Genomic DNA, 71,140 nt, shown 5'->3' with positions numbered 1-71,140 from the left:
ACATGAAGAATTTCAAAGACTCTTCCATTCTGCAGGCTTCCAAACCAGCTTCTTGTTTCTGAAATGTATATTTTAAGCCTATTTAAACTTCTTATCAATCTATTTGTTCGCAAAACAGAAAAAAAAAAAAAACAGTTTTCAGTGCAAAATTGACAGGAAGATTAAAATTTGGATGGAATCTTTGAAAATTTCTTCAGTGTTTTGTTATAAATGTCTCAAATATTTCAACGCCATAAGTTTTATTTATCCCAAAATTTAGTTTATAATTAACAGCAGGGGTGAGGGTGTCCCTTTTTTTGTAGAAGTTACTCCAACATTCTGTAACTTTCCCTGTAGGGCACTGTTTTTATAAACAGATTTCAGAAGAGAAAAAGATCCTAAAGTCCTGCCTGAAGCTCAGCGGGAGAGAGGCTCCCTCCTGTGGAATATGAGGTTTCCATAACTTTTCATTTACACATTAAAAATCCCCTACAGAAGTAAGCCATGCTTTATTTAGTTATAAATTAGATACATTTTTGAGGCAATCAAGAATATAGGGTAGTTAGACAAAAAGCTATTAAAAAACCTTTGAGGTTAAAAAATATGGGCATTAAATTCTCAGTGAAATCTCAGCAGAATACCTTCCTGAATTTATTTCCAAACAGCTGAAATTTCTCCCTTTATTTGGAAAGGTTAGTCTAGAAACCACACTAAAGGATGCTGTTTTCAAATTTTCTAAAAGAAGGTCAAGCAGATTTGAAGAAACTCATGGAAAAAACACTGATGCAAGAATCTCCAGTTCAGAATATTTGCAGTTTAAGAAGGGCACCATTCAATAGCTATGTAGCCAAATAGCTCAAGAAGAATAAACTGCAAAGCTCTCCTCATGGCATCCTCTGTTTGTTCTTCTTTCCTGTTTAAAGAAAATAAAAAGCAAACAAATGGACTTTGTGTATTTGGAGATCTGCAAAAAAGATTTGCAAATGGATGATGCTGACTTTACAGTTTCCCATTTTTTCTCAGGGAAAGAAATACAAGCCTCTTAAATATCAAATGAGTAGTAGTTCTTAGGTATATATCTAAAGAATGGTATTAAAGACTTGTTTACCTTACTATCAAATATCTATAGATTAAAATGCTTATTCGATATAGTCTCTTAATTTTCTACTTTTATCCTCACATGCTTTAAAAATGCTTGGAGCATTCTTAAGGCAGTAGGACATACATCAAAAACAAAAAAATGGTGTTGATTTAATAATGTTAACAAAATATTAAAACAATTCTGCATATTTAATTACATTTTGCTTTTGAGTCCTTTTTAATGAATGGCGTATATGCAACATCATTGCTACATTTCCAATGCTTCATTTCTTGCTGTGCATCACATTTTTAAAGAGCCTAGTGTGTTCTGGTTATATAAGATAATCAGAAAATTCAATCAAGGAGAAATATTTGTCTGAGTTTTTGATTAGTCTCATTAGATTTTTTAATGTTGCATTGCAACATTACCTAGATATTAAAATATACAAAAAAAAAAAAAGCCAAAAAACAAATAAAAATTATGTTACATCCATTATATTGTTTCAATTTTTAACAAACTATTTCAGCTTACATGAGCAAATTGCTGTGCGTTTAATCCTAGCTATACCACAATGAGGATAAGCAAAACACTCCTTTACTTTTAACATGCATATCTACTAGGTTTTCAGGAATATAATTTATAATAATATATTATTACTACAATATATATAGAATTGTCTTGGGTTCAGCTAATATATATAGAATAATTTATAATAATTATAGACAATGGATATTTTGGTTACGCAACTCTCGTAAAGAACTGGCTTAGCAATTTGATATAAATATACTATACTGGATCTTGCTTTTGAAAGTTGATTATTTGTATTCATTCCTAAGCCAGTTGCTGTTTCTGAATAGATTAGTCCTACTCAGATGTGGTTGGTTCATAAAACCAATACCCCCCCCATAATAAAGTTCAGTTTCTGTTCTCAGTGGCTATGTTCTATTAATTTCATCACTGGTGTACAGTAAGCACTAGCCAATTTGACTGGTGTACAGTAAGCATTAGCCAATTTGTACTTTAAATTATTGTATTACTTCTTAATAAAGTAATCATAGTGTAGGTTTTGTCTATTAACTAGAATGAACAAGAAATGTATGGGGAGAGAGTGGTAGCCTCAGTTCTATTCTTCCCCTGCACATTGCTGTGCTGCTGGTCCCTGATCAGCTGATCCAACACTTACATTGTTCTTTTCCTTTCCACCAGGACAATTTTTAAAAACACAATTCTATCCACTTAGACATCAACTTTGATGTCAGTCTCATATTGCAAGTTGTGGCTATTGTGTATATTAGCAGATTTTTTTTTAATTCTTTAGTGCTCTTAATTTCTGCTTATCACCTCTGATTGTAAGATGACAATTTATATTTTACTGAGATAGAAACACCTATCTTTATTTTCTATATAAAGTGCTGGTCCTGTTTCATTCAAGCAAAGGAAGTCATATTTTAAACAGGTAACATTTGAAATTAAATATATAATATGCATTTATAAATAGACATAAACAAACTGAGAGAACATATACAAAATCTGAGAGAACAATTTCCTTATGTGAAAGATGCTGAACCCATACCAGCTGATTTGTACCCCATTCAAATGGTAAGTGTCCTATTTCTCAGCTGAAAAGATATTTCTGTATGTGCCCAGCATAAAGCCAGTGGTACATATATATGTTCATGGAAAGATTATCATTACATTATCAGAGAAAGGACAGTAACATAAGCTAAGGGTGTATTTAAAACACAACTAGCTCCTCAGTTTAAATTCCATCTTGCAATGGTAAAGCGGCAAATTATCTCACTCTTGATCAAAATGGCTCTTGAAAGTCTTAGTAATTACACACAACATACGTAATTTCATTTTAGAAACTATACAAGAAGGAAGATGAGCATTCACATATTAAAATCCAATACTGCAAAATCAGATGCAGCTGTAAAATTAGAGCTCAAGTAAATAATCTGCTCAGTGCAGCAGGTCTGACTGCAAGCTTAATTACTCCTCTTGTAATTAATTTCAATTTGGTGAGAAGAAAATAGGTAGACCAGTTTAGTAAACAAATCTTAATAAACATAATCAAGAACGGTATTGCATAAAAATCACTTGATAACACTTTCTTTTCTGCTATTAGGCATTTACATTCATCTGGTTTCTCTTAAAATATGTATGTTTACTTGAGTTTCTGCAAGAATAAGAGTGTTGGTTATACAGAATTTGTGTTACTGACATAGCTTTTTTCCATTATAATTACTACATGAATTTTCTCATGCCTTGACCAGGTGGGTCAGAAATCAAATTGCAGACCCACACAATGGTCAAGGTGGAAGGGACCTCAGTAGATCAAGTAGTCCAACAGCCCGCCCAGAGCAAGGTCAGCTATAGCAGGCTGTTCAGGTCTGTGCCAAGCCAGGTTTTGCATATGTCCATGGATGGGAGCCCCACAGCATCTCTGGTCAACCTGTTCCAGTGAATGATCACTCTGAGAGTATTCTTTCACTGGATACCACTGAATGTCAAAGGTGGCAGCATCAGGGTCCATATCAGTGCCACAAGCTCAGTGAAAACCAACAGGATCTGTGATGTCACCCTTCCCCTATTCATCCAGAGCAGGTATGGAGGATTTCACTTGCATTTGGAGCTGGAGCAGGGGGATTGCTCTTTGCCAGTGCATCTGGGCTTCCAGACCCTCAGCTGCGCACAAGACAGGGTGGGTGCCACACAGACATTTTCCATTCCTTGCTGCCCAGTTGAGAAAGGACACCAAAAAGAAGCCCCTCCCAGATACATACGGCAATCTTCATTGTGCAAAGCTATTCTGGCCCCTATGCCCCTTTCCTGGTGCCAAAGGTTATGACCTGGGGGCAGTCATCCTGTTACTCTAGTATAAAGGCTATTTTGGCAAAGCGTGCAACAGCACCTACATGCCTCTGCAACTTTGCTGTCTCACCTGAGCTCTGGCATCACTGTAAAATCTCACCTCTGACCACACATGGAAGCATTGACTGCACAGAAACACTCCCATGCAAGCCATATTCCCCTGTGAGTACCTTCCAATACTATAATGCACTTCGCTGAGGGATTTTCCTGCTGTCGAGGACTGAAGCAGGTATTTCTGCTACCCAATGTGCATCTCAAACCAGCAGTTCTAAGTGCCCCAGTCTTGGTTCTACCAGTTGGAGGAATGTGGCCTGAGGTTTACCAACCTAGAGATCCTTTTTCTCTTAGTTTATATTAGCCTGCATCTTGTTGATGGAGCAGATCGTTACTTGTGTTCTAACAGTAGATCACTCTTGGAAAATAAAATCCATAGTGAAATGAAGAACAGAATAGCTCAAGAATATTGACCATATTCATACTGACTTGGCACAGACCAAATGAAGGCTTGATAAAATGAAAGGGAAAATGTCTGTCCGGACTGTACTTCATTTGCTTATGAATAAGTACTAGTACAGATTGCAAGTTGTACTTTTGAACTCCAGGGAGATGCGTTCAGCTCTGGTTTTCTTATACAGGTGAGGATAAGTGCATTTGACAAAATGTATCACTCCTGCTCTTAGCTAATATTTTAAGGCAACATGAAGTTGGATTTTCTTTATTGTTGAAATTTTATATTTGAATTTTTCTATTTACTCATGACTGTGACACCACTAGGTGCTTTTAAGATCAGGACCCCTGCTTTATCACAGAAATAGTGCAGCAGACAGAAGTGAAGTGTAAGATAGTCCAACATTACAATGTTATCATCTTCCTTAACCAAGGTATGGCGGATTTTGGTTCCAAAGAAAAGAGTGCAAATAAAGCTGTGATAGTCCATTACATTTTTTGTCTCTACTGAGGCTGAGAATAAAGGTCACTTACAATGATTTCTGAAAATTACCCTGATCAATTGAAAATTGGCCTATTGGCCCCAACTTGTCTCACACAAACAGCCTAATGCAACAGAGCAATAAATTCCAGTCCCTGGGAGGCCAGCACTGGGATTTGAACTGGTATTATAAATTCCTTAAACTGTCAGCCATAAACAGTTTTGATTTCCCCCTTCTCTTGCCTCATGAAAGTCACCACAGCTTCACAGTTTGGAAGACACATGAATGATCTCCACCTCCTGTATCAGCATCTACAATAAAATTGAAAGGCCTTTCCTCAGCTTTAGCCATCTCCCTGGTTTACCTCATATATAAGATACGGCTTCTGTAGTATCTTTTTCTGGAAGCCTATGGTAGAAGAGTTGTGACTGACTTTTGAACCTCAACAATATCTGTATCACCTTTCCTACATTTTATCTTTTTTCACCATACCCTTGGATAGCACTTGGCAATATTTAACTGATCTCAAACCTTTCACAGAGAAAAAGACTAAAAAGGAATATACCACTTCTTCCAGAGCACCTTTTGTGCCATGTTCACTATACAGGCCAGTATTCACCTAAAAAGCTGTTTTCCTTTGCGTAGGAGTACATTGGGTTTTCCTCTATTTGACATATGTTGAAGTTTTGACATCAACATTTGCAAGTTTAGTGGCATCAGTTATCCACCTGGCAATCTCAACATCATCTCCCTCTCCCCACAGGCTCCTCTGGAATTCTCCTTTGAGCTCCTTCCAATTTTAATCTTTTTTTTTTTTTTTTTTTTAACTACAGTTTTGTTGACATCCATAGCAGTACATCTGTGAGCCAAAGTCTGTTGCAGCTGATTGAGATTTTTGATTGGTATGATTTTGGATTGTATGCTTCACTTATTTTCACTTGACTATTACAAAGCTAATTAAATAATTCTGAATACAATTCAAAATTATAACTAGGCAATATATGAATTGATATTAGCTTGTACATCCAACACAATACTTGTAAAATGCCTTTTTGTTTGCCAACTGCAGGGTAGTTAGCACAGTCCTGATTGTCAGATGATAGTTCAACAATCTTTAGTATGAGATTAAACTGGTGTTAAAATCAGCACAATTTAGCTTTTAATATAGCACAATTTCCTTTGTAGGTTTGAAACACCCAGAACAAGAAACTAAAACAAAAAAAGTAATACGAAGGTGGCTTCAAAAAGACCTAATTTAACCTAGGAAATGAGATTTAGTGTTAATTCCAAAGAAAAACCCCACCTGTATATGGTAGGAAGAGCCTAACTTTATAAGTTATCTGGTTTTCTGCTTTCTCAAGTTTCTGTATGCTCATCACTTAGGTATGTGACTCAACACTGGGACAAAAAACATTCCCTGTTTTATGAGCAAAAATGCCTTGACAGAGTATGCAGCACTGTTCATATTCAAAGCAACTGTTAAAAAAATTAAACAAATAAAAGCTAACATATTTCTCTTGCTATATTTAAAAAACTGTAGGACTCAACAATCATTCAAAATGGTAGGATATATCTTGTTGGAAGAACAAGCAAGTAATCACTTGTTTGATATCAAAAGAAAGTCCTAAGTAATCAATGTTTTAAGCCCTATGAATCTTCAGAAACAAATTATGCTGATGGCTTTTCTATTGTCAAGCAACTAAAGCACTCTTGACTCCCTTTTTATTTACAAATAAAGAGGGACTTTTTCAGACACTCCTATGTTACTGAGGGTTACGCTACTGAAAAATCAGCTAAAGCAGGCATCCGGCAGAAGATAGTCTAAAGCACTATAAATCAGAACACAAAAGCATAGCTGACAACAGAAGAGTGGCTGGAGATAAGAGCTGTTATTTCAGGTAATATTACTATCCAACCAAAGCAGAACTATGTAGAATAGCAAAATTTAAGAGTTGGTTTAAGCGTGCTGTTAACATGCATTAAGACAGAAAAAAATGTAATAAAATGACCTCCTTTTAGCACTGCCCCTAGTAAATGCTACATGCAATATTAAGATATTTATGCACACTGTTTTGAAACAGCTTCTTTAGGATTTCACACATGTAAGAATACGGAATTGTGTCTCCCTTTTATATTTCATTCCTGAAAAATGTTGTGAGATTACAAAGAAATGCTACAGGTCAATTATTATCCACAAGAATAAAATCAGGTTTGCGATTTATACTTCCTAATTGATGGTCAACCTCCAGGTGACATGAAAAATACACACAAAACATTCATATTCAACTTTTTTTTTTCGCATAGTCATTTTAATTCTTCAATTCCAATCCCTTCATATTGTATTCTCTTCATATTTCCTTCTTTCCAGTTTTATTTGGGGAATAAAAATGTATTTGCAAGATTAATGTCACAGCATTAAAGTCTTACTTCCTAAAGAAGCTGGAGTTTATTGCTGAGATTGGACAATCCTTCATTTGAGAAATTTTGAAAATCCTGCTTAACGCAGTTAGGTTCATATAAGGTTTCTTCAGTTTTATGTACTGATCAAAATCTAAAGTTCCTATCATATCAACAGGCATTTAAACAACAGATGAGTCATTCTGCAATATCTTGGAATAGCCATTCGGTGCCCTATACTGTTCCTCCTTCCATTTTTTGTCCTCTTGCCTTTTACAGCTGAAAAGTACTTCTGTCCTTAATTGTTTACTCTGACCCTTCCATTGCAAATTTTCCTTTAAGTTATTTATTTACCAGATTTGTGTTGCCCAGGCTAGAACTGCACACATTCTATGTGTGTCTTGGTTCTGGCATTTTCCTTAACTCAAAATCCTTGAATTTATAACATTGGTGTTCCTTTAATTTAAGCTGTGAGCTCTAATTTACATCATCTGTCAACAATTTGAGAACTTTTATGCCAGGTACTAATTACCAAGGCAAAGGACCTTTCAGTGATATTCACTGTCTCCTATGATTAGATGTGATTTTAGGTCCTCTTTCCTCTGACATTTTCACAGCAAACAGGCAAGAAAGAAATCCAGTGAGCAGTGTCTCCAGTCCTGACATTGCGTGCACTGTTGCCCTATTTCAGCAGTTAGTCCTCAGTTACAAAGTCAGAAAAAACAAACACCCGAAGTTGACAAGTATTTTTGTGTTCACAGAGCCAGGTTGCCTCCTCCTTCTCTCCCTCTTTACTTCCACCCTGCTTGTCTCTTTTTCCCTTTTGGCTGAGCCACCTAGGCCAGCAACAGTGTTGGTCTCACATCTTTTCCACTCAGCATGACTGGTTCCCTCTTGCTTCTTTTCCTTCAGCAGATGGCATATGCACGGCTAATAAACACTAACACATGTGCCCAACCAGCCATTGTCTCAGTCACTCTGACGCTTCCTTTGGAGCTTCTCATCCCTGCCAATCTTCCTCTTTACTAAATAAAACCATCAAAATCACTGCATCCTAGCCTTGTGGTTTAATACAGACCTGCAAAGATGGAAGAATTACATGCAACCTTATGACCCACACTGTACACACAAAGCAGAAAATAAAATTCTCAACACCCTGCAAGAACTTGATTTCCTATGTTGTTTATCTGAGAAGTTCAGGGGAATGCCATCCTGTTGTAGACTTTGTACAGACTGGAGAGGGGTAAAATCTGACAAAAGTTACCTAGTCAGCAACTCTCACTCTTTCATAAAGACCCAAAAGTGTGGGGAAAATCACACAGGCACTATGCAGCAGCACAGGAAGAACAAAGAACAGCAAATTAGAAAGTCACAAGGAAGAACTGTGTCTATAACACTACTAGCATGGACTTGAAACTATGTGATGGCTTAGCCTGATTCTTCTTAAATGTGCTTAACAATAATGTAGTAGTTCCTCTGATTTCAAGTCCTATAGCTCCGTTTTTACTTCAGTGACCCTAACCTAAACTGATTTACAGAAAGAATGAAGGCTGATACCCCCACTCTCTACCTTGCTATCACTATAGCTTGCCTCCAGCGCTGTAACACAAGCAGTCACTTGTTAATCATTATGTTATGATATATATTTTTATATATTCTTGTACCTTCTTTACTACCTAGTGCTTGCATCAAACCAAAGCCTACTTGAGGATTATTTTTAAGGAGTTATTCAATTATTTGAATTGGGGTTTTCAATATTTCCCATCAATATTTCAAGCAAAATTGTACCTTTCAATCTTGAAAGGTACTAATGACGTAGCTCAATTTAGCTTGCCTTTCACACAGTACAGGTTATTTCTGTGAACTCAAGTATCTCCGATAGATGAATGACCAAAGTGAGCTTTTCATTTTCCTCTGTAGAAGCCATCTACTTTTGTGAGAGATTTTTAAACCATTCATGATTGCCACATCTCAGATGAATTTCATGGAGGTTAAATTTAAAGCTAAAAGCTCTCCTGATGGTCATAGTTAAAGCTCACATCTTTCAATCCATCATTTTGTTTGACATGCAAGAAATGTCTTAATTTCAGACATGACTTATCACTGCTACTCCAATGTGAAAAAGGAAGATGGCATTGATGTTCAAAATAAATCATGCAGCAATCTTTCCACCTTCAGAGGCCTTCAGGTCAAACTACCCAGTCATTACTTAATAGTCATCATATTTTATCTTTTTTTCTCCTGAAGTGTTGTGCCTATGCAAAAATCCCTCTCTAGAACTGTAAGCTTCTGGGTGGCTCATAATATCCCTGAGTGTAATTGCTTTTTTTCACTTCCATGTCATATTGAAACGATGCTGCAATCTGTATGTTTTTCAGCCTCAACCCCACAGGATATAGCAACAGGTGAACCTATAGGTCTTTAAGGAAGTTGTATCAATTTGGTCTCAGCAGGAGAGAAGACCCCACAATGTAACCTGTTTCTGGAGAATATAATACAGTGGATATGAAACATGCTAATTCATTGGTACATTATGAATCTCCATTTCAGTTTATAGTGTGATAATTTCAGCCCGACATTTTTTCTTATATAAAATAACTTCCTTAAAACTTTTACTGGCCTGTGTGACCAACCAGAAATTTTCATTTTTCTTTATAATTTGTCTCATTAAAAAAGTATAGAAGTAGGAATCTAAAAATAAAATATCCACATTTTTAGTGAGACATTTTATGATATCCCAACACATTTCTGCTTTCAGAAACTTATTTTACATTTTCAGATTTATGTTTATTACAACAGTTTAGTATATTTATAGTCCTGTTACTCTGCTTATTGTAACATGTAACTTGCCTTGCCTTTATTTCCAATCTTTTTTTTTTTTTTCATTAAGGAGGCTCTAACAATACAGAGACACAATTCAAAGTTCATTGAAGTTTGAAGCAGATTGACTCAACCCCAAGTTAAAATATTTTATTGCTATTATTACACAATACCTGAAGGCTCTCTTTTATGCCCCATCCCTGGAAGTGTTCAAGGCCAGGTTGGATGGGGCTTTGATCAGCCTGGTCTAGTGGAAGGTGTCCCAGCACTTGGCAGGGCAGTTGGAACTAGATGATATTTAAAGTCCCTTCCAACTCAAACCGTTCTATGATTCTATGATTGCCAGTGTGAATAAAAGCTAACATTTCTTCCCATCTCCTTTTATTCTTCTTCCTTTCCCAGCTTCTTTCCTCTTGATGACAATCAAAAATGTCACTCTTTCCTCATCTATAGCTGGAAGCAGATTCCACCTTATTCAAGGTAAGCCTTAGTTCCTTTTCTCCTGACCTCCCAATCTTTGGTCCTGCCTAACAAACACTGCCTGTTTGAAGTCAAGAAGGTGACATGCTTCTCCACTAAGAACAGTACCAAAGTAAAATTGTCCCTTCCAGAACATATGCAACTGCAAAATATTTTCTTTGCAAAATCTTTTTCTTCTTTTTTTCTGAGGACTACCTCAATAGCTCTTGATTTGAGTTCTCAGTGAGCATCCCTAAATATACAGAATCTTTCTTTGTTTCAATCAGTTATTTCTATGTGCATTCCACCCAGTAATTTGAAAGCTATTCCTTGTGTTTACCTTGGCTCTTACTTTTATTCTGGTAGCCCTGTAACACCTCCTACATTTACTTCAGCTGGACTTCAGATGTCATGAAACATACTCCTCCCAGCAAAACAATAAAGTTCTATTGACTGATCTGTTAACTCTCAGATGTGCTTTTCTCAATCTGCTCTTCTATCTCATCAACAGCATGACAGCTACTGTTAATATAAAGAATAGACAGTGAAGACCACAATCTATTCTGCTCTTTCTGCCATGTCTGATGATTGTTTCTGATGGTGTCTCTCCAGCAGAATTATGCTTTGTCATAAGCAGAAACTTCACCAGGTATTCAGTCTACACTTGCACTTTGCTGCTGTTTCTTTTGACAACAGAATTATTGCAGTGCAGCTCCAAATGCCTGAGTGGAATTATATATGTGTGGGGAAGGAGAATAAGGTCTCTAATCTGCATATAAAGAAACATAATTAACCAAAGAGTGTAGCCAGGCTCACAGAACTTAATTTCAATGTTTCCATGTGATTTTGAAGTCAAGTATTATATATTCACATTTTCTTATAGCTCCATCAAAAATATCACTAGCCATAGAATCATAGAATCATAGAATCGTAAGGGTTGGAAAGGACCTTAAGATCATCTAGTTCCAACCCCCCTGCCATGGGCAGGGACACCTTGCCCTAAACCATGTGGCTCAAGGCTCTGTGCAACCTGGCCTTGAAGACCGCCAGGGATGGAGCATCCACAACCTCCCTGGGCAACCCATTCCAGTGCTTCACCACCCTCACTGTAAAGAACTTCTTCCTTGTATCTAATCTAAACTTCCTCTGTTTAAGTTTGAACCCATTACCCCTTGTCCTACCACTACAGTCCCTAAGGAAGAGTCCCTCCCCAGCATCCTTGTAGACCCCCTTCAGATACTGGAAGGCTGCTATGAGGTCTCCACGCAGCCTTCTCTTCTCCAGGCTGAACAGCCCCAACTTTCTCAGCCTGTCTTCATATGGGAGGTGCTCCAGCCCTCTTATCATCCTCGTGGCCCTCCTCTGGACTCGCTCCAACAGCTCCATGTCCTTTTTATGTTGAGGACACCAGAACTGTATGCAGTACTCCAAGTGGGGTCTCACAAGAGCAGAGTAGAGGGGCAGGATCACCTCCTTCGACCTGCTGGTCACGCTTCTTTTGATGCAACCCAGGATACGGTTGGCTTTCTGGGCTGCAAGTGCACACTGCCGGCTCATGTTAAGCTTTTCGTCAATCAACACCCCCAAGTCCTTTTCTGCAGGGCTGCTCTGAATCTCTTCTCTGCCCAGCCTGTAGCAGTGCCTGGGGTTGCCCCGACCCAGGTGTAGGACCTTGCACTTGGCTTGGTTAAACTTCATAAGGTTGGCATCGGCCCACCTCACAAGGGTGTCAAGGTCCCTCTGGATGGCATCCCTTCCCTCCAGCGTATCAACCGAACCACACAGCTTGGTGTCATCGGCAAACTTGCTGAGGGCACACTCAATCCCACTGTCCATGTCACCGACAAAGATGTTGAACAGGACCGGTCCCAACACCGATCCCTGAGGGACACCACTCGTTACAGGTTTTCCATATTCTAAGCAGCCTTTTTCCAAGTTTGCAAAAGGAAAATAAACGATTGTAACTTTAATTGGAGATTCAATTCAGGGAATAAATTTCAGTGCTTTTTAATTTACTTCTCAGTAGGCTGCAAGGTCGTATAATTTCCGAAAAGGAATATCAATGTTTTGGCAAAGTGGCTGATTAGTGCAGTCACACTTTTCTTCCATGTACAGTAATCATCAATAAATAATATCAGCAATTATAAACCAGTTTTTGAACAAGAACACACACAAAACCTTCTGTTTAACAATTGTAGTTGTGTTTAAGCAAAATAGTCAGTTTGATGCATAGATTCTCCCTTTTTCTTAACCACATTCATTTCACACTGACGCCTGTAATAATTTATACAGCTATCCTGTATAAAATAGATCATATTATTTATCTTCTAAGAGCCAAAAATAGGGAGAGAAGATTCTCTTACCTAGCTGAACAGCGTTATTGCTACAAGATAGGGAGCCATTTGACAAATATAACAGAAATGGCTCAAAGAAACAAAGAAATTAATAATTAGAACAAACCACTTGCCAGCAGAAGGGTTAAAATCTTGGCCTAGAGCTCATAATTCAGGACTTGTATGACTTTAGGAAAAGTAAAGTAGGAGATTTCCTGGAGATTTCTCTCTACTTTCTAATGGCAAGCTCAGAGTTGTCATACAGCTTTTCACTGCCCTGTCTGCTGGACTCACTTATTGTGGCTATTTCTGAACTAAAGCAATCCAGAGTGTTTCTGAGGCAGACACAGGCTGTGCCCTCACTAAATCCCAGGTTGTACAAGGGTGCAATGCACATCAGTCCCACCTTTTCACTCCCCATCTTCATACCTTGACTTTCAGAGAAAAGAAACGTGGCCACACAAAACTAAACATTATACTGCGCAGCCATGTTATTTTGTGGCCAAATTCCCTATCAAATGATCAGGACAATAGCAGCAACCCAACATATTTTCATCTCCCACCCCCAGTGCAAACAGCAATCCATGAGAAGATATAAGAATGAGGTTTACGCTGCTTCAGTTTTGGGAATATGTTAAAAAAAAAGGGTAAAACTTCTATGCTGGTTTGGATAACACATGCATTCCTTGGTCCTATATAGTACTGATGAGTGCATAAATCTATGCTCTTCACCTCCTAAGTTATTTTCCTTTGGTCTTTTGACCATGGAGTATTGCAAATGATTAAAAGCTTGACATCTCTATTTGCAGTCTTGTTCCATAGCTATGAGTAGACAAGAAATCCACCGTTTCTTCCTCTCCAGTGAAGTCCCCTGGATGGAAGAATGAGAGCATAAGTCTGTGCTTGTCTGTGCATACCTGTGCGTGCTCATACACAAAACAGAAGAGTCACGTCACCCATTACTAACATACCACCATACCTCATAGTAGAATACAGCCCAGCACTGAGCAGTAGTTCGAAAAACCCAGAGCAGCTTGCAAAATGGGGTAGGAGAGGAAGCAGAGAAATAAAAACAATCCTGGAAAGCTGATAACAGCACCAGAGATCTATATAAACAGTATTCAACTTTCTTGAGCTGAACTATTGCCAACTTGCTTGCTTCAGAGCTGTGGAATATAGCCTATATATCCCATGAAGATAGAGCCGTTTTTTCAAACATCTCCCTGTGACGGAGAAAAGAAAAGCTAAATTACTCAGGGCTGGAGGGAATAAACAAGCTGTTGGTGATGGATCCCAGTAGTGAGAGGAAAGCTAATGGAAAGTAACTCATGCATGTTTTCCAACAGTCTGCAGTTTCTACACAGACACTAATTTTCATCTTCTTCTTCATCTAAAATGCATACAATTACATGTATGCATTTTACGTCTACGTATGCCTATATATTTTTGATGAAACTACTTCATTTCTTTCCAATACTCTGCATGCCCTTATGTTTAGCGTCTCACAAGAGACAAAGGTCCATCTCATCTGGACTGCTGCACTCTGAGTCATACTGAACTCTTTGGAGAGAGGGTGAAAAGCATGAAGCAGCAACAGGAACTGAGAGGCTCCCAAGAGAATTGGGGGGCAGCCTGCAATAGGAAGCAGACACGTAGCTGTGCAGTTCCAGTTACCTGCCTGCTGCTGCCAGAAGATTTGGTCCTGCTTCTTCATCTGCCAATCTTACAGAAAACTAAACCAACAAAAAAGAAACTTCTAGTTTTTCAGCAGCAGCAAGGTAAGCATTCTTACCCTGTGTCCAAACTACTGCCACACCCAACACAAAAGAAAAAGCAGAAGCATTTAACTGAAAAGGTGAGGGAAAAAGTCAGAACATTTCAGCTCATGTGGCAATTCATGTGAGAGGCGGCTTGAAAGAGTATCCTGAGACAGACGCTTCCTTAGCAACCCAGAAGAGGCTGTATGGGTTTGTTCAATGACAGTTGATGGACAAGTGGAAACAGCCAGACCTGCAAGGATTAGAATAGGCAGGAAGAAAATTTGTTGTATTTCATCTGGTTTAACTTTAAAAATTACTTAAATAATTGTCATGCCCTGCCCTGATTTATTATTTTATATTCTAAGTGAAACATTGATTTAATAACTGGAAGCCTTTGCTGTCCTTTCCATGTCAAAAAAAACAAGAGTTTGGGGAAGAAATTCCAATCCTTGGCTGCATGTGATTCCAGGTCTAACAAGGAAAACTTTCAGCAGGGATTCTAGAGAGTTTGGCAGGAGGCCTGTCAGTAGCAGAAGATTCCCACAATTATTTTGCCAGTTAAATTACTGGCCACTGCATTTTGTTCAGTCCCTCCTTCCAGCTAGGATCTAGACAAAAAATGTCCTTGTCTGCTTAGACTGCTTTTCAGCTGAACATTCCAGTTCAAATTGCCTATTGAGATACGCACTTTTTGCAGCAGCAGGAAATAAGTTATCATCAACAGCATGTCTAGGGATCAATTAAGTTTCATCAGTGCTGGAAAAAGTACAACTTGAATGAGAATAGCCAGCCTGGATTCAAATTATGGAGAGACTGACAGATTCACTTGAAAAAAAAATCATAAGCGTATTGCCAAAACCAAATGAAATAGATTCAGTGAACACCAAGGCAATATGCATTCTTTCTGTATCTCTGTTACTACCAGTGGCTTCACATCAGGGAGACATTTGGCTGGATTACTTCAGATTTTCAGGAAGTCCTGTATCCATTATCCCATTAGGAGTTATTGTCTGGAGTTGACAAAGAGGAGTGAAATCCAGTGGCTACTGGCACAGTATATCAGTGTAATCTAAAGTATACAAAGAGAAGGAAAAATCTGTAGTTAGTTACAATTTTCATTAAGCTAAAAATAAAACAGGATACTACAGAGACCAAAATGGGATTGCATACTTTCCTATAACTGATTTGAAAGATTCCACAAACTGGCAAAGGAAATAACAACATCCAAATCTCCTGTTAATATTAAAATGACACTCAACTTCAGAGGCATAGCATATAGCAAGGAATACTCCACTGGCACATAGACCTTCCATTGTTTAAATTTAGCACCTGGATTAACAGATGGCAGATGCTGTGATACTGATAAATATACATGCAACAGAGGAGCAAAGGGTGGGGAGGACATAAAAGTGCTTGAGTACATTGATCAAGGCACAGCTAGAGCATGTTTGTAGAAAAATCCCCAAAGTTTCATTTCATTTTGTAGATGGCTGTAAGTAGGGAACTTGTTGCCAAATATTGTTTGGTGATGTTGTCAACTATAGTTCATGAATACATGTAAAACATTTCTGCCGTCTTTGGAACACAGCAAGAAATTCAACTTTGGATTTTTTCCATCATTTACCCTCTACAGATAAGGACTGGTTTTCTCTTTAATATTTTGGTTTAGTTCCTTTTGACCTATGGCTCTTCTCCACAGATTAAAATTCTGTGTTTGTGTGTGTTTACACACTAGACCTTCTTCATTAAAGCTGATGTGTATTCTACAGCACCTTGGACACCTTGGGAGACCACTAAAACTACAGCAGTGGTTGAATATCCAATTGCAAATCTCAGATGTCATACAGAAGTGTCAAGCAAAATATTTAAAAGCAACTCTCAAGGCAAAGTATATACACTACCGCCAGTCAGGTCAAGATAAGGACAGCTAACAATAGTTAACAAGCTAGGGTAAAATCAGATTCAGGGAGTCTGCCAGGACTAGAAATACCATAATAATGGGAGAATTTAGCTACTCTTATGTAGATTTAAATGTCACACTGGGGTATTTTTAGACACTGTACAGGAATGTTGCATGGATAAGCTAGTCAAGCAACTCAAGGAGAGAGTCTGGTTTTGACTCTTCCCAGTGGTATTTTTGGCTTGTGTCATAATATTACTATCAAGGACTAACTCTGTAATAGTAACTAAAATGTGCTTATATTCAACATCCTTGCAGAAACTGTAAAGGCCAAAGAATCCTCTGCATTAATGTTTAACTTCAAAACATCAGCTTAGAAGCAGTCAAAAAAGCTAACTGAACATAAAGGAATTATTAGGTGCAGAATAGGGAAGAAAACAGGAAATAATGAACATATCACTTGGGTATAAACTCAAGGTCTCTCAAAACCTTAAACATTGTGTGCAGTTCTGGCATCGCATCTTAAAAATGGTACAGCTGAGCTAGAAAAGTGAAGGCTGATAAATACGATCTACAGTCTGAAACAATTTGCATGCCAAGAGTGATTAAAAGGTTAGAACTTTTCAGCCTGGAAAACCAATTGCAGAGGAACAAAATAGTGAACTGTAAAAGCAGTAGCACAGAGAGAATGAATAAGAAACTCTTATTCCTTTTTTTTTTTTTTTAAACAATACTAATATAGATGACATCAAGTGAAATTGTCATCTAGCATATTCAAAAAACAGAAAAGGGATTATATCTTCTCATAGGCTATAATTAGGCTGAATAACCCGTTACAAAAAAGGGCAATAGTGATGCAAAAGGACATTCAAATTCATGGGGAAAAATCATTGAAGACAATTAAAACTGCCTCTGACTGAAGATATCCCTGAGCTGCACATATTTTGTAAGCTGCAGAAGTACACTAAAGAAGTACTATTCCACCTTTGCACTGTTTTTATACTAGACATCCACTGTTGGCCACCATGGCAGCATGGTAGGCTACATAGATCCTTGGTCTTACCCATGACAGACATTGTTCTGTTCTTATATTACTCCCTAAACAGTGCTGGAAATGCCTGGAAATGCCTAGAATATGAACTTTTTAGTTGTATTAGACCCACCACTGTCTATGCTAACAGCAAAACCTAAAAAAGAGAGTTATAAAAATCAAGAAGTATAAGAATCAAGGCAGTTATTTATACTACAGAACTATTGCATTTATTTTGAGCCAGGATCAGGTTGGACTGCACTTTTCTTGACCTGGCCGCTCATTGCAAATCACTACAGAAAATATGCCCATAAAAAGTTAATCAGTCTGACTTAGCTCCTCAAAAAAAAGAAAAAAAAAAAGAAAAAAGGCTGGGGAGAGGGAGAATAAAATTAAAAAAGAAAAAGAAAAGCCCATTGGGAAATCATTGTGCTCATAGAGCAGCTCTCGACAGCAGTTCTTGCTGGCTAGCTGGACGTGATGGACTTACACACAGATTGCTCATGAACTATTCTGGCAACTGGAGCCTATCTGAGGTTTTCTTTTCCCAAGGAAAAGGGCCAGCCAGCTTTGTAACTGCTGCTAAAAGCTGCTAAAGAAGAGTTAAAGATCTAAGCCAAAATGAATATGCATGTGCATTTTGGTTTCCTTCCAACTTAATCTCCTCTATGTTTTAGTGCATTCTGTCATTTTCTTATGGTGACTAGTTTGAATGCATTAATCTGGCGTTATGTGAATTAGTGCCTATTATAACAGATATTTTATGTGTGCGTTCTCAGGTTGCGAAAAAACAGTGCGATAAAGAAATAGCCTACCATCATGCATTGGCTAGCATATTATAATCAGATTACATAGATAGCTGTGATATTTTAGATATAGTTAATCCTACTTTACAGCAGGAAATTAACAGATGTCATCCTCTACTCCCTTTAGCCGTGTTTCTACAAGTTCATAGGAAAAGAAATAAAGATATTTTCATGAAACTAATGATTTTATTTTTGCCTGGAGAAGGGTTGTTGGCAGCTCTTATTTATATTAAAAAAAAAAAAAAAAAAGGTAAGTAGTATTATCTCAAAGGATGCTTTGAAAGGGAAATATGACCAACAAAAACCTTTCTACTGACACTAGAAAAAAGAGTGTTTTAAAACATTGCTTTACCATTGTCCTCAATAACCACATCTCATAGATCTCAAACTTAGGAGCCAAAAAATAAAAAATGATTTTCAGTTTCTGGGTTACCACCTTTCTTCAGGAATAGCATTGTAATTCCTCCATCCCTGACTTGTATATAAAGATGAGAGATCAGTCATTTGGATTTATTATTGTACCATAAGACGAAGACAAAAATCTCTGACATGCAGCCATTAACAAAAGAGTGACCTGATAAAATTCAGAGCCTCTAGATGGTACTGCAAGCAAAAACAATTCCAATCAACAGTGGTGTTGTGCACCCCTGTCAACAGTTTAAGAGTATTTATACATCCACGTGCACATACAACATGTTCTTTCACTACAGCAACCAAAATACTAATGCGTGGAAAAACAACTACCCCTGAGACAGCTGAATAAGAGTGTTACTCAAAGCAGTGATTGCAGCTTACTGAAATTAGCTCTGCTTCATTCCTTTCATTCCAAACCTTGAAACGAGTCACATTTTGTTGTTGCTTTTTTTAGCATGGCATCTGATAAGATCATTTGAATATTTCTTCCTAGATCTTTCCTGGCTGTCTCCCCAGTGCCTAGATGACTCAAGAACTGATGGATGCAGAGCACAACCTTTGTTCCAGTAACTGGCTCTGTGCATCTCTGAGTGTAAAAAGAAGGAGTAAAAGGGGGAGAGAAGGTGGAAATCACACTTTTAAAGCATTACACTTGTTTACTAAAGAAAGAACCTAGGAATAGTAGGATAAAACAGAGCACAGGAACCTGGAAAGAAAGGAGATGAGGTCAGGAGAGCAAGCCTTTAGGCACAAGTAATTGCCCAGAGCACCAAGTACTCAGGCAGCAAACAGTCCAGCACATGGACAGGCCATGCTGCTACTTTATCATTGCTTAAATGCAGCATTACCAAATTTGCCCATGCTGTTCAGTTTTGCCTGCTTTGCTAGCAAGATTTGAGCCAGTTGTGATAAACTGCATGAAGAAAAAGAGCACTGAAAGGATTGTTATCCACAAGCTATTGACTGGCTAGGACAGAATGGGCTTTACCACCTTCCCCCAGAAGTTTTCCACCTCCACTTATGGTTCACAGTGTGCAGCTGGTCCTGCTGAACACAGAGGATCTGTAGAGAGATGGAAAATCTACACAAACCCTGTCTCCTCCGCTCTTACTCGCTGAAAAATATCTTACTAATGGAGTTGTGCAACCAGGCTTTTCCCTACCCACAGTGTGAAGAGGAGCCCACTAACAAGTAAAACAGGCCTGGACTCCTAGGGAATCTCCACAGAGATGATTCATAGGCAGGCCTGTTAAAAACTTTATCTCGGGTCTCTCTGTTCCTGCTGTCTCATCCACTGCGTCAAAACCTTTGTAACAGTGTGACCACAAAGGACAGACGTCATCATACACAAAGGCAGTCGCACACATACACGCACACCCCTTTTTCTTGGAGACTGCTCTATCTACTTCATATACCAGAGTATGATCTGACCCTACAACTTGTGCTGGGCATAGCATCCAAAAATATCCCCTGGTTGAATGCACCCCAGTGTAAATCATTAGCAGATCTGTAGTGATAGCATCCCACTCCCATCAGATCAATGTCTGTGTGGCAGTGACAGCATGCAAAATTGCTCAACAGTCTATAGCTCAAACATATTTTACCTGAGGGCTACAACACTGGCCAACATCAACTGCCACCCTGGTATAGGTGGGCTAGATAACCAACCCCTCCAGCTGCAGGAAGAAACAAACTGAGGCAAAACTGGTGAAATGAACATTGCTTTATCACCCAGGTCAGGATGCAAGTTAGCCCTGTCCTACTACAGAACAAAAACCAAAACACATGCCTGAGGAGCCACTGCTATCTGCAGCTTCAGGACCATACTGAATTCCTGCAACCCCTATAGCTCTCTTGAGACATAAAGCAAAGCTCATGGCCATATGGCAGTTTTAATATGATGTTTCTCAAGTCATGACATGTAGACAGCTCTAGGCTACGGCCTGGATTTCCAAAACCAGCGGTTGCATACTCACCTCTCCAAAGTGAATGAAGATTTGCGATGTTCTAATGAGAATCATTGTCATCTTGTGTGTATGTGTGTGTTTTCTTTCCTCAGACAATTTGCCACTCCCTTGAACTCTGCCTATGTCAGGTAGAGAGTCCAATCACAGCTCCTACTGCTTTTATTGCCACTTTTCTGTCAAGCAGAGAACTGCCATCACACCCATTCTACCAATGCAAAAGTAGCACTTTTCCCCTAGGTGTCTCTGAAACAAATCTTTACTTTAAATTATCCTACAGGACAAAATAGATAATCTTCTGTTTCTGTGCTTCCAGAATTATGCTAGGATGAAAGAAATGTATGTGTTACTGTGAGAAAATGCAGGATTATCAGTGCCTGGTGCAAAATATGGATGGATTGAAATTCAGTTCTATCTCCTATGACAAAATTACAATAAAATACCGATCATATTACTAAACGTCTAGTTAACTCCTCCCTGGGTACTCTCCAAATCTGCTTTGCAAGTTTTACCTTCCCAGGAGCAGCGACAGCGAGCGGCTTAGCCGTGCCGTTCCAGCAAGGGAACAGGCGGTGGCAGTGCGGCCTCTTGCTCTCCGCAGGGCTTTTACTGGCTGGGAAGAACTGGTTCCCTTTCCCTCAGCGGCGCGACTCAGACGAAAACAGAGGGAAGTGGACAGATGTAGAAACAGTCCTGACTAAGCTTCACTTGCATATATTAAGTATAGGATCCAAAAAAAAAAAAAAAACCAAAAACAAAAGCCCTCACCACAAAACAAGAGTGAACAGCACTTCATTTTCTGTGTGGTCCTAGAGCTACACATAGGAATAGTTGTGTTTAAACTGAACATTTTAAAACATTTTGAACTGAACATTTTAAAACATTTAAACTGAACACCTCAGTGTTCACCCGTAACACCTATTTCCTCTAAGGTTCCTGCAGCTGAAACAAATCTGTTTTGGGGGTACAAACCTAGCTTGTTCCTTAAGTCCTAACACAAAGAGAGAGATGGAAGGAAGGGAAAGAGGAGCGAAAGGACCAACTTCGATATAAATATTATTTGTAAGGAATTCTGATGGAGAAAGTTTGCATGGTTTAGGCCAAGCACATCTGGTCAGAATAAGAAACAAGTCTTACATAGAAATACCTGGTTTTCTGGTCTGCTGGACTCCATCAGACACTGCACAGAAAGCAAATGGGTTTTGTATGTGATTCGTCATCTCTTAGTCACTATATGCATCATAATTAAATCTCTTTTTTCAAAAATCTAATACACAATCATCTATTGCAAATTGCAATTCTTTCAGGGACAGTCCCAGATATATTGCTTTGCATCTGCAAATGGCAGTGGCAAACTATTTTCCCTGTCAAAAGACTCAGGGTTGGGGTTTTTTTTCGCAATTCAGTTGAGAAGAGGGGTTATTCCAACATAAGCCACCTTCAAGGAATTGCTATTGATGGGGCAATCAGTTACATGATATTTTCTCCAGGTAAGAAAAAGCCTTAATTCATTTCTATTTCAGATCATGGCTAAGCATTGTCTGAACTGCTGTGCAGGCAAAATTCTTTCTCTCTCCTCTCTCTCCCCTCTCCTCCCCCTGCCAAATCTTCCAGTCAGCATTCCTAGTTACAAGGAGGGAAATGTATCTCAGAAACCTCATTGAAGATTTTAAAGCCCAGAGCAAACTGCCATTTCTTTTGTCATGGATCTCACAAGCACAAATAAGTGTGCATTCTTGCAAAATAAAAGTTAGTAACAATTCAACAGTTCTTCCAACAGAGGCAATGCTGATGTGCCAAGAGCTTGTAAACCTTGTCAGCATCTCAGGACACCCTCTACAAGAGTATTTTCTAAATTCTGAGTCTGTTTCAGGTGTATTTTGTGCATGAAACCAAACTAGTTTCAACTATAAAAACCATCCAGAATTCAGGTTTGTGCTGGGTTTCAGGAACGGAGAAGAGGGCAGGGAAAAGGAAGGGAGGAAATGTTTCACATTTTTTAGACTATTTTCTAATCTTCTCAGTAGTCCTCACTCATACGTGCTGAGAATGTAGTATCTATTGTTTACTGGAACTGCTTTTGTGACTGTCTGTATGTCAGCAAAAGGGTCTAGCACAGTTTCTAGCATAGTTTACATTCTTTCCTAGCTGTGATGTGTCTTCCCCATTGTTTTTCCTGCCTTATCCTGCCCATTCTTTCTTTTTTTTTTTATCCTTACATTTTTCTGTCACATTTTTCCCCTGTCCGTGGAAGTTCTGCCACATACCTCCAACTTCGTTCTCTCCACAAATTCCCACTCCTCTTCCCCGGCTGGTACCCCCATAGCTGATCTCCAACCTTTCTGCTTCCATACATAACCTTTCCCCATTTACAAGGAGTGAGCGTGTCACTCCATTTCTCTTAACCAGTGAAACTATTCTCACATATCGTTAACGTGACCTCTCCTGTGATATCCCAGGTTAGAACAAAAGAGGATGACATTAGCCAGACCAAGTGATGAGAAAAGCCAGAGCTCCCTCCCCCTCTCAAAGGAAAACATGGAAGAGAGACAAAGAGTAAATCAGGGGGAAAAGGACTGTGGACTCCTCAGCATGCAGCCAGTTCCTCCTGCCTATGCTGAGTTTTTTGAGAATAAAGAAGGTGCCTCAGTTTCCTACATTACAGTATACCCAAAGACAAGGATTACCACAGTTTTTCCCCAGCCACACTATACCCTCACCGCTGCCTGAAGTTCTGCTGAAAAACAAGCTACACCAGCTCATTTTGAGTCCTGCAGTGCCTCTGAAATAGCAACACATGAAGTTAAAAGCTGCGTAAGTTTTCATTTACTTTTAAGAAACATCAATTTCCTGCGTAAATACCTACATTTAGTTTGGTGGGGATTTTTTTATTTTTAATTGTGCAACCCTGGATCACAAACTTCTTTTTCTAAAGCCTGCACTTTCCTTTTCCCCAGACATTGTATGTTCCCTTTTTCCTCCTCCTTTCAACCCAACGTTGAGTAGGGTGTTTGCTTAAACAGTAACTCCAAGCTGTGTCCAGAGATGGTGTGAGAACTTCAGCCTTCCCCTGGCTCAGTCACTGAGCTGTAGCTGGGTGTGTAAGAAGCCACTTGTGGCCGCTCAGACAAGCACAGACCTTTGTGGGACAGAGCCAGTCAGGGGTTTTTTCAACTTTTACTTGCTCGAATCCCTCACCACCACGTTACAATGAATGGGGAGAAGGAGGCTTCAATTCATCTCTCTGCAAATCCTCAGGACAGCATGAAAAAAACCTCCAGAGAGCTGGGAAGCCCCCCAGATCAGCAGCCCTACCTCCTACATACACAGTCCTGCCTGAAAATTTAATCTTCACAGCAGAGACCCATGAAAGCAGCTTCACATCTTGTATTTCGAGGTTGAAACTTACGTACACACACACAAAATGCAGCTCTGTAAAATACCAATGTATCTTAAATATATAACATAATGCAAAGTACCCATAAGTGAGGATACATGAGAACAGTATATATTTGTGTGTTTAAAACTTGTTCGCCTGTTTGTTCCCGCGGGGGGTGCGTGTGCCACAAGAAACTGGTCTCCGGGCGGGTGCGGGACAAGGCGGCACAGCCGCGGCCTGCGGCTGGCCAGGCCTGGGCTGGGCCGGGCCGGGCCCGGCCGCAGCGCCGGACCCTGCACCCCGGCGGGACGGGAAGGGAAGGGAAAGAGCGGGGAGAGGAGGAGGAAACGGCGAGGAGTGCGCGGCCCGCTCCTGCCCTGCCCCGGGCGGCCGCGGCGGGCGGAGCGGAGGGTGCGGGCCGTGCCTGGCACCTGCGCGGAGGGCGGGGCAGAGCCCTGGGCGGCGCCGGGCGCTGGGCCCTGCCCGGCCTTCAGCGGCTGAGCCTCGGCGCTGGGGAGGCGGCAGCGGCGCAACAGGTTGTCGGCGCTGAGCGGAGCGGGTCCCGGCGGTGCCCATGGCCGCGGCCGCCGAGCAGGGCTACATCCGCACGGTGCTGGGCCAGCAGATCCTGGGGGAGCTGGACAGCTCCAGCCTGGCGCTGCCCTCCGAGGCCAGGCTCAAGCTCTCGGGCGGCCGGGCCGGGGAGGAGAAAGCGCTGCGCATCCAGCGGCAGGTCCAGCAGACGCTGGCCAGGAAGAGCCGGGGCTCGCTGCACAACGGTGAGTGCCCGCCCCGACCCCTCGGTGCTGTGTGGAGGTGGCGGGAGCACGGGAACGGCCCCGGGGTGAGACCCGAGCCGGCCACGGGCGACCGCAGCCGTGTCCGCGGTTTCCCCGGCCCCGGTCACTGGCCTTTGCCGGGTTTGGCAGAAAACTGTGGCTCTGTCGCCTCTTCTCTTTCCTTTTTCCCACCCAAGTCAGAAGTTTCTCCCTGCCAAGCGCCGTAACTTAAGCGAGCGTCGGGGGCTGCCCCCGGTTCACCGCTGCCAGGGGGAACAGTCTAGCCGAGGCTCTCCTAATCCTGCAACCGCATACTGGGCTTGTTTTAATACTTTAGTTTCACCCGCTGGCTCTGTTTGTGAAATGAAATGGGAAGAAATGTAGGAAATGTTTTTCCTTCTTTCACCTCAAAATAATAGTAATTAAAAAGGAACTAAAAGGAAGTTTGGAAAAGTAACTCTAGGAAAGGCATGACTGGGAAACATGGACTGATAACACTACTAGGCATTATTTACCCTGTTCTTTGATGTGCATGATACAAGTTGATGTCAATCAATGCTTGCTTCTGTGATCCTGTACCCAGAAGGCCAGACCCGTCAGTGAGGTCCGTGCAGTCGTGCCTTTCACTCCACCCAGGGTCTGACTGCAGTGTAGGGCACCCACACACAGGGTGACCTTGTCAGGTGCTGAGGGTTAAAGGCAAGCTGCTCAAGTGGTTTTGCCTTAACTAGCAATGGTGAAGAGATGTGGTGTTATCAAAGTAAACCCTCATCATGAAAACTTTAATCCTGTTTTTAAATAGGAAGATATGGCTGACTTACAGTCTATATAACCTCTTCCTGTCACATTTCATTTCCAAAAAGCTGCAAGCCGAAGGTCTTTAAATTTGTATATTTCTATTTGTAAATTTTATTTGTAAATATAGTATTTGTATACTTCACTCACCGATCTTGTCAGGCAGAGGAATGTTTCCTTGTACCTTCAGCTGGCTTCTATCTAAAAAATGCCTCATGACAAAAAATGTGTGCAGTGCAGACACAGACATTCTCTGATAAGAAAAATCAGGTACACGCAGCTGTGCAAAGGGCAGCTACACATTCAAGTCCTTAACTTGGCTGCTCTTAAATAAGGTTTCTGAACACTTTTCGAGTAACTTAATTTCTTTTTCTCTCAACAGAGAGCCTGGGAAATGCTTTTTAAGCAACTGTTAATAAATTATATGGTGTCGTGAACCTGAGATCATGTCTTTAAATCATGCATAAAACACTATGAAGACAAAGTTCCCATTCTCTTAATATACCTTAACTTCTCTGGAATACATTAACAGGCCTGATGGATTTGGGGATAGTTGTCGTGGTTTGCTTTGTTTTTCTAAAGGTCAACTATCTGAGCCCTTTGCACTTCTGAGACACCAAAACTTTTAAGCTTCAGGATCAGGAGTGGCAAATGACATGTCTGTTACCTGTATTGTTCATACATAAAATGATATTTTTCTTCTTTCAAATGTGTTCTTGTGCCCAACTCACCATACATTTTTCAGTCCCAGTGCAAAACTCAGAAAAAAATAAATGGAATTGGAATGTATTCCATTTATTTATACATACATACATAATAATGTATATCTATATCTATCTATCTGTATCTTAAATATATATAATGTGAATCAAATGCCTATCATGCATTTAACATGTTGACTTTCCTGAAAAAATATGCATATGTGTATCCCAATGTGCTTTCTATATAGAATTGCTCAAACTTTGACTATGCTTTGGGAAACATTTGAATTCTTATATGCAGGATACTTGTAAAAATATGCACTTCTACATGCAAAAAACTCACTTTCTCTGAATTATATCAGTTTTCTAGATACATTTACCAAGGGTCCTGTATTGTTTGCAGTGCAGGAAAGACGGATACAAAGATTTAGAAGGAGCAGGAGCAGGCCTCTGTGATATAACTGTCCTATCTGTAGGAATATTTCAGACCCTATTCAGCAAGGTACTTAAGCACATACCTAACCAGCATATTCACATACATGCCTAAATTTAGCCAAGCACATAACCACTGGGTATGAAAAATCAGTTGTAGTAAAGGTCTTACTCAGTATCATCTGTGCACACCCATTTTCCACTGACTGTATTGGAAGCTTTGAAGCTGCAGGAAGTACTCTGTCAGGCAGCATAATTTCTCCTTAGAGTTTCAAATTAAGGGTGTCTGCTTAGCCTTCAGCATTACCTTTAAATGGAAAAACATCTTCTTGCTTCCTACCCTCATGTTGTTTGCTGTTTCATGCCCTTTCCCCCCCCCTTTTTGAGGGTGTATTTCTTCTTTTCTATAATAGAAATTCAGCTCATCCTCAGATGATTTGAGGATTCTACCGGCTGCCAAATGATTGAAGTTACGTTCTGCCTCAACTCTTAACTCTTTTCAAGACTTTGTCAAATGTTGTTAATAGGTTTTCAAGCAGTAGCTTAACAACAGCTGCAACTTTTCCAGTTTAGAAGTTGCTGAACCTTTATAAATTAAAGATTATGCTGCCCTTAAAAATTTTAACAACTACAGCAGCTGTGCCAAATTTTGGAATTCGATTTAAGGATGGAAATGGAATGGTAGATAGTTTGGCCTTATCAAAGAAAAATGATATTCAGAATCATATTATCCTGATGACTAGTGTTTTTCAGCTCGCATATATATGATGCAACACTATTGATTATTTTATGCACGCTTTGGGAGTCTATTAAACTTTTTTCTGTATATATCAGTCCACTTGCTGCTGATCTTGTTCATTTGATTTTGGTTGACTTTTTCAATTAATTTCTGGTATTTCTGTTTCTTTAGTATAATGCCTGGACTATAAATCCTACTTTTCTGTACATTGTTATCAGGCCCCTTGTAATAAATGAGGGCAGAATTGAGTAATATACTATACAAAACCGAACGGCCTGATAAACTACTGTCTGTGTAAGGATTCTTTCTCTAACACAGAGTTTTATAAACACAGTGTTTATGAAAAACAGAATTAAATCTTCCGTGATTTCCAAATCAACAGCATCAGATACAAGACGGCTACAAACAAAACCTTATTTATTCTTTGTTTCTTCATTTCTAAAATACTTAGTAGTATTTTTTGTTAAAATAGTTTGCTTTTAGGGGCTTGGGGGAGTATTCAATCCTTAGCCTTCTATTTTGCAAAATCACTTTGTAGTGATTTTCTCCTTTGTGGAAAAAAGAAGTAGAAAAATTCCTTGGTTGTGACTTCCACTCTTTTTTGGTTTCATTAAATTCCTCACCTCTGCTTCCTGAGCCAGCAGAAGTCCTTTTCTTAAATTTGAGCACTAGTGTAAATGTACTGACCAGCACGAAGCAAAAAATGTTAGAAAAGCTCCTTTGGGGCCAGGATTGTGCTGGCAGAGTGATGAAGGAGCATGATCAAAAAGAAGGCTCTCTGATCACTAGATGAAGTGATTCAGTGAAGTTTTTTATGTGCTATTCTCATATGTCACCATCTCAGTCCATCACGTGTGGTGGAGTACAAAAAAGGATTACAAGATGACAGTCTAGGAACACTGAGGAGTGTCTGCTGAGGATATAATCACTCACGTGCCCTGAGCAAGAATTGACAATGGGTACTCAGCAGGTGGGCACTAAGGATGCATGAAAATATCAGTCCTTAATAGACTTCTATGTACAAGGTACAGCTACCTTGATGCCTGCAGTAAGGGGTTTAAAGCCAAAATTTGTCTTTCATGGCAGCCATTCAAATACAAAAGCACCAAAAAAGACTCACAACCAACAGTTAACACTGTGCATGATTTAAGGGGAATTTGATACACCTAATTCCTTAATGGAGGATAATTGTCTTTTTTCATATATCGTATATCTTAGAGATGCCTCTTGTCATTGTTTTTGAAAGCCAAGCAAACAGGATATTGTCCTGTCTGCAGCCATAGGCAGTGATTTATGGGGAGAAACTTGCAAGGCCTTTGGAGATGTTTGACCTGTTATGTCCAGGGGAACAAAGGGGCCTAGAGAAGAGCCTCTGTGAAGAGAGATGGGAGTTTTGCTCAGTCATCTGTACAGTCTCCCTCCTGATAGCAAATTTTTTCATGTCTCAAAATTTTGTCATAACTATTGCAATATCAGGTGGTTTTTGTACAGCTTTTCTTGTAGGCATTTAGAAGAGTGAAGGGTTTAGTATTTCTCTTCCACCGACCACATCCAAAACATTCCTGAGCTGCTCTAGGTCATACTGACAGGGGAGAGGGGAGACTATGATTAACGGTTGCACTCAATTGGCCACACTTGGGTGTCTGCTGCTGTCCTAGATGCCTGAGTTTTCCAAAATATCCTCATGGGTTGACAGACATGACACAGGGCCTGCAGGAAACCCATCTTTTTCTTGACTGGCTGCTGGAAATCAGGTGTGGTATCCTATGGCCTCTCAAATAGCATTTGCTCCCTATCGATGAGTAACTGAAAAATGCACATGATTTCTAAAGAGAAAGTTTTTTGTGAGACTTAAAGCACTGAGTCTTACAGTTAGAAAATGTTAATCCTAACAGTAAATGAACCCATAATATATATATATTTAATCATTCATGGTTTTTCTTTTTCTTTATTTTTGTTTAAACCAGTGCACTGAGCGTATAAGAACTGCCATAAGTTTCTGACTATACTGAGCAAATCTGAGAGGTGGGAAAGAAATGTAGGTTTTTGCAGTATGGTGAAAATAAGCTGAAGAAAGCCTTACTGACAGATGCAAGTTTTGATCAGTTCATCTATTCTGCACCTCATAGCTAATGGAAAGACACAGCATTTCAGTTACCACTTTTTCTTTTAACACACTGATTTTTGGCACAAGTAAACAGCACCCAGTAAAAAGATTAACATTTTATATCTACCTAATAAATCTACAGGTAAAATGCTGGCAAAATCATTTACTGATGTGGTAAAAACAAGCAAGAGATACCATAAATTCAAAGTGAAATTCCTTAAGCCAACATATACAGAGTTTTTCTCTGAAATACAAAAATGCTTTCTGACTGATAGATTCACAGGGAGATCGAAGGTTAAAAGAAGAGGACTACTTGAAGATAACTGAGTGTTACAACTTCTGATTGACTGTATTTTGCTTTGGAAAAGAGGGAACTGTTAGATATGTGGCTTATCTTCAACTAGTTCATGGATGGCCTTGTTATTTTTAATTTATCCTTATTTTTTTTAAATTTGTTTAGTAAAGACAGGGAGTTTAGAGTTACCAAAAGCACAAATTACTTGCACAAAGGATCTTTATGCCCTAAGTAGACAAATAACTGAGAGTATTTTCTCACCAAGTAAACTGGACAAAAAAGTACTAACGATGAAGAAACAGAAATGTACATGTGTTTCTATCTAAAGACTTATTGTATGGAAATACTTTAATATGTAGCAATGAATAAAGTTCATCTTCAAAAAGTAGGCACAAGCGATAGCCTAAGATGAAGTCTTATTGGACAGCTGAAATAGTACATTGATATGGGGATTATATCATACAAATGAGAGATTTATATGAATTTGTAGACTTTGGATGTCAGTGCATGTTGGCAGGGATGTTTTGCAGTAAAAACCAATGGTTTTCTTTTACTGCTTACTCATGTACTTGAGTAATCGTTGGTCTATGGTAACCTTGTAATGTCATGAAGAAATTATTGCAATCCAAATCATGAATTTGACCAAGCTGCATCACTCCAGTCTGATGACACAAAGTTACTGTGAATGTGTGTTAACAAATCACTTAATACATGTTTAAATCTGTTTTATATGGCAAAAATGAAAGAATTGGAAAGTATGATTAAATAAGCAAAATAACTGCAAAGTGTGATTGAATTAGGCCTCAAATTACTGTAGTCTGCTGTTATATGGTATTGTATTATACTATATTATACACAAATTTGGACTTGTCCTAGTAGCTATGTGCTAATGAGAATCATTCATAAATTATTCTTGTTACATGAGTCTCTTTTTTATTTTCATCCTTGTCAAGCCCTTTACTAACTGTGGGCAGTAAGGATCAAAGACACAGGTGTACTGAAGTTCCTAGGGATACCCATGTGCACCTAATGAAGCCCAGAGTCTAACTCTGAACATGAACCAAAAGCCTCAGCTGTTTGGCATACATACACCAGGTGCTTTCAAAAATCCCAACAGGCACCTGCTTACATGTTTCTGACACCTGAGCTTCCATGGGCATGTGACTCCTGCTGGTTTTTTGAAGTGGAGACTTCAGCAATTTGACCAAGTTAATGATGTGTTCTTTAGATTTTTTTTTTCCTGTAGTATCTCAGGTAATATCTGCTACTTTGAAAATTCACGTCCAATTAACTTCTTTATTGACCACTGTTGTCTTTTCAGCCTAAACTTCTGCAGCATACACTGTCCCCATTTATGACTGATTTGACGTATATCTTACTTTCAATTTCTGTTTCACTTTTTTAAACCTGTGTTATTTATATTCCTAGATGCAGATTATCATAGTAACACAGGAATCTCATGAATAATTATTTCATCAGTATGTGTTGCTTTAAAAAAAAAAATAATAGAAGCACTTCGATGTTTTTGTTTGGTTGGTTTTTAATTAAAAGAAGAATGCAGTATTAATGAAAGAAATAATCAGAATACATTTCTATTTTCAATGCAGAATCATGGAAAAAAAAAAGAATCAGAGCAGATACACTGTGGATCTTCTACATTATTTGTAGGATTAGCGAACTTTTCAGGTGCAGATTTGAAGTGTCATTAAACAATGCTACTTTACAGCATTATATGCCACCTGCCTCCATGTGGCATAGAATTTATTCATGGACTTTTTGTGCACTTGGGAGAAGCTCTGAGAAGATTAGTGAAGCATTACTTGCTCCAGTATATCATCATCGCACTAGCATGTAAGGGGGAAGAAACATGAGCAGTTGATGTAGACAACTAGGAAATGAAGTCTATACTCAGTGTATGCTATTTGTTTGCAGTGGTACATTGTGAAAATTGCACCTCTAGGGTGCACATTAAGAGGTATACACATGAACCCATGTTTCACATCTACAATCTATAATCTACAGCTGCAATATTTTAATTTCTTGTGTATTGTGCATGTTACAGTCAGCCTTTAATGTAAACCATTCATATATATTCAAAGTGGTTATTGTGGAAAATAAATTTGCTTAGTAGCTGCTCAGTGATATCATTTATCAGTACTTAATAATCTGTCATTATCTGTGATATTTAAAATATCTTGCTTTGTTACAATATTTTTCATTAAATAGCTGCATGAACAACAAGGCTTCTAAAAGTTAAAAATACATCTTAAGTAAAATAAATATGAAACTGAAAAAATGGCTTGCATCCTCAGGAAGCTTTGCTTAGCCATGTTTTGCATGTGACACACCAAATGCAAACGTCTTTCCATCATTTCCTTGTCTTGCTTTTCAGCTTTTATATATTAATGGCAGTGCAGACTGGGACATTTCCCTAGTAGCGAAAATTGTCCTTTTTAACATATCATGTTCTGTTAAAATCTTACTAATATTAGGTTTTGGTTACAGGAAGTTTGCACCGTGCATCCAGTGTTCCAGAGCGTGTCTATAACATGGGGATTACTGAAAATGATTTTGCACCAAGAACTCCCTATGGTTTCTCATATTACCAGTCAAACCAGGTGAGGAAAACAAGGCAATAAATAGAAATAAATATAATATCACATGCGTAGTTTATTATTTTTTTACCACAAATAATAGCATGTAGATGGCATTTCAAGGTTTGCTTGCTTCTTTGTTAGCTTTTTGAAGCCTGAAAATGAGGTTTTTACAACTGATATCTATTAATGTTTTCCCCCTTTCCAGTGACTTCTGAGCCTAGTGGTTTAATGTAACTCAGTTGTACAGATGGGCTTTTTTGCAATCCTGTTGGTTTTGTGAGAATTGACATTGTGGCAGAAAATGAAAAACCATATTAACATCCCTCTAAGGCAAAGGCTGTGACAAGTCAGAATTTTATTCATCCCACCAAGCAGCAGGTCAGTCAGCACTTTGGTGGCTTGAAGCAGGGACCATGATGCTGCTGTTGGAGGCCAAACAGTTGGAGGTTGCTAAAGGAAGTCCAGCAATCCTGCAGGGTGACTAGTGACATGGGTAGGAGCTGGGAATGTGGTGAAAGAGGTTAGGGAATTAAGCATCCAAAACCATGGGAAAAAGATTGCTTTATTTTCACTAGGACAGGCAGAGTGTTTCTTGTCATTTAAAATAATCCTGTTGTAAAATGTTTTAGCATTACAAGAACTTCAGCAGTACAGTCCTTGCAATACAACGGTGTTTCTAAATGATCTAATCATAAATTCACTTGTTATTTTGACCAGCTTTTCTTGGGTTCATGGCCTGAATGCTAAGGTAAATAATTGGTTTTCTGCAGGGTTTGTGACACAGCTCATAACTGGTATGAACCTTTTTGAGGGAGCAACCGTATGACTTGGAGATCAACACATAGCTCAGTAGCAGCGCTGCTGCATGATCATTAGTAAACTGAAAGCAATTCATCTTGAGAACAGAAATATTTATTTAGTAAACAACTTTATGATGGGGAAAATTCTTTCTTGATTTTAGATTACTCAAGAATGGCTTATTGGCATTAAAGCTTCTGGCCAGTTTATGAAGCAGCTCTGACTGTATGGGGAGAGTTAAACCATTTCCTTCAATATATTTCCTTCTATGTCCTTCTAGCCTCTGTTCTCACCTATCATCCAGTCCATAATATTTGAGGTGAATTCCTTTTTTCTAGAAAAGAGCAACAAGAGGAAAACTGGATGAGACATAGGAACCACAAGAAAATACTAGTTTTCAGGGGGGTGGGGAAGGAGAGAAGAGGGGGGAGAAAAGCGGGAAAGAGAGAGACTATTTGTAAGCCAGGATATGCAAGATATCGTTGCATAGCTTTTATAGAATAATCATATATATCCAATGATGCTTGCCTCAGCCTTTTAGTTTCAGCAACCTTTACTCGTTTTGTGAGTTGAATATCACCTTCAGTAACTCCTTAACAGTGAAACTAAAGGATTTCAGCCTGAAAGCTATCTGTTAAGCATTGTCTCTTCAATTAATAACTCGTGTAAGCTTCTCAGTTTACTTTAAAAAATGCCTTCAGTATTGCAAAACTTTAATACAACATGGAAATGGAATATAGGGGGCTTTGATTTATGGCTGGATGCCGCTGTGCTTACTGATTTAAATAAAAGGGCCATGATGATTTGTTTTAATAGCAGATGTGGGTGTTAATACCCAAGGAGTTTCAAATTGAAACTAAAATCTCTATTAATAACCAGACTGTTCACTTCCAGGCATAATTGTCTTAAACACCTATTTTGAGTTAATGACAGAAAACTAGATGCTTAGACTTTGTCTCCTAATCTTTAGACTGTACTATTTCCTGCTTTCATTAGGCAGCTGCAAAGAAGTGTTGCAGAATCCCAATACACAATTTTGGTAAAGTTCATTTTTTGTTTTCTGGTACTGACAGCAGACCTTAAAATTTTCATGTTTACTTTTTTGGTTTGGTTTCTTTGCTATTAATCCTAATTCTGTGATCTTACTGACTCCCGTCCTGTTCTTTTATGCACCTTTGAACAGGTTGCCTCACCATCCTCTTATACAAATGGCTGGGGGACAAGGTTTACTTACAAGACAATGGAAGAGAGAACTCAAAGGCAGCCTCTGAAGAGACTAGAGGTTTCACCGCAGCAAAGTCCTGAAAGATTAGCATATGTGTCCAATGATTTTCACTATGATGGAGGAATTTCAACTGGATTCTCCATGAGGCATGGAGATAGCAGGAGATCCAACAGGACTGTCCCACCAAGATATGCTCGGTCTGAGATTGTTGGTTACACTCTTCGTGATTCAGTGAGCAGGGGACGCTCTTTTAAGAGACACTCCCACATGAGGGCTACTGATGCCATCCTTGATGGTGGTTACCCCAGCCCCACTGTACCTCTGTACCATCAAGCAGGCAACAGTCGCAGTATGTCCAACCTTTTGGAGAAAGAGAACTACCTGACCTCGGGCAGTGCAATGGGACAAGTGAGATCACCAGTTGCTTCCCATTTAGGATCTCAGAATAGGCAATCTTTCAGGTCCAGCTGGTACCAGACTACTGTCAGAAGCCCACAGACCAGGAGGGAAGCTTCCCAGCCAGCTTCAATAGCCAGTGTTGCTGCAGAAACAGATGGGAAGAGGATGCCATTGACAGCTGCTGTGGCAGCAGCTGGGAGAGATAGTTTCCTGCAGAGTGAACAAGTCACCGTCAATGGCTCTCAGCTGGGGTAAGCACAATGTAGGATCTGCTTTGGTTTTGGGGTGTCACAGCTGAAAGGAATCTATTTGTTTGAAAAGAGAAAGTAAGCTGACAGCTTGTGGTTCAGCAGCCAACAGCAGCGTATGAAATGTCAGTGCAGAGGATGCAGAAAGTAGATTTGCTTTTAAAAATCCACTTCCAGTGCAACAGAGGAAAGGGAGGAAAAAATATTAGTGTATGTAAATAGTGTAGGGTCCATACCTCCTACTCCAGTTTGCCAGAGTTTACCTTTTAGCCAAAAGTTAAACAATTTTACAAGGAGACTTGAAGTAGTCACTGAGTAATTTACAGCCTAAGTCACAATCACACTAATGTATTGGCAAATTTTGTGCTTGTAAGAGACCAGATGATTTTGGTATTAGTTCTCACAAGAATAAGTCAGAAACCCACCAGTGAAGCAGCTTTAGGCAGATAGACAATTTCCAGTTAAAAAATTCTTCATGGTTTCAAGGAAACTTTTTAGTTTTGGTTAACTTCAGTTAAAACACAGGCAGAAACTTCTCTTAGCCTTGTAGCACCATCCTTCCCTAGAACAAATGTAAACTGCTCTGAATCTCAGGACCCCAGAGCTGCTTATTACCATGAGATTCTACATGCTCTGAGGACAATATGTTAATTTGAAGCCCAGGTAGCTCCATGGCAGAAATTCCCAAAGCTGCCCCCAGACTTCAGGAAAATTGTTTAAAACCTTAGAAAAATTCTTCTTCCTTTTTTTTCCCTTTTTCCCCCCCCCCCTCCAAAATTACCTTTTTTCCCCCTGAAATTCCCTTCCAGAGAAGTTTTCAGAATGTCTAAAATCAATTTCATTTTAAAAAGAGAAAAATTATCAGTTCTGAAATTTCCCTCAGGAGTGAATAGTTTTTTTCATTTTAGAATAATTCTGAATGTCCCCAGAGCTCTTCAGGCTCAATAAACAAAATAAACCACTTACTAAACAGTAGATGGTTACTTGCTCTGTTTACTGTGGTTTCCATTGTTTTCATAATCCAAATAGGATCCCAAGGTTTCTTATGTAAGTAAATCATGGTGTAATTTGCAACAGTCTTATTAAGAAATGTTTCTTTTTCCATAGCTGTGTAGCTGTTAAGTTCATTTTTCTGAAGGCCACCTTTCTCCTTTTTCTAACTTTGCTACTGTGTGAGATGAGGCATCATCTGATATCGCTGCTATCAAAATATCAGCTATTTTCTGTCATCAGCTGCATGTTTTGTGTTATGACTAGGTTTACAAACATATAGTCTTTTGCCCACATCTGATCTGAATTGAAACTTTAACTCAGGGTGATAGAAGTTAAGATATCTGGTATTTGTGATGCGAGTCTTAAGTTTTCAGTCTTTACAGCGAGTCCAGAAAATATAGCTGAGAGGTCACAACAGCTGAAGATTTGGGAGTAGTAATGTTGAAAGGAAGACTTTGGGAGGACTTTGTTTCTCAATAAGACAATTTACAGTCAGACATATATCCCATTGACTGAATAATCTACTTAACTTCAACCACATTCCTGAGTGCATTTCAGAGTCACAACCAGCAATTTTTGATATGTAATTTTGTGTAGGAGCAATTTTGGTTCTTTTGCAGGTGCAGACACTGGAGTCTGGTTGTCTGCCTGCACAAACATCAGCCAAAGTGTTTTTCCTGCCTGCAGATATAAACATCTATCTTCAGTCATTGTGCAAGTGACTTGCTTGAGACCATGCTGAACTCAGGTGGAAGATTTGTGACATAATGGAAATCTTTGACAGCATAATAACTTAAGTGCCAGTTTTTAAGTTCAGCTTTTGCTGGAAATTACAGAGGAAAACAATTTGAAGTGCTGTGAAAGCCTCTACAGTTCATATTACAGATGTTTACAGATTTCCTTTATCTTAGTACTTCTGTTTAATTTACTTGTACATATCTTCTTTAGATTTTCAAATGTCCTAGGTTCTACTTTAGTTTCACAGCTCGGTTTTGGGGGGAGCGAGGGGCTCTTTGTTCTACCTGAAGTTTAAAAAATTCTCTGTAAAATATAATAGCTTATGTTAGTGAAGAGGCTGGTAAAAAGCAGCATGTAAGATAGAATTCTGAAGGAGATTTGCACCACTAGATTATTAAATGATGAGGAAGAAACTGTAGCCATTTTAGTTGACTGAAGACAGTAGCAGTTTCACATGCTTATGTAACAACATGCATATGGTACCCACATACATCATTACTGTTTTCAAACATCTAAAATACACATTTAAGAACCCCCCTTGTGATTCTCACCACTGGAAGGACTGGATGCAGAAGTCCTGTTTTGGTTTTAGTACATTCTGGTTCATCCACATCTAGCTACTGCACAGTTTAATATAGAATGAAGTATTTAAAACATAATAGACATAATTTTGCTTTGCAGTATTAACTGCTGTCAAATCAGAGATACCTCACTGAGGTCCATCATTCCACTTCTAGTACAAAACTCTCTTCTGACAGGACTTCTCAGTTTAAGAAGTTAGTAGGGACTTTCACCTTTCTTGTCATTTCCCATTCTTTTTGATTTTAAGGTTGTGTTATCGGATACATTGCTCAGTTATCTGTCGCTCGCTTAATAATGGAAGGGGGGAAAAAAGATAAGCTTCAGTTTCCTGAATAATTTGATTTTTCCAGAAAATTGTACTTTTTCACGCAGATCACAATTTAGGTCTTTCCAAGGCTAATTAAGAAGATGATGTAAAATAGTTGTTTAAGGTTAAAGAGAAGCAGTGGACTACATGTGTATAGTATTTGGAATATATGTAAACATCTTCAAACTTTCTGTAGAAGAATTAGCTCATGCTAATTCAAAGTAGAAAAATCAGAATATAGAGGTGCTATCTCAGTATCTTCTGGTAAAGTGAAGCAGTTAAAAGCATTCTCATACCAAGGGCTTGGGAAAGAGAGAGATTCAACCTGAAGCTGTCTGGAAAAAAAGATGCTTACAGAATCTGACTTCTAAATGTGCTATCACACAATTATTAGACAACACAGTGTTTATATCTCAAATATGTTATACTCTGGCAATTAAGGTGAAGTCAAAACTTGTCAGATCATTGTTCTGTTTAACAACCATTGCCTAAATGTCCGTTTCTTATCATTACACATGCTAATCAGCCACGTAGCTAGTAAGTTTGCCTGTAAATGTTTTGAGGGTAGGATGGAACAATTGAATCAAATTCTGTTTTGACAGGAGTTACGGTGCTGCAACTATATCATTGAGGATCAAAGATTATATTGTATCCTTTATTACTGCAAGATAAAACAGGGAATGTTATTTTTATCTAATGAAAAGCAATCCTAGTATGGCAGTGCAGAACAGGAGAGAAAGGTTCTGGCTACTGCACATGAAGAAGTAGCAGCCATGAACAGCTAACTAACTCTGGTGGATGGTCTCAATACATACTCAGCACTTAGAAATCTGGTCTTTGGCTGTACATGTGCTGGCAATGACTGCTGATGGACCTTTACTACTCAAGGACGTTTTTGGCATCCTGAGGCTGAGTTCCCACATAGATTCTCTGATGTCCCATGAGGAATCAGCTCATACAGCAATCTTGATCTTGGAAAGTGCCTGGGTAGAGTCCTTCTTTGCTGTTAGTCACTGAAATGATTAAAAATTTAATACATTGGAGATATCTGCCACTCTGTAGAAGGCAACTGAATTTGGTCAAAGGGCTCCAAAGTTATTGCAGTGACTAACAGGCAGGTAGGCATGCGCACATGTGCACGTATATAACATGGTCATAAAACCCTTGTTGATTTAAGAAACATGACTAAAACACAATCTTGAAAAGCCTGTTTTTCTCTCCCACTATAAAGAGAGTAAGAAGAAGAAATGTTATTTGGCTTTTTTCCATCACTCATTGTTCAAGATCTTTAAATAAGTTTCTGATTGGTACCTCTAACTTGCAACTCAGAGTAACTTAGTAGCTACTTTGTTTTAAATCTGGGCTGAAGTAAACCCAGAAAATCTGGAAGCTGTAAGCATTGCCATACCAGAGCCCAGGGGACTAGAGATATTAACCATCATTCTGTCTAATTTCACTTTGATTTAAACACTCCATTGACTTATAGAATCATAGAATCACCAAATCGTAAGGGTTGGAAAGGACCTTAAGATCATCTAGTTCCAACCCCCCTGCCATGGGCAGGGACACCTTGCCCTAAACCACGTGGTCCAAGGCTCTGTGCAACCTGGCCTTGAACACCGCCAGGGATGGAGCATCCACAACCTCCCTGGGCAACCCATTCCAGTGCTTCACCACCCTCACTGTAAAGAACTTCTTCCTTATATCTAATCTAAACTTCCTCTGTTTAAGTTTTGAACCCATTACCCCTTGTCCTACCACTACAGTCCCTAAGGAAGAGTCCCTCCCCAGCATCCTTGTAGACCCCCTTCAGATACTGGAAGGCTGCTATGAGGTCACCACGCAGCCTTCTCTTCTCCAGGCTGAACAGCCCCAACTCTCTCAGCCTGTCTTCATATGGGAGGTGCTCCAGCCCTCTTATCATCCTCGTGGCCCTCCTCTGGACTCGCTCCAACAGCTCCATGTCCTTTTTATGTTGAGGACACCAGAACTGTACACAGTACTCCAAGTGGGGTCTCACAAGAGCAGAGTAGAGGGGCAGGATCACCTCCTTCGACCTGCTGGTCACGCTTCTTTTGATGCAGCCCAGGATGCGGTTGGCTTTCTGGGCTGCAAGCGCACACTGCCGGCTCATGTTAAGCTTCTCGTCAACCAACACCCCCAAGTCCTTTTCTGCAGGGCTGCTCTGAATCTCTTCTCTGCCCAGCCTGTAGCAGTGCCTGGGGTTGCCCCGACCCAGGTGTAGGACCTTGCACTTGGCTTGGTTAAACTTCATAAGGTTGGCATCGGCCCACCTCACAAGCGTGTCAAGGTCCCTCTGGATGGCATCCCTTCCCTCCAGCGTATCAACCGAATCACACAGCTTGGTGTCGTCGGCAAACTTGCTGAGGGTGCACTCAATCCCACTGTCCATGTCGCCGACAAAGATGTTGAACAGGACCGGTCCCAACACCGATCCCTGAGGGACACCACTCGTTACAGGTTTCCAACTGGACATCGAGCCATTTACCACAACTCTTTGCGTGCGGCCGTCGAGCCAGTTTTTTATCCACCGAGTGGTCCATCTATCAAATTGATGTCTCTCCAATTTAGAGACAAGGATGTCATGTGGGACAGTGTCGAATGCTTTGCACAGGTCCAGGTAGATGACATCAACTGCTCTGCCCCTGTCCATCAGTTCCGTGGCTCCATCATAGAAGGCCACCAAATTGGTCAGGCAGGATTTCCCCTTAGTGAAGCCATGTTGGCTGTCACCAACCACCTCCTCAACATACTGTCTCCTTCATTTCATCTTTATCTTGTACAAGCATGCCTCAGCATCTGTAGATGTAGTGTATTTTCTCAAAACACTAACTCAGAGGAGGGAGAAGACAAGAAATAATATTATTTATACCAAAGGGAAATATAAAGGCAGGTAGAAACCTCAGGAGTATAATTTCATTTGAAACAGGTGCATTAGAATTGTTCTTCACCTCTTTGCTGTCCTTGCAGCCATGCTAATTGTCTTTTGCCTTAGCAAAAGCAAGCAGCAGATGTTGATTTACAGTGTAACTGGCAGGAAAAATTCCAACAAAATTCATTTTTGTCTCAGAGCTCATTAGTTCATCATAAATATTTAGGGGACAAGAATTGGATTTCAGGGCATTTCTAGCAAGGTTTTCTGTGATAAATGTGCCTGATTTCTGCCTGGTTTGTCTACCTTGCTCCTCCACAGCCTATTCTGGGCAAGCCTGGACTTCTGGGCTTTTTTGCTCCTGCCAGTCTGTTATTCAGACAGTCTCAGAGCTGAAGAAATGAGTGACTCCTGGTGCAGTCCACAAATACATGCTTTAGAAATGTTTCTTTTCTCAGTATCGAAACATTTTGTATTTCACTTTTCTAAACATTGTTTATTATTTAAGAATTTTGCTTAGTTAAAAGAAAAAGAAAATTCTATTTAAGCCAGTTTATTTCCCATGCACCTATTTTAACATGAAAGGTAATTGTATCAAAATTTCTAATTTTAGACGCACTTACTGAGAGGATTGTCAAGTAAACCATTCTCATTCTGGTAACTCTGAAGGAGTTATTGCCAATAACTGCTTGTTACAATGCTGTTCACAGACTGCCCTCTTGTCCCTGTTTCAACAAAATTGTTTGGTTAAAAAAACCCTAGAATACTCGTGGGTTTGGCCACTTTCCCTCCCACCCTCTTTTTTTTTTTTTTTTTTTTTTTCTGTCTACATGGAGAGTATTTAGAAACCAAAAGTAAATAAAAAGGCTGGGGAGCATAACTACCTGTCCCAGAGCTAATGCACCTGATTGTGCCATGAATTGGTTTATGTTCCATTTATTCAGGGAAAAAAATGGGTCTGCTGACTTTTCTTCCCAATTTTCATATGGTTGCCCAATGCAATCATCATTCTAACAAACACGCTGGAATTTTGGAGGAAAGTAGCCACACATATTTTCAATCCTACCACAGGTGATGTGCATACTTGATTTTAAGGAGTGGTGTTTTTATTTTGTCCCACCTGAGAAAAGTCTTTGCCCATCTATTTCAAACTAGAACAAGCTATTAAGTTTCAAAAAAGCAGATACTGAGCCCTGCATGTATGTAGCCTAGGAACTGAGAAACTGAAGATAGGCATGAAAGCAAATATAAAAAAGCAATCAATCATCACACTACTGAGTAAAACAGGTATTTTCATGATCAGTAAAAGGCATGCTAATTTAGTTATGGCCTTCTTTGAATCTTAGTCCTTCATCCTCTGATGTTTCCATTTTGGTTTTATAATTTGAAGCATGACTTGCTTTGTGCAGAACTTCTCATTGCCGCAACACTTCCATTTATTATTTTCTTTTCACCCACGATATTAGTATCTCTTAAAGCTTTTATAATATTTTCTGCTACTGAAAGGGCAATAATTTTCTAAGAAAAGCTAAAGTTACTTGAAAATTATGAAAATCCTGGCGTTACAAGAAATTTTACAGGGCTAATGGTGATTTTTCTGCAGTCTTGCTTCACTATATATCCTCTGTCTATGCTTTTAAGGAGCCCAGAAGGGGAGATGACTCTGGAGCGTGCAGTGAGCATACTGAAGAGTGAAAATACACAATCCACACCTAGGATTCTTGCTGCAGTGACTTTCATACAGCATGAGTGCTTCCAGAAAGCAGATGCCAGAAGAAAAGTAAGTAATTATTTTTATGCCGGTTACAATCAGGTAGAGCAAATAGCTTTCTATACTGTATGGCACTGTGTGCCAACATGAAAAAGAAAGACACTCCAAGAAACTTGTAGGATACTGATGTTGAAGATTTTCCCTAAAATATGCTGATGTTTTTTGCTGCAGATTCTTTTAAAGCTGTGGAATGGCAGTGGTCTATGCTAGCAAAAATTTGGTCTTCAGCATTTTGTGATTGAAATATAGGGTAAGAATTCACTCAAACCATCTGTAACTACGGATCTTCATTACCAGAAAATAATTTTTTTATTATCAGAAAATAAAACTCTGGGAGTACAGTGCAAACTTATCCAAGGTTCAGGGTTTGCTAGGACTGCACAACTCTATTAATACACTGTTTGGATTAACCAGATTTGTTAAGTCTTACAAGTTTTTTGAAGGGCCGTATTAAAAATATTCTCTTCCGCCTTTTTTTAAATGTCATTATCAAACACTATTATGGCTCTCTTGCTGAAAACTTCTGTAAATTAATGTGTAAGGTGGTTGTTTATTTCATGCAGTTCAGTGCAGTCCAGTTCAGTGACAGTCCTTTTAACTTGTTTCATGGTAGATCAAAGTCTGTTTTGGAAAAAACACCAGTACAATTAGCAGCCTTAATGTCAATCTGAGGATAGAGCTTCAGAATCGAATGTTTGAAGGTGTTTATTTATTTAAGGTGGTTTATTATTCAAACTTCTCCTAGGCAGCTTCCTAGAAAAACAATTGGATGAGTAAAAGAGTTCAAAATGAAGCAATCAGACTGAAGTCTTCTATTTTCCTGTCTATCCCACATATCCTAGCTGAGTTTTTCTGTTTGGTGCCCCATGAATTTGTTTGCATTGGCAATGTCTTATTTCCCTTTTTTCGCCTTTCGGCCTGCATTTTATTTCTTTGTCTCCTGATGCTTCGTTCACAATACTTGATAGTCCTTGGGTCTAGTGGCTTTTCTTTTTCTTGTGAACTTGTGGTCTTAAAGTATTTTCGTCAATTTTGTCTACTGATGAAAATTTAGAATGACCATTCAATAGCTTTTGTAAGTTCTCCTCTGCACATGATGTCAAAATAGCATCACTTCTTTTACAAGAGCTATAAATCCCTTAAAATTACCAACAGAAAGTCTGCATAAATGTTTGAAAAAACCAACCAGCTATGATACTGGTGTCAAAAGGGCTTATCTACTGTAATAAAATAGGTTGACGTGCCTTCAGCATGCTCTATGCTCCTCTTACTTCAAGATATATATTTCTGTATTTCATTCTGCTAGCATCTAGATGATAGCTGAATGAATGCAGGGGGAATCATGCCAGCAGTGCAGTAGCAAGAAACTGTGCCTTTTGTACAACTATGTCAGAAGAAAGGCAGACAGGCAGCGTAGTTTGCCAGGGCATGAAGGGCAAAAGGCTTTGTTCCATTTCATTTCTTCGTGTCGCCAACACATGTCAGCTGCATTGAATTCTTTTTATTGTTAAACTCTGGACTACCCAAAACAGTTGTATCAGATTTCTAAGTCTTTCATATGCTGTTGATTCTACGCAAGGATGAGTTTGTCCACAAATCCATGTGGCATTTTCAGATGCTGGAGGAAACTGTCCTCAATTGTACATGAATGTAATGTGTTTTCCATAGTAAACTCAGTCCTAAATGAGCCAAGAGTTGCTTATGCCACATCACAGCTCATATGGATTCATCATTTGCCACAACATGTAGAACTTGGAAACTATTTGTTTCCGCACAGCTGCTGTAAAATAGCACCTTCTTAATTCTTTGTTAATTTCGGGCCAAAACCTCATTTTCTAAAGAATTAGACACTGAAGAGTAGTCTTTGTTAAATGTAGGTGGTTCAGTAGCTGACTAGCTTACAGTATTTAATGGTCTACATTTTGAAGTTTGCTAGTTTACTATTTTTTTCTCAGTATGATAAAGATAAGCATTATGTACAATTGCTATTTATTTAATAAACTTTCAATAAGTGCACAGAAGTTTACAGAGAAAAATGCTGTCTTTCCATCAGGCTGGCTGATGAGAGAAAAAAAATCTAAACCAAACTTGGCACATGGGGAACATTTCACATTCAGAAATATCAGAGCAGTTTATAAATGTTCCAGAGTTAAATCTTGAATATCCATTTCACTAACGTGGAAGCTAAAATACAGAGCAATTAAATGCCTTGTCAGAGAGTACAGATCTTTAGCAAAGCTGGAGGAGATTTAGTTTCATTCTCTTACATTAAATATGAAAATATGATGCCTCCCTTAGTTGTGGATTTTAACTATGACTCATATGAAAGCCCAGAAGTTAACAGTCACGTCCAAATGATTAATGATCTGTGCTTCTAGTCTTTCAAAAAGGAGCAAATGAAGAAAAGTCCCTATGACTATTTAAAGGTTTGCTGGGGGGGAGGGTGGAGTTTGTCATTTACAGTATCTAACTATTCTCTTCTGTGTTTTGTTTTCCTCACAGGTTTTCTCACTCAGTGGTATCCCCAAACTTTTACAGCTTCTTGATGTTCAGAATGAGGACATTCAGCGGGCAGCATGTGGTGCATTGAGAAACTTGGTGTTTGAGGACAATGACAACAAATTGGAAGTGTCAGAGCAGAAAGGGATCCCACTCTTGCTCCGCCTACTCCAAAACACCAGGGATGTAGAGACTAAAAAGCAAATAACAGGTAATGTTTTCTGTTCAGTCAAGTGATAAAATACAAGAACATTGTCACCTGTTCTAATCTTTTCTCTTAGGGTGAAATTTCAAGGTCCTTACTCAGGACCAATCTTTAAGACAGTAAGAAGAGACTAGGAACTGCAACTTCCCCTGTTAAAGCTTCTTCAGAAATGACATCAGTCTGCCTGTTTGCAGGAAGCTTAAAGTCCTAGATATTCCATAAAGGAAAGTGAGGATCCAAACAGCAAATTCTGTAAAACCTTATTAGTGAGCAGTGATTGGAGCAGCCTCAGAGGTGCCTGGGACCATAATTAATGCCACTTTTTAGGTAGCACCTCAGCCCTCACTTTTTGACATGATGCTGCCTGTGCATACTAGGAGGTCCTTGCTGAAGACACTCCCGCAGAACTGTCGGGTGTTGTGGATAGAATATGGTTGTCCTACTCCACAAACTCTACTACCCCAAATTTCTATTCTGAGCTCCCACCTGCCTAGCTATTTACACCTGAGCCTGTCTTCTCAGATTAGTGACAAGCAGAAAGCTCTGCATGCTTCCTTTCTGCACACAGGGGAGAGGATTCCTGCAGGACATCCATTTGGCTGTAAAGATCATATGGCACCACCAGTGGAGTGACCTGCATTCTGGATTCAGTCTTTGCAGGGCTAACATTCTCATCCTTTTATTACCAATGTCCTTGGGGAAGAACTGTTAAAAATTAATTGAGCCCATTGCAATTTTAAAGGAGGAGCCCTTTGGATCAGAAACCCCATATGACACCTCTTGTTTACATCAATGTAGCAGAAGGAATGGTGAGAGGAAATATCCACCACTTCTCAGAAAGTAATGTGTGTCTACTGCCTGGTTATCTTTGCAGCAGTCAGTTAAGAAATGCCCACCACTTCATCCCCGCACTCCTGCTTGACCATGATGTGCCTCTAGGAACGAAACTGCTTGTGACCCACATTCATTCTAATTAGCATGCAGAGGAAGAGCAGACTTATAAATGGAAGAAAACACTGTGAATAAATTAATGGGGATTTATTTCAGTGATCTTTAAAGATACCAGGAACATGAGCTATTAAGATAACTGTGTTTGAAAAGATACAGAAGGTGTCAAGCAGCCCTGCCTTGGAGCAAAGGCATGTTGAGACCTTCTGTAATTCTGCATTCTTTCAAGTATTTGAAATACTGTGCTCCCTAAGCTGGAGAACAAAGCTTTATATTGTTGGCTCTATTGGCTCAGTTGAACAGCTCCACAACATTAAAATGTTTTAAAGCTTTTCAGATTCATCAGATGCAAAATTGGGTCACTTGGTAACTTACTGAATAGTGTGCTGTCTCTGTGCTATTGCACACCAGTGAGAGAGGCAGTGAAACTGGTGGTACCGTGGCCAGAAAGCTAATGCTCTTTTCTTGATAGCAATTTCATAATTTCTGACAAAAGCTTTGACTGTTTGTCAAGAATAACTCATATGGATATTGTGAATATTACTGTCTTCCCCTTCACCAGTGTGAAAAAGGATGAAGGACCACCTTCTTTCTACGATTACTGCTATCATTGAAGTTTAATACTTACTTATGAAACATGCAAGACACCAACAAAATATTTAGGCATTATTGAGCAGGATGTTGTAATCTGCATAGAGCAAAACATTTTTATATACTTTGATGCCTATCAGTTGCAAAAGAGGCCCTTAAAATTACACTAAGAGAAAAGTATTTCTTGCTTCGTTCAAGACCAAATGTGCAGTCAGGAGGAGGCACACTTGGTGGGACAGGAGGGTCCCTTGGTGAATATGGCAGCAGGGCATACTTTTGCCATCACTTGAGCAATTCTTCCAGCTCCCTAGCAAGTTGCAAGTAGCCTACAGGGCAAAGGGCAGCCTCAATGAATGAATTTCTACAAGAATACTAATTTTCCTTCCAGCCACTTTCCTCCCCAGGCCACTTGCCAATCTTCAAAGGCAGGCAAGGGGTGAGCTCCAGACAGAGGTAGACAGTCACTGTTAAGCGTATGTTTACTAAGGTCAGTGCTTCCAGATGATCTTGGCATGTACAGTGATATCTAGGAAACACGGGAGTTACTGTCTTGTACTGATTGACTATGTAGCCCGAGAAGAGCTGCTTTTCCAAGCACACTGCAAACCACTCAGTGCCTTTCTATGAAAATGGTTAATCCCTGCTGAGCAACAGTTTCCCTGTCTGATCGATGGCTCACATACAAGTTTTGTTTTTCCTCTTGCATTGCCTTTGGCTTCCTACAGGACTGCTGGAATATCACACCTATGCATGCAATCACACTGCAGTGTTGTAACAGTTCCAAGAAAAGGTTAATGCAGAACCTTTGGGCTTCCACCTGGTTAGCATGAAAAGCCCATCTTACTTTCTACATCATACTTATTGCTTGCCTGCTTTGCATGTAAGTTAGAGACTTCCAAATGTGTGATATGATAATTAGCTGAACGTCTTCCCCCATAAAAGATTAGTAGAATAGTCTTGGTGCCTGATAATGCCACACTGAACTCTGATGAAAGACTCCTGGCCAAGGATTGAAAGTGTGTGATACTCCCTAAAAAGATGTCTAAGCTCAGCAGAGGGAAGTTCTTTCTTTGTACCAGTATGTAGGAAGCATGGTACCAAAGCACTCCACCTGACCAAATTACACAAAGATAAGGAAGTGCTGGGGGGAAGGAAGTTAAAAATCTAAGACACAGAAGTTTTCTCATACTGTACTTCATTACCTCTCAGAAATCTGATCTGGTACTTGCGCATATAAGTACCTCTCAGCCTTAGAAGTTTAGCTTTAAGGTTACTAGTTTATTAGTACCAGTAGTATTGATATAAACACTTGCCTAATATTAAGCCATATCATATCACATTTTCTGAAAGAATATTTTGATGGCCTGTATTTTTTTCAAGATCTAGGATGAAGAATACAGTCAGAGCATAGTCATACAGTGTGCTTTGTATCATCCAATGAAAAGACTGAAAGCAATAAAAGTATATGGAGATAAATGCCAATCATAGCAAGTGCTGTGTCCTGCCTCACAGTCTGTGCATCTCAGGAGAGCACACAAAAAGCACGAAACCAGTACCCCCACCAAAGTGGCTTTGTGCTTATGATGATGGTTTGAAAGCTGCCATGGACAAGTTTAGCTAATGGCCCTGTGCAGAAAATAGCTGCCCAGTTTCTTTCTGGATTTCTGTGCTCATCTGACCTCTTCTTAGTGAGAATGAGATCTCAAGACCACATTGACTGAATTTGTGAGCTTCATAAAATCATTAATAGAAGTAAAGTCAAAGAACCATAGGCTCTGTCCTTTATTTGACATGGAAACAAACTTCTTGCAAATCCCTTAGGAAAGGAATGAGGTTACTCCCAAATAGTAGGAGAGGATGTCACTTGGAGACAGTGCAGGAGCCAAGACAGGAATGGCATCTTGTAGTGTTTGGAGAGCACACTGAGGAAGAGAAAGTAAAATGGCTGTAGCATGAAAAAAAAAAAACCAAAACCAGAAAAATATTAACTTTTGAAGGTAAGCCAGATGAGCCTTCAGGGAGTATCTAACCTCTTGATCTTGTTATCATGCAGCATAAATCTAAGAAATGAAAGAAAATTTTTCCTGCAGGGAAGATTACAGCACGAACAGAACTGTCATCAAAAGAAATATACATTTAAAAGGAGACCACACCCATTTTCCCAAATAACCATCTAAGGGAAAACTATATCCCTATGAATACATTATAGCATAGCTGCAAGGAAAGAGCCCACTCCTGAAGACATTTTCTAATGTGAACAAATTCATCCACACCCAGAATGCCATGGAGAGAATCCTTCTGAGCCCAGTGAGACAGTGCCTGTGGGTAAAGGAAGGATTTTTGGTGGAAAATATACAGTGTGAGCAACATCTCAAATTTTTTTCTGACAATTCTATTCTAGGTCTATAATTCAAAATGCACTTGTTCCTATGATGTTCTGTCCTTTTTTGTGCCATTCTGTCTTCTTTTACCAGTGCCCTTTGGACTGCATGTGTGATTTCCTGTAAGCCTTATTTATCCTTCAGGAAACTACATACTTCCTTTTATCCCCTGATTCAGAGGTTGAAGAGCCAATCCCAGAAGAAGGAATGAGTAGCTTCTGGCTGGCTTTTGTTTTGATTTTACTATTGCTTACAATAGCTGAAATTAAACTCAAAGTGTAAGGAGATAAAAAAGAAACATTTTTTGTTGTGAACTGGTGAAAGGAACATTCACTAATACTCGGCCAGTGTTCAGAGGAGGATGATTGTGAAACTTAGAGCAGCAAGCTGGAGAAAACAATTACTGCCTTTGTAGTGAAAAGCAGAAATACATGTCTTTTTCCAGGGGAAGAGTACTTTAAAAAGAATTTTCATCTATTGGAATAGAACATAAGCAAAGTTAATCGGTTGTTTTGGGGTTTGGAGATTGTGAGTAGACAAGGTGTGTAGTGTTACTTAATGATTTGTTTAGTGGCAAATGTCTGGACAGTAATGACCAACCAGCATTTCAAAATCTTTCCCTCCTATAAGGAATTTTGCTATCAGGTGTTAGAGAAACTTCTCATCTCCTGTCTTCTAGTGGATTTCCAAAGACCTATAAACTCACTCTTTGTCCCTCCCATCTATCCCCTTTGCATGTGAGTTTATTCTCCCACTCATTGGTCTTTGCTTGTTACTTGGAAGTGCAACTAGTCCTGCCAGGCATCCAGAAAGGACGAATTCCTCCCTGCAAGTGTGAAGAATGATCACTGACATCAGTGTTGTTAGTCCTATTTAGCTTGTGTTACTTCGGTAACAGAGAAGATGATTGCTACAGATGGGCAATGCACATGCAGAACCATGGGAAACTGCACTTCTTGGCCGGGCATTAGACCAACTATATAAAGATCTGGCTTTAATTACATGGATAATTGTGTGCCTTTTTTTGTCCCATTTCCATGTCCTCAGATCAGGGCTGGTGAAATCTTATCACCCCCTTCTGCTCTTCTTCAGGATATGAAGTGCCAGGCAGGCTCCTTCACTCATTAACTTTAAGGAATTTGAGATTAGGTCTTTCAAACTGTGGGGGAGTCTTTTTGCCACTCTGATTTTATTTTGGATGTTGCAGGTTTGTTGTGGAATTTGTCCTCCAATGACCAGCTGAAGCACCTGTTGATTAGAGAAGCCCTGCAGATACTGACCGAAGCTGTTCTCATCCCTTACTCAGGCTGGCCAGATAGAGATTACCCAAAATCAAGTGTTTTACCTGACCCCGATATCTTCTACAATGCCACAGGATGCTTGAGGTGAGCACGCAGTCTACAGGTACCCAAAATAATAGTGTTGATAAAGCAGGCCTGCATACTTATTTTCTTTCTTGCTTTGAACTTTGATGGCTCCAAGATCATATTTTGAAATGCCTCATGTGTATTAGACCATAAGAATTACTGCTCAATGCAATGAAAACAGCTTTCTTTATAAGGCTCCTGTGTGTTAATTTGATGGGTACTCCACAGACTAAATATACCCATAACAGAAGATAGTAATCAGAGGCCTTGTTGGAGCATAGTAGCATTGTAAAAGAGATCCTTCACAGAATAACAGTTGTTGGTATGATGTATAGTACTAGCCCCTGACTGATGGTGGTATGATAGTAATAAAATCAAAGGTTTTTTAGATGGTTGTAGGAGTAGTATTACAAACTAGCACTGGAGATAAGCTAATAGAAACTTTAAAACTATGTGAGCCTTTGAAAGTTATTTTAAGACTCTAGTGTCGTGGTCTCCAAACTTTTTTGATCATACGCCCCTGTCAATAAAAAGCTTTTGAGAACACTCCCTCGGTACATGTATATTTATTTATTTATTTATTTATAAATTATGTACATGTACTGTTGTGCTAATATATTATGTACATTATAAAACGTACATAAAAACAGAAACTAAAAAGGGTGTTATAAAGATGAAATAATTACTTTTTTTTTTCATTTTATTCATTCATAGAACAAAAATATTTCCTTCAGCACCCCAATGGACTGTCTTGTGCACTCCTTGGGGAAACCAGTGCTCTAGCGGATGTATAGCATGGTGACCTTTAAAGCCTAGGTCTATAGTTGCGTGATCTGCTGATACAAATACAACATTGATACTTTCATAGGATGTGAAGTTCTTTGACCCATATAAGTATCATTTATAACCTCTTTGTTAATAACTTTTTTATAAACAGTTCCTGCTTCATTTTTATTTCTAGAATTTATGAAATGCAAGAAACAACTATCCACTGGAGTCACATAAAAAATATGCCTACTCTACAAGTCAAAATAATTAAGACTCTTAATCATAGATTGAGTATTTGTCTATACTTCTGATTGGCAGAACAGATTTATGATTGTGTCTGTGAAAAGTAACAGTGCAAAACCCCATGAAGAGTCCTAGGCGATAGCAGATAAAGCAGTAAGGTTTATTTCTTTGAAAGACAATTTCTCAGTTCTGCTGGAGCAAAACACAGTTATAGACAGCAATAGCATTTTTATCATCCCATACCTCCATTTAGAGAATTTAATTCTGTGAAACAAGAAACTAGTCTTATACAAAGAATAAAGAAAATTCACAATATTCACATATCACTGTTTCAGGGTAGCCTCAACAGAAATTTGTTGTCATGTAGGCTTTATTCAAGCAGTGGTAATGCTGTTTACAGTGAATAGCTCATTGTGGGCAGTTCCTTTGAGGAGTCTTGGGTTCAGACATCCAGCAGTGTTAGCGTTTCCTATAAGAACCACAAAGTTGGCAGCTTTCTCTGACAATTTTTTCCCTTTTCACTTTACTGTTGTATAGCCCTGTATGCGCCATTTGGGCCACTGAAAGACTAACATACTTGAAGGTTTAGTTGTGGGTGTCATAGGTCCATCAGTGGGACAAGTGAAGTGCTCATGTACCTGGAATTTTCTTTCAAGAGACTGAGCAAGTAATTTTCATCTGAAGCAATATTAGGTATTAATGGGACCATAGTGTTTTCTGCCATTTGTGCTAGGTAAGTTCTACTCACTTGCTATAATACCTGCTGAGTCGTACCAGCTTTACCAGGCACTTACTACCTTTGGGTAGTAAATAGGACATGCTCAGCAATGCCCAAGTCTTTTTTTCTACGTGTCATATAAACCCCAACTAATAGTTACATTCAGTAGCATCTCCAAGGACCCTTTGGATAAATACATAGAGTTAATCTTGAGCCATAGTCACTTCTCATCTAAATCAATGGCTTGGAAAGGGGACATGGTACCTACAAGCGCATAGAAGTGTTCAGTTTTCAGCTGCTGCCAAAGATGCTTACTTTGATGTATAGCTAAACTGATTAGAAAATTACTTAACCTAAATTAGGAAAAAGACATTTTCAATTTCCTTAGTAAGCCCTGCCCAACTTTTTACACAAGTTCAATGAATTGAGGACAGTTTGCAGCCATGGATGGAAGAATAGATTTAGAGATGTGTATTTACTTCTGCAGTCAGCTAATAACCTCATGAAAAAAGCAGCTACTATAAAGAAACACCAAAGGCCTTAGTAAAACACCTTTAAAAAGAACAGTGTTATTTTAATAACACATAAAAATGTGGCCTTTTGTGAATTCAAAGTGATTGCACATTAAGTAAATTCAAATATGTGTATCAGAGATGCATGTCTTGTTTTTACACATTAAAAAAATGCACGAAAGGACATAGTTTGAAATAATGAGTAATATATAAGTGCAGAGGCATAGCCTGAGTTTTAAACTCTGCTTAGTAAAGTACAAGGAATTAAGTTTGAAATTTAGAGGCTGGAAAGCTGCCCAGTTTTGCCTTACACATACCTGCTTTGCTAGCATGTCCTTTGGCAGAGCAGTTGTATCTGTGCTGCGTGAATTTTTACTGTGTAAACAGCTCTGAATCTGAGTCATGTGGTTTCAGAAGACAAATGAATTGTTAGCTACACAAAATACCCAACAATAAAGCACCTTTTTCTGCAAGAACTCCTGTCAGCCCACTTACTAATTAACTTCATCTCTAAGTAATAATTAACTTTTATATATTCTGATGGTTCAAAAGCAAATACTGAGATACGTTAACTACACATAATAAAATCTCTCTAGCTAACACTAGTGGTGTTGTCTATGAAATGAAGCAGGTTGTCTTTTTCATATTAGTTAGTCCAAGCTGTAGTTGTAAAGAAACAAGTCTGGCTGTTAGGTGTGCCGTTCTGCAGTGGCATGACCTGATCCTCCACTGTGTTTGGACTGTGGAACCATCTCTTCCCTATGAGTCAGCTGAAGAGGGCACAGTATTGTTCTCAGTTTTAGCATGGTATTACTCTTTCTGAGCTTGATGGAGCAACTTGACATGACTTGATATGCAACAAATAAGGTGTAACAGTAGCCAAGTTGTTTTAAAGTAAATTCTGAACTCCTTCAGAGTTCCTTACTCTGTACAGAAAGTGAGTTGTCTAAATGCGGAAGGTTACATTACCTATTTTAAAAATATGATGTCCATATCCTAGTCCTTAATTTTAAGAGCTTGGATGCTGGAAATTATAATTAGAACAAGAAGAGCTTGAAAATATGCAGGTAAGGTTGATCTGCAGGCTTGCCAACACACTTTGTAGCAGCAAACAGTTTTTAGTGAGGCTTACCACATTTGTACAGATCAAATATCTGAGATTTTTAAGATGAATCAGTTTGTATCTCTTTATTGGAAATTAACATGCCTCCCAAATTAGGTCACGAGAAGTATTCCTTCTGTATGTATTAATAAAAAAAAAAAAGAATTAAAAAATTTCTGCACAAAGCAAAGTAGCAAACTGAAAGAGCAGCACTGTACAAAGTAATGTGTACTACACTACAAAGTAAAATATACTATGCACTGAGGGAATGATGTTACTAATGAAGATGTTTAAAGGGTATATATATATTTGCCAGAATATAAATCTGTAATTAGTCTTCCCTTTTGTAATACTAACATGTTTGTTGTGCATGTTGATAAAGTCTATAGCCTGCAGCTTCTATTACAGGGTAAAAATAGTGCTTTGAAGTGCAATACATTATTCATAGTACATTACTTAGTTATAGGAAAATGCCAAAACTTCCTTTCAAAAATTTGCGTACACCTATTGACTGAAAGGGACACCCACAGTCCAAATCTAACACTATCATCTGACATAGGCATATGCTTTGTGCCACACAGCTACCAACTAATAAATTAAAGCTCTCTTCATCCTCCTTGACAGAATTTCAGGAGGAGAACAGAATCCACATCTGGCAGATAATATTGCAGATACTGACACTGGAATGAGGGAATGCCCAGAACACTCCCTGTTCTGCTAACCAGTTATTGCCTGAAGTATTGTGGAGTCCTGAATCTCAGCTGCCTGTGTATGCAGTCACTGATAAGAAAGTCTGACATTAGAAGGATTTGTTAATCCCATTCTCTAGGTCTGTAATTTGTTTTAAAGCTATGCTTCTGAGACAGGTTTACAGAAATTGGAGGTAACAAAACTTAACATAATAAAAAGGAGCTGTGTACACCACACAATTCTGCATTAGCAGTTAGAATAAGTAATGGTATTCTTCAGTCCTGAAATATGATAAAAAGCACTGCACCCTGAACAGGCAGAATAAGCCAAATCAAAAGACTTCACTCATTGCCTGACAACAAGCTGAACAAGTGAAATTGGTGTATTAAACTATCTAAAGGAGAGTTGCAGACTTTTGCAGACAAGTCTTGTGGGATTTTAAAGGCAAAGCCACTTTTTCTTGTCTTGAAAATCCTACACATAACAGTTCTGTCTGCAGTTCTAATAAAAATAGGTAGAAATCTTGAAGGTGCTTAGCCTCCTCCTCCATATGCCTTCTCTGAGTCTGAAAGGGTAAGATGCCAACAGCATGCAGAGTATATGGGTTTGAATATTATTTATGTACATAAGTGAACTTCTGTCACAATTCTTCCTTTGATTAAAAGGAAGACTTAGTAGCAGTCTGTCTGTATTATACCTTGAAAACTGATAATGATTTTTTTCCATTTTTACCTGGAAATACCTGTTTCCAAAGTTCTACAATGCTGAACTTTCCAAAAATTATGTTTAGTGGTCACATTTCCTCCTGCAAAATATTTCATTAAAGTGTTGGAGCTAGTAAGCACAACTGCTGTGTTTCATTACAGAGTGCTCCTTTTAGTTGCTCTGTAACTGGAGGATCCTGTGGCCCTATGTAGCCTAATTCTTCAAATCTTTCTTCACCTATCTCTAGAATAGTCAGCTAACCTCTCTGTTCCTGGTTCCTCAGCTGGTAAAATAGAAGTAACACTTCCTTTTCATTATGATTTTTCATGCTTTGTCTGTCCCAGCTCCCTTTTAAGCTCTTTGTGAATTACACAATGACCCACAAGGACAGTGGGAAGCTTTGGTTGGAGGAAGTAATATTATTGCACCTCAGACCAGGAGGCTGCATAAACATAAACTTCCATTTGCTCTGGAGAGAAGTGAAGCCACAGCTCTCATGATATGTTGAAAAGCATAATGGCAGCTCAGTTTCATAATGGAAGCTTCTGAGAGAGAACATAAAACAAATGACTGATAACAAGTCTTTGAACCAAGGCCTTTTGAGTAGCATTGCCATTCCTTTAAGTTTATTTCCATCCATTCTTATCTTTTCTTGCCTCCTCTTCAGTTTATCTGCTCCCCCAGTTCCTGAAAGGAATTTTGTTATTTCCAGCAAGCAGCTTGCAGCCTGGGGCCTGTAGTTACTAAGTAGATCCCAGATACCTTTCCCTCCTTGTCACATTTTTGAACTATGTAAGGTATGAAGGGAATAGAATTTCCCAGACTACTTCAAGAAACTGTTACCACGTAATTGAGTTAAATTCAAATTACCAGTTTTAGCAGAATGAGTCCCATGGGCAAGAGCCCTTTTCGTATCAGTCATGTGGGTCATTCACTGCAGTGCCAAAACCTTTCCCAATGTAGTTGGCCAGTATGTGACTCAGTGCTGGCTTAAAAGGGAGTACCCCTTTCATTTGGTGCCATTTGCAGTCTAACTGAACATATATTAGCATTGTGTCTTTCAAAATCGCACTTGATTTTACTATGTTACATTTCTTTGTATTTACCTCACGTATCTGGATCAAATCAATATTTCCCAATAGGAAATTAGATGATCCTGCACAATCCTACACAAATGCCACAGGAACATGGGCAAACAGCTATTTTGGTTACAGATACATTTACACTGTGCATGTGTGCAAGCAAGAACAGAAGCAGCAAATATGGAATGAGATAAATGGTGCATGTAGATAGATACAGGGCATCCACATTAGCATGTGATATAGTTTGGGCACATCACCAGGATTACCATATTTAAGCATGATGGAAATCTGAGATTTTTAATAGTTAAATGACACCAAAATGTAACTTCTGAGTCATTCAAAGGAGAGCATCTCTACAAGCAGCAATCTCCCTAAGGCTGTGTTCTTCCCATGCTGCATTCTCCCAACCATTCAATACCAATATAGGGTAGAGGTATCAGAAATTGAGTAGCAAAATAATTCTTCTAGGATAAGAGTCTTGATTTTGACTCCAGCTGATCTTCTTTTCCCAGTGTACCTCTGATGGAACGCAAGCAAAACAAACTTGCACAAGCAGACTTGACGATTTCTAGGTAGCCTCTCACCATGAAATTTGCCACAAGCCACATTACTGAGCCAGCCCAACCACGGCCATTGCCCAAGCACTGAGTTTTTAAAGGCCTCCAGGAGCTCCATTACAAGAGTCCAACTCCTGAGCTCAGAGGGAGGCATTCCAATTGTCAAGAACCTCAAATCTTAGGAAGCCAAGATTTAGTAGTCTGTTTTGCAATTTTCTAAGCAAAATGTTGCCATTGTTTCAAAAAAAAAAAACAAACAAACAACCCTTTTTAAAAAAAAAAATTACATTTCTGTGATACTTCTCATAAACTTTTTTTTTTTTTCCTTTTTCCCCAATCTGATAATATTTTTATTTCCTGGAATTTCTCAAGCTTCAATTAGCAAACAAGTTTAAATTGTTGACTGCCTGAAATGCTCTTCTCTGCCTTCAAACCAGCTTTGGGCCTATTCAGAGTAAGGTGGTTACAACTATAATGGGGCAAGTGGAAGAGCAAGAGCTCTTCCCTTCCCAGTCCATGTTGTGGTGATAAGGAAGCAGACAAAGGTGGAGAAGGCAGTGGCCATATGTGTGCAGATGCAGGCACACACACTGATGCCTCTGACTGGATGAACAGCTCAGCTTCTTAATGAAACAGAGTTCAGTAATTCATTTCCTTTGCAGATCAGGACAGTGCCTCTGATTCAGGAGGCACTTGTGAGCCTGAAAGCTATGTGAGCTATAAAGCTATGTGCCCCACCATATTCATGCTAGACAGCAAGGCCAGGTGATGGCCTCTTGTTGCACAGCCACTCAGTATGATCGTAGTTGTCAGAAGTTCAGGGATTTTTAGAATAATGTACAGTGGCAAAACAAAATATTTGATCAGCTGAAGTGTCTTTGGCAATAGAAATTCCACACTTATCTTTTAATAGTATTTTTAGTCTGTGCGCCTCAGAAACTATTTTTGCTGTGCACTAGAAGGGCTGTAGCTTGTACATTTCTGTCAGCGTAACCATAAACATAAACATATGAAAGGGTGGCGTGCTTCAAATGTGACACATATAGGTAAAATTAAATTCGAACGTGATATCTATAGTAGACCATATGGAGGAAACTGAATATTGATTTTGTGATACATAATTCCATGGAAGAATAAATGAACTCATAAATAGAGATATTGTGAAAAGCATGACCTAAAGTAAAACTATAATTACAATGCATTAGTATTTAATATTTCCCAGGGGAAAATAAAAACAGAAATACATTGCCAGTATATAAACCACTACATTCACTTTACAATCACAAGCCACAGGAAAGTTTAATGTTGTAACTTACTGGCTTGGTCATTAATAAAATTTTAAACCATTATAATTTCTAGTGGATAAAGTAAGCATGCAAAATAAACACTCGCAAACTATCTAAAGGAACATGTCCCTCTCTGTTTGTGATGGATGCTAAGATTGGGTTATATTTGTTATTTCAAATAAAGAAGCTGGAATGTGATACTGCATACAGCCTTTTGGCCAGCAGAGCTGTGGGAGTCCAAAATAATGAGGCCTAGGTTTATAATTCTCACATTCCATAATTCAGAGTTTGTTCAGTTGTAAAAATAATTATACCCCAAAATTGTGAGTGTTGTTACTTCCCTGGAAATCAGTAGCTTATTTAGAGCCAAACTTGAAGCAGCAAGTGTGTGTTTAGCCTTTCAAGAGTTTTAAAATCATTTTCATAATTCATTTTCAAGTCGTACTTGGGTAACCACAAAGCACAAGAAATGTTACTTGAAAGCCAGGCAAATAGTGGCTTCCTTTGGGTCTGAAGGAAGCAGAAAGCATGCAGAGCCATTTCTGAGCCACTGTGGTAGAACAGCAGAAGGTATCTGCAGAAGGCATCTGGCATTTCCCTCTCTGACTGAGCAGCTTCTAGTGGCTTCAGCTTTTTTCTCCTTAGGCGCCAGCAGCTTCTCTGGGAAGCTGTGAATCAGCTGAGCACAGTATATTTTTAACTCTTCCTTGTCTCGCACTGCTGGTCTAGCAGTGATGGCAGCCACATCGTGATTCATCTCCTCTGCCTCTCACCCAGTGGTGAGGCCAGACTGCTGCTCTGACCTACTAGCTCAGCTGGTTGGCATCCCTTCCTGCCCACTAGCACCCCTTGAAGCATTTCCACAAGCATGTGTGAATTTAGCCCCATAACTGACTTCAGTTGTCTTGATACGTTAATGTACAAATGTTGCTAGAACTCTCAGAGCGTGTGCCAGTTGATGGGCATCTTGGATGATGAGCAGGTTTGATGTAGGTAAATGCTAAAGGACATTTGTGTGTATAGAAATTTTTACAGGTAACTTTCCTCTGATATTTTGACACAGCTACTGTCCTAAATATTAAAAATATAAGTAAAAGTGGAATAACAAAAAAAATGTCCAGTTTGGTTTACTATTTAAAAAGGATTAATTCAACTCTGAGATGAAGATTTGAGTCAGGTCTTACATTATCCATCTAAACACAAGTTTGCTTTCCTGGAGTATTTGTTTTTGTCTAGGAGAGCACTGAAGTGAAAGTTTTACCTAGCCAAGGCTCAGATTCTCTGACAGCTCTGAAGAAAGGAAGCAGTCAACCTTAACTTTAGTATCTTTAAGATTTAGCTAGAAAAGTTTGTCAGAGGAGCACAGGGAAATGTCTTTGAATCTTTTCTTACCAACATATTCTTTTCTGTACAGAAATATGAGCTCTGCTGGCCCAGAAGGAAGGAAAAAGATGAGAGAATGTGACGGCTTAATTGATTCTCTTGTGTATTATATTCAAGGAGCTATTGCAGACCACGAGCCTAACGACAAGGTATTCTTTGAGATGAAAGGTCTTTTCCTAGGGTAAAACCAATATTCAGAAACAGTTATGATGTAACTGCCAAACTTATTTCCAGGGCTGTTAGAACTGCCACCAAAGGTGAAAGTCTAGGAAGAAGCTTTTTGAAGTATTTTTATCCTGCAATCTAAAAGAATAACATACCTGAGCATTGGGAAAACATTTTCAGAAAGAGAGAGCTAAAAACTTCTTTTTTTAAAAGTTATATAAAATCACAGCTTTCGGAGATACTGAAACACGTAGAGTCAGATACTAGCTGTTTAGTTGTCTCAGGGAGCTAGCTAGCTAGAAGCTTAAAGAATTAATCTGGTTACTTTCCTGTATATTTAGTGCTATATACCCCTTAGGAAATGAAGAACCTAAATCCCTTTGGTTGGCAGTGTAATTAAGGAGCTTGCATCATTTAGAATGGGATTCATTTTCCTAAGTTATAATTATACTTGCTGCATAAGCCAGTAACTACAAGGACATGGACACCTCCAGAAGCCAGTTCCTTTCATTTTCTTCCATCATTGACTGCAGATAAACCCTGATCATTGCTTAAACAAGATGCTTGTGTTTAAGCTGGGTGAAGTTGGGTGAGAAGACCAGCCATCACTTACAAGAAGGTTAGCCTCAGCCTGTGAGGCATTTCTAGTGTTCCTGCTATAACTTGTGCTGTTTAGTGTCAATTACCGCACATTTATAGCTCTATTCTAGGATTAGTTACTTGAGCTTCTCCATCTCCCTGTATTCAGTGCCATTAGCTTCAGGGAGAATACAGCACATTACACTTGTGCCAATAGATCCCTGCTGCATTTTGTCTTAAAACCACTCATTCCTTTTACTTTCAAATAAGGAGGTACTGGTAATAAAGCTATTTGCCACTAGACTCATCACTCAGAAATTGTAGACCTGACCTTAGCCATGCCCAGAAAGGCACATATAATTTAAAAAAAGCATTCTAGCACTGAAACGTGCTTCTTCCTTAGGAAAGATGCAAAATTTTCCTTTTGCTAACACGACGGCACGGTGTGTACGTGATCATCTTTACTCTTAAGCTCTTAAACAGTCCTTGGCACACTTCTGGTCTGTGCCAAATAGCACTCGCCCAAACAATTCCCAGACACAATTCAGGAATTAGAATCTCCCAGGACCATTTCCAACAGGCATGCACCCTGCTCTGAATACAAGCCCTGTGTGCCAGTTGGCCTCAGTTCTCAGGAACATCCTAGGGCATGTTTAATTCATGAGTGTAAAATGCAGTCTTGTGGATCACTGGCACAAAGACTAGCTATTCTGTAAGCCATTAGAAGCTCTGCAGTTAGTTGCTGAAAGTCCAAAAATGAAAGCTCTTCCCATGTCTATACATGTCCCTTCATCATATGCCAAAGCTTTCAAGATTTCAATTCTTTTGTTATTTTAGGCCACAGAGAACTGTGTGTGCATTCTTCACAATCTTTCCTACCAGCTAGAGATAGAGCTCCCTGAGAGCTATGCCCAGAGCATATATATGCAAAGAAGAAATACTTCTAGCAATGATAAAACACCAGGCTGTTTTGGAACACGAAGCAGAAAAGTAAAAGAGGTAAAGCACATGTTTAGTTACATCTCATCTTGTCAATCAGCTGTAGCAACTTCTGGAGAGTACGGATGTAATCTACTTAGCAATCTGTTATTGATGTATTTCTACTAGTGTGGCACTTACTTGCTCCAAAAATGCAAATTTATAAGAACACCCGTAGCAATTCATTGTTTCATTAGGTGAGGAATATTGCCACTCAGTTTCATTCCCTCTGATGGATCTAAGTGGTGTCTGTACCATGTGCATCAGTTGTGCAAGTGCCCTACCAAAGAGTGGGTATTGTGGTGGTTTCACCAGTAAAACCAGCACAAGGTGACTTGCCACTTCCATGAGTTGCTGGCATTTGGGCTACCTCAGGACCTCTTCTTTTGATGCCATGTAGTACAGATCACAAATGTTCTGGCAATGGGGCATTGTTAGAGGGAAAGCAGGTATTAAGGGAGGGCAGAAGTAAAAGAAAAGGATTTATGACCCTTCCCCACCTACTGGTTTTGCTGGAGTGTATTCTGTCTTCTCCAGTTCCATCCACAGTACAACTCTAGATGGCCATTTCTTTTTCTCCTTGGTCCCAGCACCCAGTGGCAGTTGCTGAGAGATGAGAAGCAGCCTCCCCTGTACATATCTCCTCTTTTTGGATGGAGAGGCCAGTATAACTAAATATTGAAATTTTTCATGTTGTCAGCTGAGCTCACAACTTGACAATCCTTGCATAACCTGCTCATAGAGAGTTACAAAATGGCTAGTTTAGCTTGTGATGCATTAAGTCATGTAAGGTCAGTGTTTCTAAAGGCTTGATCTGTTTGCATGTTTAGAAGCAGCAGGACACCCCGCTACCTGAGGAAAAGAGCAATCCCAGAGGTGTTGAATCACTTTGGCATTCCACACTGATTAGGATATATCTCTCCTTAATAGCAAAGAGTACCAGAAACTATACCCAGGAAGCATCCTTGGGGGCTCTTCAGAACCTCACAGCTGGCACTGGACCAGTAAGTCAGCTTTTTTCTTTTTCTTGTTTTTTAATTCTTAATGTGAATGCATATTGTTCAGGGCTGCAGTGCAACATGCCCACTGCACTGAGCTCAGATGACCACTGACGAGTCACTGGCTCGCAGACATGATCAAAGAAATCAAAGAACATTGAAGGGAAAGTCATAACCAGCAGTGAAGCTATTTCTTGCTTGGCAAATACAGGGACTGCTTCTTCTCACCCTGTGTACAACTTCATGTGTGGAATTTGCTAATTCATTGCACAATAAGGGATGAGTAGACGTTAAAAGCACCACAAAAGTGGTTTAATGGAATATAATCAGTCCCATGGGGAGAAGAAAACTTTGACGCAATTGTAGATCACTTTTGTGGTGAGGAAACTAATGAGTTTTTGTCTGAGGAACTGGCCAGAGAGGACATGGGAGAAAGAGGGCTCGAAACTTCTTTTACATCACCTACCTTTTCTGTTGCAGCTCATATGTAGCTCTGGATTTAAACTATTTTAAACATGCTTAAATTGATGTAGAGAACCTGCTGTGGGTTTTTATGAGGCTATACATTCATGGTAATGACACACTATTGCCACATGCCTTATAACAGATGCCGTTTTCAGTGGCCCGGACTGTTGTTCAAAAGGCAAATGGCCTTCCAAGTATTCGAACTATGCTGCAAGTAAGCCACCCGACAGTAAAGAAGACAGCAGTCTCACTGCTCAGGAACTTGTCCCGCAACACCTCTCTGCAAAGTGATATAGGTGAGCAAAGACTCATTGTCTCTTGGGCTTTCTTCCTCTGCTCTCTTTGCCTTGAGGTTTCCTTCTTCTAAAAAAAAAGAAATGTGCAAAAAACCTGATATGTGAGTTTAGTAGGTTTTTAGGACGGGTACTTGAAGCCATTATGCAGGGCTGAAAATAAAAGAGTTTTGACTAAGAAAAACTCTAACCTCAAGTTTTCGCTAAATTCTGTATTCCTCATCAGATACTTCCATTGATGTTACTTTCAAAAATACGCACTGGAAGTAAAATCTATACAGATTTGGAGAGGGGGGTTTTCTTCTGCTTAAAATGGGGTAAAGGAGGGTGAATCCTGAGTTCTGTATTGCCACAGCTATGTAGTCCTTTGCAAGAAATCATAGAATATCTGTAATTCTTCAAGCAAAGATTGTATTTTCTTCTTTTAGACACAAAGCTTTGGAATCTTGTTCATGCAGTTTTTCTGCATAAGTTTTTTGATAATGGAAGCTAGAAGGTGGTATAGGGAAGATGGTTCAGGCTTTTTAGAGGACCTTATTTCTAAAATCTTATGATTATTTGCACATCAGAAGCCATTTCTATTCTGAGTACTCACATGTCAATTTAACGTATATTTGAGTTTTTTGCTGCTTATAGGATAAAATTAAGTTACATTATTTGTTTTCCGTTGTTTCCACCAAAGCGGAGAAGGTGTGGAAATTACAGGCATACAGCTGGTTCATGGGAGAGATTAACCTTCAGAATTCTGAAGAACAGTCTCCTGGGCACTGTTTAATCCTTAGAGAACATTCCCTGTTAATGCAAATACTGTAACATGTTGTTGGGTTGATTTCAAAGGGATAATCCATATGGTGCTAAGAATTAGAAGTGGTGAATCCCCCAGTAAGAGTATGAATTTTGTCTCTCTTCTAATTTATAGCTAAAGAAGTTTTGCCTGATTTGGTCTCGATACTTCCTGAGACAGTCCTGGGGTCTGATACTGCCTGTGAAACCACAGCATCCATCTGCTACACCTTGTACAATCTGACACAGAGCAGTTCACACAATGCACGGCTTCTCCTGAGTGCTGGTGGCCTACCAAAGATTATTACCATCAGCATGAATGACAGGTAAGATGGTTGAGCAGCCTTCCCCTGTCCCTTCTACTTTCCCTGGGGAAAAAAGAAACTGCACCCTCTGCCACTTGGGGGATAAAAACACTGCATCTCAAGGTACAGGACAGCTTAAGCAAGTGACTGTGATGTAAGTAGAATTACACATATTTGGACATATAGGAAAAACCTCTTATAGCAACCGTTCCATCCACAGCTAAATTTGCCATGTTCCAGCATTTTAAATAACTCCTCAGAAGATAACCGCACAACATTATCTATATTGTGATATATACAGTGACTGATCAGTAGATCTTATCTGTCCCCAGAAAGTTTCTATCTTTCCTGTTCCTTGTAACACAGTCCTGATAATCTTTATCAGTAAAGTGCAGGAATACATTTTATAGAACCTACAGAACTGTACTTTAAAAATGTTTATAAAGTGGCATTTTAGAGAATAGATTTGAAATTCCTTTAATTATTCTTTAATATGTAAACACATGCAACCAATATTTACTCAAAATTATTAATTAATGCTTTATGAATATGAATAAGTATTCTGTTTGCCTTCCTCCCTTTTTGCAAAATGATAGAGGAAATCCATCTCAGTAAAGGAAGCCCTCATGAAGTCCTGAATAGTTTAAATCCCATATAACTAACCAGAGATTTTACCTGCTGGAAAGATCCTTTCAAATGATTGTTGTGCTGAGGTGTATTTTCCTCAACTGAAAATTTCTAGTACAATAGCTGCTCTAAGATGAAGGCTATAAAGTATTTAATTTCTCCTAAATTTTGAATAATTAGTCAAGTAGGGAGACGCGTCTTTTTTTTTCAGTAGTTAGGACAGCATGAAACATGCTAGAATACCTAAAGAGCAGTAAAACAGCACTTAGGAGGAAAGAGGCAGAACAAATGCTATGAGGTTACATTTGCTGAAGTCTGCACGTGCATTGTGACATGGGAATTTAAACATGTTTTATTATTCTTTTTGCAAAATTTCAGCAACATGTTCAGCAAGGCTAGTAGGGCTGCTTCAGTCCTCCTCTACTCCTTGTGGTCACATACTGATCTCCACAGCGCTTACAAAAAGGTAAGATCTGGGTTAGAACAAAGATACATAATCTGTTCTTTCAGACCTAGAACCCTCTCATTTGTCCTCTGGGGCCCTTAGCACTTCTGCGCTGCTAAGAAACAGCCTATGATAGGATTTCCAGTGGTCTCTGAATTTCATGTTCCTATTACTTGTACATAATGCTGCACCAGTAATGCATGCACTTGATTTTTGCTCATCTGTGTTCATATTCTTTCCTTCTGTAGTTTTACATGCACTGGCAAAGTTTCTGAAAAATGTTGCTGCTGCCTGCCAGAAGCGTCAGATGGTGAGAAGTGATGCGTAGTAGGTGTCCATCCGCCACTGACTGAACCAACCTGACACACAGGGCTAAGGTGCCAGCAAAAGCAAAGAAAGGGCGAGGCAGCTTCCTGCTGTAGAACCAGAGCAGTTTTGTTCTTGTTGTTTGTATGGCCTGGGAGCCCAGGTGTTAGTTATATTCAGATAAAAAGCTATGGCCTGGCAAAGATGTTGGCAAATGGTCACTGCCACAGTCAAAATCAAACAAAAAATGACCAGATGAATCAGCCAACAAGCCAGTTTGTTTCTTTCCTTTTGAAGCTCTACGACTGCTTTTTCAAGACACGGCTGGGTCAATTTCAACCTACCTACCTTCAACCTGCATTTCAAACTGTTGCGTTCCTTGTTTTCTTGCTGTTCAGTATTTCTGCCACCTAAAATTCCCTATTACCTAAAACTATTCAATTTTTAAAAGCTCTAGCTTTTAGCATTTATTAGTCAGCTTATTTCTTCTTGTAGATTTTCTGTTGAAATTTGCTCAGAAAAAGTTACTTTGTGTAGTATCCTTTAAGAATCTTGCATCACACTCAGCAGTATACTGCCTCACAAGCCAGAAATCTGTGTTCAAGAATAAGGGTGCTCTACCTATATAATCTCTAACTGGATTTTGTTGTCTCTGCTTGTTTGCAAGTATATTCCTGAATTTACTGTACAGCAGTATCCCTGATGACACAAATTTTTTGAAGTCACTGGTACTTTGGGTATGCCTATAAGACACATTTGTCAGATCTGAGTTTCAAAAAATACTACTTACTTGCTGTTCCTGTGCAAATCCCTTAGAGATACCAGATACGGCACTGAAAACTGCAGGCCACCAAATGCCTAGATGTTTTTAAAAAGTCAGTCTAATAAGCAACAGAAATCACTTCATCAAACGAGACTGATAAAATCCTGAGTCATTTTGGCATTGCTCTGTAGTCTTTGTTCAGATAGGGTTAATGTCAGCTGACATTAGTCGCCTAGGAGTTAGGAGTCTGTAGAACTGAGATAGAAGAATAGGCTCCTGGTACAGTCAGTGGAGAGAGTTAAGCAACTCCAGTGATTCATCATCTTGCCTATCTTAGACTGAATGGAGTCACTCCTGAGAGTTTCCTGTTCTGTCTCTACTGACTGTAGAGGACTCTGCCTAGACCCCCCACCATGGCTCCATATCTGGCTTTCAGGAAGCTGAACCCACCCTTCCCTTGCAGAATTGGCACTGAAGATAATTAATTATTCTGTTTCTTTCATTCCAAAGGCTGACTTTAAGAAGGCGGATTTCATCAATACCCGGACCACAAAAGCCTACAACTCACTAAAAGATTGAATCAGAGCATAACACCACTGAAGACCAATGAGATCATACGTCAGTTAACATGACTATCTTCACGCAGTTGGTGTTGCCACCTTGAACCAGGAAGTATCTCAGAAAAAAAAAGAGGCCGATTTTATATAAGACTGGAGTGACCAGAGGGTAGCTGTTTTGTGTTTTTAATCCTAATAACTTTGTTATCACTGTATATATCAACATAAGAATAACCAAAGATGGATTCTTTAGAATGTCTGAGGTGAAGTTTCATCAAGGTTTATCACTATTCAGTCAGAGCTTCAGATGTCTGTCTTTAGTCTAACAGGCATTTATACAGAGAGGTTTGAAATGCTGATTAGCAGCAAATTCTTTTCAGACTGTTTTATACAGATAGTTTTCTACAGTAGATAAGCATCAAGTGTACTGCTCAGGACATAATAGTTTTTCACTCTTTAGTTTCTTCCCACATGCTGAATAAGAATCTCCAGGCTCTGTGAGTATACACAATGAGCTGTTTCGCTACCTGCATTATAAAAGCACCTATGAAGTTAAAATGATTATTTTTGTATTGCCTGTATTCATGTGCTCACTGGTTCTTAAGTCTCTTTCATTTGAGATTTCATTAGAAATAGCAACAAAACTGATTTTAAATAGGTCTTATCGCTTGTTCCTCTCATTCTCCTTAACATGGCTGTCGGATTTAATAACTGTGTCCAGAAAGCATTTTTAACTAGAACCACTATGTTTCAAACACTATGTTTCAGGCACTTTGGGCTGAGCTTAGACCTGTTGTTCTTTGCTAGTTAGTGGAAGTGTTATTTGCTGGTGATTAAGTGATTATTTTAAGAAAATTGCATTTTCAGAACAATTCTCTTGATAATCTATATAGAGCAAAGGGAGTAAAGTTTTGCCTTTATTTTTGAAGTAATAGGCACACACATATAAGAGGTTAGGCTTCATGCTGCTTAAGGAATTCATCTGATCCTTCACATTCTCTCACTTGAAATCATCATCCTCCCTACAGCAAGTATGTGCAGTGTGATAGTTGAAGGACTATGTTTGCACATGTGGGAATAGGTAACAGGAGGAGAGAAATACCTAAGCACCTAAAGGCTATTCCCATGGTATGATCCTCAGAGAGGGAAAAGAAGCACTAAAATACCCCATCTGATACCTTTCATAAGCAAGTTGTATCTTAACAAACGAGTAGTTAAATTGTCTGTTATACCAATAGGAAATTTATACATAAATATATAAACCTCTGTGGATTGGATTATCATCTTACATGATCTGGCATTACTCTTCTGAAAGCAAGGAAATAAGCTACATTCATGGCAACAACACTTTAGCATATGTATTTACAAGCCTTCTTGCACGAACAGAGCCTGTCCTCTACCCCCATGCCAAACTGCTGGCAGAGGAGCTATTACAGCTGTTCTTATCCAGAAAGAGATGCATAATCCTTAAAGTAGGGACCTCGCAGGGGAGGTCATCGGGCCTCTTCAACACTCCTGGCCAAAGGTCTAGCTCAGAAACTTACCAACAGCAAATTGTGGCATCGTGCTGTCCATATTTTGAATATCAGGGAGCTAAATTCTGCTGGTAGGTGCACATAGTTCTCACAGGGTTCCTAGGACGTCTCACACGTGCCTACAGAACAGAACATGTCCTGGGGAGGTAAGCAAACAACCCTGTTTTCCCATCACAGATCATTTTCATAAGTCTGTTAGTCCTCCACATTTGTTTTGAATAACTCAAATCAAATGCATTCCAGTAAGAGGTTTTAAAAATACTATATTTTTTAGGAGTTCATTTTCAAAATACTCCAGGTCCAAAAACAACACAGAGGAAGGGAACTTACAGCACCACATGTTGGGGAAATTGTTTTTATAATTTTTTAAAATATGATAGAAAACAGACAATTAAAAGCTAATTTTTTTAGCTTCTAATTTGTTAACCCAAGTAACACTGCATATGCCATGAATGAATAATCACCAGAAAACCTGGACAAGTCTACTTTTACTGCCCAAAAGTTAGCAGTAGGAAAAATTAATATACGAAAAGTAACCCTGAATACAGAGTAGCATGGGAATGAAGAACTGCAGTCTAAAGAGCAGGACTTTTAGAAATGCTCAAGCATTGGTTTCATTCTGTGAAATAAAACACCAATGCTGGGCATTTTTAAATGCCCTACTTAGTATGTCTGTCTCCCTATAAGATACTCCTAAGAAGGAGATGCAAACTTTTTGAGTTGTCTCTATTGATTCCATGATATTAAAGGTCTTTTCCAACCTAATGATTCTATGATAGTGTTCCTTTAAAATCAAAGCAGTGTTCAAAAGTCACAAAGAAGTATACCAGACCTGGCAACAACTGAAAGCCATAAACAGAGATGAGGAACAGTGACACACCTTATTATGACTGATCTCCTACTTGTATGTAATCAAAAACATTTTGCGGGACTCCAAAGAAAGCAAAGAATGTTAGTCAGAGAAATAATAAAGTGTTTTCTCTAATGCAAAACGTCTGTCTTTGGTCTTTGTTGTTATTCGTGAACCTGCTTGCTGGGATGCAGCAAATGTATTTTCAAGCCTTAGCCCTTCCTTTAAAAGGGCAGATTCCTTTTTAAATTAAATCTAGATAGAGAGACTTATACTTTTCTAAAACAGGAGGGTGTTACTGAAGGCAAACTGTGTAATGCTCTTGTGGCATCAGACTGCTCCTGCAAATAACTTGTTTTTACTTACAAGATCTGTTAAAGCTTTCTTTGTCTAGTATTCCTGACCTATCAAAGCACCTGGCATCTTTAGTCTTCACCTCTCTTAAACTAGTGTTTGCTAGTAAACTTTACCATGGGCCATATCACCACTGGGGATCTCAAACATACTTACTTAAAATCATTCTCACCATAGTCTTGTACCTGGGAAATATAACCTTCCCACTCGCTCTTTTACAGAGAGATTTGACTTTAAACATAGTGAGTAGAGTCCAGAAAGTTTTTGGCTGAACGAGGAACTGACCCCAGGTCTTCTTATCTTGAGATAATGTTCTAGCCACAGCCCAGTAAAATTACCTTTCACTGAATTGTTTTAGTAGAAACTATTAATTAGTATGGTTAATGTTGTAGTAGATAACAGAAAATGTAGACATTAATTCATTGCCAGAGAATTAGTCATTCCTTTCCTCATTTCATTTTTCTGCCTTTCTTCTGCTGTCATTGCTCCTAAATATTAGTGCTTTTTCTTCTCTCTTCCTTACTAAATAGCATTAATCTATGTAAAACATTGCATTATATCGTGCACTGACACAGGGCTTGGGTTACTTGGCTTTTTTGTAGAGTTTCTCTTTTGAGTAAGAATATGCTGTCCATTAAAAAAGGTTCAACCCTCCCTTCTGGGCCCATACAAAACTACAGGTGAGACGAAGTGGGACCATCATGAACCACAAAACAAGAATCCCAGCCCTTTCACTGGCCACGGCTCAGCCTGGCAGTAGGTCCTCAAAAGGCAACCCATTAAAGCTGAGGGTATCTCAGGCTGCCTGTCTGCTTGTTACCATGTTTAGCCCTTTGGCTCCAGCTTGCCAGAAGCATTATGTCTTCTTGTCTTTAGGGTTCAGGACCAAAAAGACCAACAGTATCGCTTCACACCCCTCTTGGGTGTGTTCATGAGATAGTCCAAGGAGCACAGTCACAGTGTGAATCACGCACAAGCTGTGCAAAGTGATGAGGCTGATGTTTCCTAAGTTATTTCAACTTCAGCAGCTGCTCTTCCATTCTTTAACTGCTACTGATTAAAACCTCAGTTAACATTCCTGGCTCATACTGTAGACCCATCCCATGGGGAAGATAACATGACCTTAAGCCATCACCTAATATGAGACAAAGATCTGGAAACAGCAGCAGAAATCAGACTGGAGAAAATGCACTTTTGAGCTTAACATCACAGTGCATCAAGGACAAGTCTTGAAGAATCAGGTGTTAATATAACCATGTGAGTTTACTCCTAGCATATTGTTTTAGATGTTGCATGGCATCTGCCTACTGAAAACCCAACAGGGAGATTTGTACAAACATACCAAAGACATAAAGGGTTTTATTGCAGATAGTATACATAGATCAGGATTTTGCAATTCTTTACAGTCATACTTTAGGTATTTTAGTAGGTTTGCATATGATGAGGAAATAAACCCATTTTATCTCATTTCGCATGTTAAGAGCCAAAAACATTTAACATCATACACATTATGTCAGGTATTGTCAGGTATTGTATTGTCAGCTCAGGATCAGAAGTTAGTTTGCTTGCATCCTTT

At 39.2% G+C, this 71,140-nt stretch overlaps 1 protein-coding gene across 1 annotated transcript; it reads left to right on the top strand.

Moving 5' to 3' along the window:
• Positions 1-24,594: 24,594 nt before the first annotated feature.
• Positions 24,595-69,356, top strand: PKP2 (plakophilin 2). The gene is made up of 13 exons (XM_030479797.1): positions 24,595-24,904; positions 32,479-32,591; positions 34,552-35,243; positions 42,395-42,533; positions 45,027-45,234; positions 50,356-50,533; positions 59,593-59,710; positions 61,143-61,304; positions 62,114-62,287; positions 62,889-63,042; positions 63,959-64,148; positions 65,133-65,220; positions 66,779-69,356. Exons 1-13 carry the CDS (start codon positions 24,700-24,702, stop codon positions 66,845-66,847), a joined length of 2,490 nt encoding a protein of 829 aa, XP_030335657.1. The 5' UTR covers positions 24,595-24,699; the 3' UTR covers positions 66,848-69,356.
• The last annotated feature ends 1,784 nt before the right edge of the window (positions 69,357-71,140 follow it).

This window comes from Strigops habroptila, chromosome 3 (genome assembly GCF_004027225.2).
Source record: "Strigops habroptila isolate Jane chromosome 3, bStrHab1.2.pri, whole genome shotgun sequence".
Taxonomy (NCBI): domain Eukaryota; kingdom Metazoa; phylum Chordata; class Aves; order Psittaciformes; family Psittacidae; genus Strigops; species Strigops habroptila.
The sequence above is the reverse complement of the archived record's forward strand: the minus strand, read 5'-3'. Positions and strand labels throughout refer to the sequence as shown.

Bases quoted from the DNA above. Each gene is read 5' to 3' on its own strand.
- PKP2 (XM_030479797.1), top strand. From the start codon at position 24,700: ATGGCCGCGGCCGCCGAGCAGGGCTACATCCGCACGGTGCTGGGCCAG. The intron at 61,305-62,113 runs GTAAAGCACATG...TTGCATGTTTAG, and splicing joins GAAGCAGAAAAGTAAAAGAG to AAGCAGCAGGACACCCCGCT. The intron at 65,221-66,778 runs GTAAGATCTGGG...TTCATTCCAAAG, and splicing joins TCCACAGCGCTTACAAAAAG to GCTGACTTTAAGAAGGCGGA.